General features: G+C 59.1%; 1 protein-coding gene across 1 annotated transcript; it reads left to right on the plus strand.

The window, feature by feature from the left end:
- The first annotated feature begins 36,606 nt into the window (after window positions 1-36,606).
- On the plus strand, window positions 36,607-59,985 carry NDUFS2 (NADH:ubiquinone oxidoreductase core subunit S2). The gene is made up of 14 exons (XM_075907060.1): window positions 36,607-36,768; window positions 38,536-38,642; window positions 44,522-44,712; window positions 47,547-47,667; window positions 50,962-51,074; window positions 51,998-52,072; window positions 52,864-52,941; window positions 53,726-53,811; window positions 54,689-54,808; window positions 55,469-55,598; window positions 56,763-56,858; window positions 57,323-57,406; window positions 59,222-59,279; window positions 59,777-59,985. Exons 1-14 carry the CDS (start codon window positions 36,692-36,694, stop codon window positions 59,812-59,814), a joined length of 1,374 nt encoding a protein of 457 aa, XP_075763175.1. The 5' UTR covers window positions 36,607-36,691; the 3' UTR covers window positions 59,815-59,985.
- The last annotated feature ends 963 nt before the right edge of the window (window positions 59,986-60,948 follow it).

Consider the following 60,948-nt stretch of genomic DNA (forward strand, 5'->3'; position numbering starts at 1 on the left):
TCAGCACAGATGTGGGGTGCCCGACAACCACTGTGCCCCCCCACAATGGATCAGAGCAGGACCTCCGCCCCATATCTCCCCTGCCCCAGACCAGAGCAGTGCCCCCTCCCCATGGCCCCCCGCCCCAGACCAGAGTGGTGTCCCTACCCCATAACCCCCCTGCCCCAGACCAGAGTGGTGTCCCCACCCCATAACCCCCCTGCTCCTGACCAGAGTGGTGTCCCTACCCCATAACTCCCCTGCTCCTGACCAGAGTGGTGTCCCTACCCCATAACCCCCCTGCTCCTGACCAGAGTGGTGTCCCTACCCCATAACTCCCCTGCTCCTGACCAAAGTGGTGTCCCTACCCCATAATCCCCCTGCTCCTGACCAGAGTGGTGTCCCTACCCCATAACCCCCCTGCTCCTGACCAAAGTGGTGTCCCTACCCCATAACCCCCCTGCTCCTGACCAGAGTGGTGTCCCTACCCCATAACCCCCCTGCCCCAGACCAGAGTGGTGTCCCTACCCCATAACCCCCCTGCCCCAGACCAGAGTGGTGTCCCTACCCCATAACCCCCCTGCCCCAGACCAGAGTGGTGTCCCTACCCCATAACCCCCCTGCCCCAGACCAGAGTGGTGTCCCTACCCCATAACCCCCCTGCCCCAGACCAGAGTGGTGTCCCTACCCCATAACCCCCCTGCCCCAGACCAGAGTGGTGTCCCTACCCCATAACCCCCCTGCTCCTGACCAGAGTGGTGTCCCTACCCCATAACCCCCCTGCCTCAGACCAGAGTGGTGTCCCTACCCCATAACCCCCCTGCTCCTGACCAGAGTGGTGTCCCTACCCCATAACCCCCCTACCCCAGACCAGAGTGGTGTCCCTACCCCATAACCCCCCTGCCCCAGACCAGAGTGGTGTCCCTACCCCATAACCCCCCTGCTCCTGACCAGAGTGGTGTCCCCACCCCATAACCCCCCTGCTCCTGACCAGAGTGGTGTCCCTACCCCATAACCCCCCTGCTCCTGACCAGAGTGGTGTCCCTACCCCATAACCCCCCTGCCTCAGACCAGAGTGGTGTCCCTACCCCATAACCCCCCTGCTCCTGACCAGAGTGGTGTCCCCACCCCATAACCCCCTGCTCCTGACCAGAGTGGTGTCCCTACCCCATAACCCCCCTGCCTCAGACCAGAGTGGTGTCCCTACCCCATAACCCCCCTGCTCCTGACCAGAGTGGTGTCCCTACCCCATAACCCCCCTGCTCCTGACCAGAGTGGTGTCCCTACCCCATAACCCCCCTGCCTCAGACCAGAGTGGTGTCCCTACCCCATAACCCCCCTGCTCCTGACCAGAGTGGTGTCCCTACCCCATAACTCCCCTGCTCCTGACCAGAGTGGTGTCCCTACCCCATAACCCCCCTGCTCCTGACCAGAGTGGTGTCCCTACCCCATAACCCCCCTGCTCCTGACCAGAGTGGTGTCCCTACCCCATAACCCCCCTGCTCCTGACCAAAGTGGTGTCCCTACCCCATAACTCCCCTGCTCCTGACCAGACCAGTGCCTCCACCCTATAGCCTCTCTGCCCCAGACCAGAGTGGTGCTCCCACCCCGTGTCACCTCTGTCCCAGACCAGACCAGTATCCCCACCACATATCCACCATTCCCCACACCAGAGCAGTGTCCCCACCCCATATCCTCCCTGCCCCACACCAGAGCCGTTTCCCTGCCCCATATTCCCACCACCCCAGACCAGAGCAGTGCCCCCACCCCATAATCCCCCTGCCCCAGACCAGAGCATAACCTCCACCCCATATCCCTTCTGTCCCAGATCAGAGCAGTGTCCCTACCCCACATCCTGTCATTGCTGCAGACCAGAGCAGCCCCTTTCCCTCACTAACTAGCACTCCATCCTGACCCTGCCTGGGGCCCAGCCCCACACAATCCAGGCCTGTTACTGGAGGGCACCTCTGTCCACCCCCCTGGGACTGCAGTGAGAGGGTCCCTGCTCCTGTTCTTCCTGGGGACCCGGTGACTGGGGCTGCAGGACGTGCTCAGTGTCGTACAGGGCTCAGTGAGGTTCCACTTGTGTCCTGCGGCGTGGCAGGTTCTCCTGCAGCGACCCCCCACCCCCGCCCAGCTTCCTGTCAGCAGGGCTCGTGTCCCAACACCTGCCAGTCCCCAGACAAAGCATCGTCCTGGGGGCTTCCTGCCAGGGGTCTCTGCTCGTCTTGTTTCATGCAGTTTTCCAGGCCCAACTGCTCCCTTCTCAGTGAGTCCTTCACTGCTGTGCTGCTCTGTTGGAAGGGCAGCCTTCCCGGGGCCTGCTCCGGCGGGTGTGCGGCCGGTGGCTAACGGAGCTAAGTCTCCTCACACCCCTGCTAATGCTCTCTGCTGCAGCCCCAGGACTGGGCCACAGCAGGCTCAGACCTCTTCTGGGTGACCTGGGTCAAGGCTTAGCCCCAGCTGGTTGGCTGGGGCTTGGGATCCACTGCAGTGCTCCAGGCACTGGAGGGCTGGCTGGGTTCAGGGCTGCTCTGGGCACCAGCTGAGGTTCAAGGCTGGAGCGGCAGGCTGCAGGTGAGGGTGGGAAGGTGGGTGGAAGGAGCAGAGTGTGGCCGGGGCTTCGGGTGCAGAGGGACAGGGACTCAGGCATAAGCGGTGGGGCAGGAAGCTAGCTACCCCAAATGGAGGGTACACGCACCACTTACAGCTGCCCCCTGCTAGTAGCTTCATCTGGGTTGTATTTCCTTAGTCTGTTGATGAGGTGGTCATGGGAGACAGTATCAAAGCCTTACTAAAGTCAAGATATACCACGTCTACCACTTCCTACCGTCCACAAGACATGTCACCCTGGGCTGCTTTGACAGCATTTGTTCTTGACCTATCCATGCTGACTCGTTACCTTCTAGGCCTGTGGGCCACATGCAGCCCACGACCCATTTGTTTGCAGCCTGCAGTCCGGTTTGGGTTTACACAGGGCTCAACATGGAGCCTGTGGGTGGATCCTTTGAATATGGTCTTCATAATAGTGAGGCGTCTCCCAGGCGGGGTGAGCATTGAAAGACACAAGCGGACGGGCTGCTAGAACAGATGGGTACAGGGTGTCGGCATTTCTAGCCCCCAAGGAGGAGGTGCCGGGAATGCTGTGTGAAAGCAGCTATTTGCATATATATTTGCATATATTTGCAACCACACAAATTATGGCCCTTGGCATGTGCTGCGAGTATCATCACTGTGGCCCCTGGGGCTTCCAAAGTTGAGGAGTTTGCACACAGGTTGCTTAATTATTTGAAATTAAGCTGTCTGGTCTGTGATTTCCCAGGTTGTCCACATTCCCCTTCATATAGTTGGGCCCTTTTCAAGTCCTCTGGAATCTCTCCCATCTTCCTTGACTTTTCCAGGCGAATTGCCAGTGGCTCAGCTCTCAAGAGCCTTGAGTATTCTAGACTGGATTCCGTCATCGGAAATGGTCCCCTGACACTGTTTGGAGGATGGGAGGGGGCAGACAACCATACAAGGGCCAGTAAGGACTCTCTCGCTGAGGAGGAACATCACACCCAGAATGGCACAAAACTTTACTTCCCCCCCAAAAGCCCCTCCCCTTCGTGGCCCTAGTATTCCCATAGTCTGCTGGGCTCCCGCCGGAACCCTGACTCAGGACTGGCCCATGCAGCCGGAGATGACGGAATCTGAATTCTGCCTCACTCCTGGTCACAAGCAGCAGCTGTGCCAGGCGCAGGAAAGGAAACCTTGGGGAAATGAGGAGGAGGTGCCGAGGGAAGCTGAGTGACCTGGCAGCACGGTGCCAAGCAGCTGCCAGGGGAGGCGATGTACAGTCACTGCAGATGGGGTTGTTGAAGTGACTTCCCAGAACAATGGGCGCTCTAGGGCAGTAGAAAGTTGGAGGGCTGAGCCAGGCAGTGGGGTAAGGTGGGAAGGGGCAAAGATGCTTAGCTGGCAGTGGGAGCCCCCTCTATTAGGACAGACAGCAATAATCCCTCTAATTTTTCCATCCATGTGTGGAGTAAATTTTGTTCTGTGCACCGAGGCATGTGAGGCTGTGCAACACAGGCTGCTGGCTGTGGGTGCTCGCTTATCAGCTGGGCGGCACCTGAATCTCTCCTGGGGGGCTGCCCAAGCACTCAGCTTGCAGGGAACACTGGCTGCCTCAGTGGTTTCTAAGTAAAATGAGGCCTGCCTCATGAGCTCAGGCTAGAACTCTTGAGCGTCAGGATTTGTTTTCAGCGGAGGCTGACATGCGGGCTGTGATGACCATAAGGGATGGCCAGCAGCCTGGGGACTAAGGGGTTAACTATGTCCCTTACCTAACCAGGTGGCAGGCTGCCAATGGAAATGTAGGTAGGAATTTCAAACTGGAACAAAGGAATTTTTGCGTTTTTCCCTCCTTTGTCCCTGGGCAGTTTCTCTCCCGCTACTGAGGGGGACAGACAAAATGTCTCTCTCCAAGAAAAGACTCTTCACTATCTGTAAGTAGGATAAAGTTTAGATAAATCCGGTTTTATTGTTTTATGATTTGGAAATGGGAAGCTGATGTCTGCACATTTAAAAATGGGGTTTTCTTTCCTTTGTAACTAAGCTTTTGGCTCATGGGGGTCCCCCATAAGTATATTAATTGGGGACGTTTCCATCTAGTCATTATGCTTGTAACAGGAGTATTGTGGTGATAATAAAAGTTATTTTCTGGTATTCGTTAATTTTTTTTGTGTCCTGGTTTTAATTTAGGGCTGAGATTTCCCAAGTGGTCTCTTCCCTGGTTTTCTTACCACTACTTGGGTGGTGGCAGCGGATTTTTATCCCCAAAATCTACGTTTTTAAGATTTTGAGGGGAAGTTTTAAACCAAAGCCTGGAAAGATAAGGTTTTGGGGTACTTTTGCGGGCCCTCACTTCTGCATTTATCATGCCAGAGTGGGGATTTGGCCTTGACACAGGCGTTCTCTCCCAAGACCACGAGCTGGGCTTCCTTTTACTTAGAAATCGCTTCTCGTGAGCCAGGAAACTGCCTGTTGCCAGTTCCTGTTGTGTTCAGGGAAACAAGACTTGGAACATTTTCTGCACATGATGCCACTAGCACCCAAGCAACATCTGCCGCATCACCTCCATGTCTCCCTTCCCAAGAGAAACAGGCCAGCAAGGGCCCGGAGACTGGCTAACGCTCGGCCCAAGGGACACCGCACTGTTCTGCTCCACATTCTAGAGCCATAGTCACCAACCAGTAGATCGCGATCTACCGGTAGATCTCGGAGGCTCTAAGAGTAGCTCTTGAGCCCTCTCTGAACTGTGCGCCTGCGCAGTATGTTTACATTAGATTTCCTCATTTGAGGAGCAGCTACTCACCGAACAACAGCACAGGTAAGTAGCTGTGAGAAATGGTGGGATTTTTTTTTTAAGTAGCAGTATAAGGATTGGGGATAGCAAGTGATGGAGAGGAAGAGAATAGAGAGGGCGGGGCTTCAAGGAAGGGGCGGGGCGGTAGATCTTGGCTTGGTCTGTCATTTAAAAAGTGATCTTGGGTGTAAAAAGGTTGGAGACCACTGTTCTAGAGTGCTGCCTGATGAGCAAGCAGGGTGCATTGTGGGATTGCACGGGAAGGACCAACAGTGCCGCTGTGATGTGTTTGAGTCCCACCCTTTCTCGCACTGTGGTGGGGCCAGGACCGTGGGATGAGTGGCTGGTGATAGTGGCTTGGAGCTGGGCTGGTCGGAATGATGCTGGGAATTCTTGTGGACACCGCCAGCTCTTGGGGGCTGGATTCGCCAGCGCTTGTTTATGCAGACTTTCCCCAGGCCTGCAGGCAAGCAAATCACAACTGCACTGGGGTCATTGGTCCTTCCCATGCAATCCCACAATGCACCCTGCTTGTTCATCAGGCAGATTCTAGACACGCGCCATCACCCTCCCCCTCTCAGGGCACCCGGGGGGAACGAATCCTTCCCCTGTAGACGCTGCAGGAGGTGCTGTGCGTTGCTAGTGACCTATTGCTGAATAGCGCCTCATCCCCCAGTCCCTGCCAGATTCTCTCACTAGTTTCTGCCCCAGGGTTCTGTGCTGGGCACGGACGGGCAGGTAGGGAGGGTGGCCCATGCTGCACTGGTGCAGTGATGGAGCTGCAGGGGCTGCGTGCGCAAGGCAGGCTCACGCGGGCAGGTGCACGCCAGCTCTTGGAGCAGTCTGGGACACGGCTCCAGGTGCAGGGGAGGCATGGGGCCTTGCCAGCCCCTGCCTGTGCTAGGGTTGCGCAGTAGCAGGGTGGCTTGCAGCAAGGCGGACGCTGGCGGAAGCGTTGCCCTGCAATGGGATGTTACTCAAGGGCACAGGCACATCCTGGCTGGTTTTTGGGGCTCTGCTTTGAAGAAAACACCTTTCCTGAGGCTGCAGAACACCGGCCTAGAGCCCTCACCAGCCCCTCTGCCCTGGCTTCTGCTGCCCATTGGAAGGAACAGCTCTTGGAAATACTTTCAGCATCTGCTGTAAAACTGAGGGGGCAGGGGGTTGCTGGGGCTCAAAGCCCAGAGATACGTGGGTGTGGCGGCCAAGCCCCTGGCTCTTTGGCCTGCGGGAGACACGTAAGTTGCTAGTCAGGGCCCTGAATTGCCAGGCTGGCCCTGCCGGCTGACCCACACTGGAGGCCTTGCCACAGGGGTCCCGGCATCTCGCCCAGGTCCAGTGGACAGGCTTAGTGTGCATGAGGTGCCATGGCAAAGCTGCCTGCTGCTGGGGGGCTGGCACATGGCCCCCCCTTCGCAAGTGTCCCTCAGTTTGGGGGTGTCTCTTGTTTTTGCCTCAAAGCTGCTTGGGGGGTGCTACCGATTCCTCCCCCCGCCCCTTTTCTGGCTGAATGTGATTTGCATCTGAAATGCCCAATCCCGGAGCTGAGGCCTGTGAGCCATTTGCTGCAGCGTTCTTATCTTCCTGCATGATCAGCCCTTGTTCCCCATTTACTGGGCGGACGCCGTGTCCCGGCCAGCCAGGATGTGCCTGCGCCCTTGAGTAACATCCCATTGCAGGGCAATGCTTCCGCCTTGCTGCAAGCCACCCTGCTGCTGCGCAACCTCATTGTCCCACCCAGTGATGTCACTGCACCGCAGGATGAAGTCATCGTCCCGCCCGCTGCTCAGCGTTGTGCCCCCGCCGGGCCCACTCCACACAGCGAGTGATTGGCACAACGCACCTGCGGCTCCTTAGCTCAAGCTGGAGAGCTCTCAGTGCATCTGGTCCAGTCCCGGCTGGGCCTGCCCAGGGTAGGGCCAGGCAACTGAGTGACGTCGTTGTGCTGCAGAGAGATGTCATTGCATGGCTTGGTGAGGTCACAGCAGCACTGGCTGATGTCATCACAGAGCTGGGCACTGAACATGACCAGCTGCGTGAGTCACTGGGTATGTCTACACTCCAAAGTTAATTCCAACTAACAGCCATTCGTTCGAATTAACTTTAATAGCAGCTACACATACAAACCGCTAGTTCGAATTTAAATTGAACTAGTGGAGCGCTTAATTCGAACTCGGTAAACCTCATTCTACGAGGACTAACGCCTAGTTCGAATTAAGTAGTTCGAATTAAGGGCTGTGTAGCCACTTAATTTGAACTAGTTAAAAAAAATAGTGAAGATTACCTATCTCCTAGAATTGGAAGGGACCATCAAGTCCAGTCCCCTGCCTTCACAGCAGGATCAAGTACCATCAGGCTTCATGAACTGGGCTTGTTTAGTTTGGAAAAAAGAAGATTAAGGGGGGACATGATAGCAGTTTTCAAATATCTAAAAGGGTGTCACAAGGAGGAAGGAGAAAATTTGTTCCTCTTGGTTTCTGAGGACAGGACAAGGAGTAATGGGCTTAAAGTGCAGCAGGGGAGGTTTAGATTGGACATTAGGGCTATGTCTAGACTGCAGGCTTCTTTCGAAAGAGGCTCTTTCGAAAGCATCTTTCGAAAGAGCCTCTTTCAAAAGATCGCGTCTAGACTGCAGGCGGATCTTTCGAAAGAGAAATCCGCTTTTTCGAAAGAGAGCACCCAGCGAGTCTGGATGCTCTCTTTCGAAGACGGCCTCTTTACATTGAAGAACGCCTTCTTTCGAAAGAGGGACTTTCGAAAGAAGGCGTTCTTCCTCGTAAATTGAGGTTTACCGCCATCGAAAGAAAAGCCGCGTTCTTTCGAAATAATTTCGAAAGAACGCGGCTTGAGTCTGGACACAGGGGAAGTTTTTTCGGGAAAAGGCTACTTTTCCCGAAAAAACCCCTGAGTCTGGACATGGCCTAGGAGAAGATTCCTAACTGTCAGGGTGGTCAAATATTGGAATAAATTGCCAAGGGAGGTGGTGGAATCTCCCTCTCTGGAGATATTTAAGAACAGGTTAGATAGACATCTGTCAGGGATGGTGTAGACAGAGCTTGGTCCTGCCTTGAGGGCAGGGGGCTGGACTTGATGACCTCTCAAGGTCCCTTCCAGTCCTATTATTCTATGATCCCTGACAAATTTTTGCCCCCAGTCCCTAAATGGCCTCCACAAGGATTGAACTCACAACTCTAGGTTTAGCAGGCCAATGCTCAAACCACTGAGCTATCCCTCCCCTCTAGTTGGAGGCTAGCCCTTCCCAGGTTGCCCTGGTGGGAATTAACTAATTCGAATTAAGTTAGTTCGAATTTTTGCTGTAGTGTAGACATACCCACTGTGTGATGTCACTGTGGAAAGACAATTTTCTTTTGCTGAGGGCTCTGTGCTAGGACCGGCTCAGCCCCTACCCACCCTGCTAGGAGCTCTGGGCTGGGTCCGGCTCAGCCCCTACCTGCCCTGCTGGGGGTTTTGGGCTGGGACCGGCTCAGGCCCTACCTGCCCTGGACCGGAGCACACCCAGCAGTGCCCCACTCAGGTCAGAAAGGGGCCACAGCGCTCTCCTTCCCTCTGCCCCTCTCCTGCCTTTCTCTGGCGCTGCCTGCTGCTGGGACACCCCCTTCCACTCTGGGACTGCCCGGGGGACAACGCTGGGACACAGCAACGTGCCAGCAGTTTTGTGTTTGCAGAGCAGAACCCCAGGAAGGACCGAGGCAGAATTTGTGTGGGGCACGGTGCGTGGCACTGGGGCGCTGGCATTGCACGGGCTGGTTACATCAGAACTTGCTGCAACGCAGGTTTGCGGACCGAGATGTTCTTCCCCTTTGTAAAGGAAACTGAAGGACACGGTGAATCTCCCACCGGTGGCAGGAGGGGGGCCGTGGAGGACGTCAGCAGTGCCCAGCACCGAGTGTCCCAGGCTGACGGACGGATTCCTGGTGCGGTCTGTGCTGGGCATCATGGAGCCCAGCTAGGCCTGCTGGGAGCAGGGTTCCCGGGAGGCACACAGAGGCCTAGCTCCGCCAGGGCCAAGGCACCGGGTCTTTCCCCACCTGCACCCAGCCCTTTCACACCGCATGTCCCAGCCCTTGCTGGAGGCCAGGCTGCTGTGTGGATCCAGGGGGGCAGGCCTCCCAGGCTCATGGCAGCGAGCAGACGTGGCTTGGATCCGCAGCCCGGGCAGCCCCAGGAATGAGTCAGCAGCAGGCACTCCGCACCAGGCGCTGCAGCGAGCATCCCTGCGCTGGCCCAGCGCCACGTCAGCTGTTCAGGGGAAGAACATCCTCGCTCTCAAAACTGAACAGCAGCAAATTCTGACGCCACTGGCAGCTGGGATCTGTTCTAGAGCCCATGGCGTGGCCGGCTCCCTGGCACCCAGATCCTCCAACCCGCCGGCTCCCCAGAAACTAGGGACCTGCCTGGTTCCCTGGTGGGCGTCTACTCTGCGAACGCCAGGCTGTTGGCACAGAGGTGCCGAGGAGGGAGTGGTCTTGTGCCTCAGCCAGCTTTTCTGTCTGGGAAGGAGGCTGGGAACAGCTGATCGCTCACATCTGGGCAGGGTGAACGGACGTGGGTGGCAAGGGGAGAAGCTATTACCCGGCATCAGCATGGCCATCCCCAGCATTCAGAAACCACCGGATTGCTTTAGAAACCATATGATTTGCCATGGGTTCCCAGTGCCGCCCTGATATCTAGCCCCTCACGCTGCCCTCCCCAGCCACAGCAGCCAGTTGTGTCCTTTCATCTGAAAGGTGAGAGTCTTCTGTCTCCCTGCCAGAAATGCTCAACACTGCCAGAGCAGCCATAACTTTGGGGGAGTTGGTGACAGTAACGGTGACACACACATGGTCACCCCAAGGAGATACTGACGCACCTCTCACACGCACATCGGTGACAGACACCCTCATCTGGAAACACGCTCCTGGACACATCAGACACACACACACGTTGTCTAGACTGGCAAGTTTTTCTGCAAAAGCAGCTGCTTTTGTGGAAAAACTTGCCAGCTGTCTACACTGGCCGCTTGAATTTCCGCAAGAACACTGACGATCTTATGTAAGAAATCAGTGCTTCTTGCAGAAATACTATGCTGCTCCTGTTCGGGCAAAAGCCCTCTTGCGCAAATCATTTGTGCAAGAGGGCCAGTGTAGACAGCACAGTACTGTTTAGAGCAGGGGTCTCCAAACTACGGCCCGGGGGCCGGATGCGGCCCGTGAGGCCCTCTCATCCGGCCCGTGGAGACCTTTTTGGATTCAAAGGCAGAAGAAGTGAGATTGTTTCAAAACCCATTTGAAGCAGATGTGGCCAGTTGCCCAGATGAACTGCAGCTGGAAGTCATTGAGTTGCAAGCAAATGACCTCCTTAGGGACAAGTTCAAAATAGGACTGGTGGGTTTTTACCAGTTTTTGCCCAAGGAAGACTTTCCTAATGTCAAAACTTTTGCATCAAGGTACCTTTCAATCTTTGGAACAACATACCTGTGTGAACAAACATTTTCAAGAATGAAATACGTGAAGAACAATTTGAGAACAAACTTGTCCGATGATAATCTCAGGTCACCGTTGATGTTAGGGACAACAAATCTAAAGCCAGAAATGTCTGCTATTTTGGCATCCAGGAAACAATTTCACCATTCACACTAATACAGGTGTTCATGTGTAGTGTATGAATGTGTTATTAAATAATAACTGAATAAAATAATATTAAATACATAATTAAAAACAACATCCATGTTTTGATTGTTTTTTATTTGGACCTCAAGTGTGTAGTCGGCCCCCGAACTGCTGTTTGATAGTTAATGCGGCCCTCGGGCTGAAAAGTTTGGAGACCCCTGGTTTAGAGCAAAAAAGCCCTGATTGCAAAAATGGCAATCGGGGCTTTTTTGCAGAAAAGCGTCCGTGCCAATCTAGATGCTCTTTTCTGAAAATGCTTTTAATGGAAATCTTTTCCGTTAAAAGCATTTGCGGAAAATCATGCCAGTCTAGACGTAGCCATAGGGTGCGTCTAACCTACATGGCTCCATCGATGGAGCCATGTAGATTAGTCAGGTCAGCAAAGGGAAATGAGCTTCATTTAAATCAAAATGGCTGCCACGCTGTGCCAATCAGCTGAATTGTCGGCTCAGTGTGGCAGTCTAGACAGGGATCTGCCGACCTCAGAACCTTTCGTCAGCGGATCCTTTATACCTTGTGCTTCCAGGTGCACCCCCCGGGTGAGCTGAGGTACCCAATAAACCCTGACACGCAGTCCAGGAGGCACAGTTCCACAGGCGCTGATGGAGCCACGGAAGAAGGACATGGCAGGCCTGCAAAGAGGCATCCTTACACCTGTTGAAATTGGCGCCCCGTGGCAGGTTACCACATGGGCCAATCAGACCCATGCTCAGACAGTTTGTGCCCCGGAAAAATCTGCCCCCTTGCTATGGGCCCGGGGCTGGAGGGCACAAAGCTTCTCCTGTCAGGGCGGGGGAGGGAGGCGGAAAGGAGCAAGCAGCAGGTGGGGCGGTGGGGGAAGGACAGAATGGGGTAGCGCCATAGATAGGGGGCAGGGCTGCAGATGATATGGGAGCAGAGCCCCAAGGGAAGGGGTAGAATGGGGTGAGGCTGTGAGTGGGGTTGGAGGTGGAAGGGGCAGGGCAGGGCCACAGCTTTGGCACCAGGACCAGGGATAGCTCAGTGGTTTGAGCATTGGTCTACTAAACCCAGGGTTGTGAGTTCAATCCTTACAGAGGGCATTTGGGGCAAAAATCTATCAGGGATGGTACTTGGTCCTGCTGAGAAGGCAAGGGGACTGGACTTGATGACCTTTCAAGGTCCATTCCAGTTCTAGGAGATAGGCAGTCTCCATTATATTTATTTATTTCTCCTTGCTGTGGCCCAGAACCGCAGGAGAGCTCAATCCTCCTCTGCAAGAGCCCAGTGGATCAGCAGCCCGCTCGTGGTGAGAAAGCCGGCAGACCCATGTGCAGCGAGCCCCAACCACAGAAGGGATTCCCCGTTCCCACCATGCTGAGGGCACCCCCCCGATGGACCAGGAATGGGCCCCGGCATGTCACAGGAGTCAGCCGTGTCCCGGAGGCCTCACCTCGGTGCCCAGGGCCTGGCTGAGCTGGGGGGGCTCGTGAGAATTTGACATGCTAGAGGTTGTGTCTGCTTCCCCCACGCACGGTGCATCCCTCAGTCCCCCCAGCTGACCAGAGCTTCGCCTCTGAGGAGGCCCTGTCCCTGAGGGGTCCCTTCCCCTACTCACCCTGGGCAAACTGACTCTGGACATGCACCGGCTGTTTGTGGCTTTGGGTCTGGCTTGCCAGCCTGCCCGGTAGCCGGACACAGCCTAGGGGGGCCCCTCACAGCCCTAGCAGGCCCTGGATGCTGCCCCGGCGCCCCCTCCCCCACCTTCCCTGTGGCTCAGTTGGTACCCCGAAGGCTGGTGATTCTGTGCCACCCTGGCAGGCAGCTGCCCCTGCCCAGCGCTGGCGACAGGCTCCCTGCCCTGACACACTGGGGGCCTCGCTGACTGAGCAGATGAGTCACATTGTTGTGGTGGCATTGTCTCTGGACAGGCCCGGCGCGAAATGCACAGAGCGCGCATCAGTCCAGCTCTGACATGGCCGCCAAGCAGAGCCTCGGACTCTGGGGACGTGGAACAAAGGCAAAAGCTAGAGGGAGGCTCAGCTGAGCCCCTCTGTCCGGGGAGAGACTTACGTCCCCTGGGCTTGCTCTGCGCCAGGCGAGGCAGCAGATGGAGCTCCTTCTTGGGCACAGGAGCAGCAGCTGCTCGTGTCTTGTGAGCTGCCCCGGTGCAGCCCCATGGGGTAAGACGCAGATGCTGTCCAGGGCCCACGCATGGCGCTGTCCCCGCTGAAGCAGGAGGCTCCCAGGAGGGGGTCGCACCAGGACACCCGCTCCGAGGGCACACGTTGGTTTGGAGACTCTTGAGTGGCACTACCCATGCGTTAGAACATTGCAAGATCCGCCCAGGCAACACAGCACACTGGGCTGGACTGGTGCAGGCCTGGCTCTCTGGTGTAAATCAGGAGTTACATCCTCGGCTCCATGAGGCCGATTCCCTGTCACAGAAACAGTCTGACGCTAGTGTAAGTCCACGGATGGGCCGGGTCCTCTCCGATGTCACTCAGCCTTGCTCCTTTGAAACCAGCGCCCGTTTATACCAGTCGAGAATCTGGCTCCTTGGCGTTACTCTAGATCAGTGTTTCTCAACCAGTGATACGAGTACCCTTAGGGGGACTCGAGAGAAGTCTGGGAGGTATGTCAGCACAACTGACATTTGGAGAAAACTGAATTTTTGTGTTACGTTTTTTACAGCCCTTTATTATTTTTGTACTTTTTACACCCAAAAATTTCATTGCCCGCCCGGCTACGATTAAGTTGTTTAAACAAATGTGTTGCAACGGTAGAAAAAAAATTGTGTGTGTCTGAAAACTGTAGGTACTGGGGGTACTTATAATTTTTTTTCTTTTTTTTTAAAAAGGAGTAATTTATAAAAAAAGGTTGAGAAACACTGCTCTAGATTTACTCCCAGATCAAAGGCCCAGCAGCGTCCGTGGGGCTAGCCCTAGTGGGAATGAGAGCAGAACATGGCCCAGAGACCTGTGCCAATGGACACGTGTTTGCACTTAGCAGCTACTCCAGGAATAGGAGACAGTTCCCAGCTTGGCTGGTGCCCGGCCCTTGGCATGCACTGTCAGCTCTGCTTGGCTGGAGACATTTAACTGTTTCCCGGTTGGCTTGCCAGCCGCTTCCTGAGCTGCTGACTTTGGTAGCTCACTGTGCGCAGAGCCAGGCCAGGACCACTCTGCTAGTGGAGACATTCTGAGACCTGGTGGGCAGCCCCTGGCAGAACTGGGCAGCGCTGGGGCTAATTTAGAAATTCCCACCTGGCTTTGATTTAGTCCGAATTCCTGACAAGGTTCCGACAGGGTTTCTATGCAGGAAACAGCTGTTTTGAAGGGGATTGGGTTGTCAGGGAGCAGCTGACTGTCAGGGCCGGGGATGAGCCAGCGCCGTGGGTAACAGAACTGACTCAGACTTTCTTCTCTGACTTGGCGCTTGGAACCAGGATGGTTCTAGTGTTGGAAGTGATGGCTCCCAAACAAACCTTTGTTGTGGGTTCTATCCTGCTGCCGGAGGGGAATCCAGTCCCACCCTTGAGGCTGTTCAGGGGTGCTCAGATGGATCTGTGTGTCCCCTTATGGAGCTTAGGTTCCAGGTGGGGTTCGGGTGGGACACATTACAGAGATAAAGTTCAACACCTGTGACTGCGGCATTACTGCTCCCCTCCAGCCCCGGGTTCTGGAGAGAGTTCTCAATCCAGTTTTGCAAACTCTAGTTGCTGTGGCAGCTTTCTGATGCTGATCCAAAGCAAGCCTTACTCCCATTACTCTCTGAGAAGGATAACAGCCAGGTGGTGGTAGTAGCGGGGCGGGGGGGAAAGCTTCCACCCAAAGAGAAATTAAAAATCCTACCACTGTTGAGTTTGGAAAAAAGGCAACTGAAAGGGGATAACAGAGAGGTCTGTAAGATCATGACTTTTGCCAACTTTCCTGACTGCAGCAATGGCATCTGGTCCGTCCGGTTAGGCAAGTTGGCACCCTGTCACTGGTATGGAGAAAGTGACTAGGAAAGTCTTACTGATCCCTTCATGTAATATAAGAACCAGGGGGTCACTCAATGAAAGGTTTAAACCAAACAAAAGGGAAGTCTTTCTTCACACAACCTACAGTCAGCCTGTGGAACTCCTTGCCAGAGGATGTTGTGAAGGCCAAGACTATAAAATTATTAGGCAAGTTCATGGAGAGTAGCTCCCTCAATGGTTATGGGGCCAGATGGTCATGGATGCAATGCCCTGCATTGTGTGTTGCAAACTCTGATCACCAGAAGTTGGGACAGGATGACAGAGGTTGAGTCACTTGATAATTGCCCTGTTCTGTTCATTCCTTCTGAAGCACCTGGCATTGGCCACTTTGGCTACTGACTAGAGCAGGGTTGGGGAACCTCAGTCCCGGGGGCCAGATGTGGCCCCCCAGCTTGCCTGGTTCCGGCCCCCGAGGTCCGTGGTGGTGTTCCAGTTCCTCGTCACCTCCCTGCAGGGCTGGACCACACAAAATCTATTAGCCTGGCCCCACTAGGCTCTGTTGTGCCAGGGGAAAGTGGGGAGCGTCTTTCTGCTTCTGAGTTGGGGACCCCATCAGAGAGGGGCCTCTTTTTTTGGCTTCTCACTTGTGTGTGGCCACCGACTGATTTTTCTGTGGGTCGTCGGCCCCCATTCCAAAAAAGGTTCCCCACCCCTGGACTAGAGGAACCATTGGTCTGACCCAGGATGGCCACCCTGTCCTTGTTGACTGCTCCAAACTCCTGATCTGGACACCCAGCGGCAGGGCACATGACAGGGTCCGGCCGCACTGCAGTCCGAGGGGTGACTACAGCACGGGCAGGGGTACAATGCTGGGGCTGTACAAGCACCCCCGGAACCCGGGCTACCAATTTGTGCTTCTGAACCCCCTGGTGCTACAGCAACACCTGTGACTGTCTGCAATGCTAGCGGGGTAAAGTCAGAGTGAGCAGATCTGCTGGACCTGCACGCACAGCTCGCACTGTGCTGACAGCCCAATGGCCCCAGGCCAGCAAAGCCAAGCCTCTCTGGGCCTGTGCCCAGCACTGATGTCCCCTCAGTACAGCCTGGGTCTCACAGTGGGGTGAAAAAACAATCCCTCAGCATGCTGCTGCAAGCTGCTACCCCTCACGAAGGGCTGTGGGGTAGGAACGGAGCGTGGGGGCCCAGCAGGGAGGATGCTGCAGCTGGCTGGTGGCTGCCCCCTGGGTAAAATTCTTCATCCAGAACGCTTCTTGTTGAACAATGCAGAGCTGGTGACCCTGAACCATTTTTGAGTTCAAAATCCCTCAGATTGCACTATGGCTGGATCCTGTCACATGTCCTGCCATGGCAGGGTAGGGCAGGGCAGGGCAGGGCAAGGCAGGACAAGGCAGGGAAGGGAAAGGCAGGGAAGGGCAGGGCAGGACAAGGCAGGACAAGGCAGGGAAGGGAAACGCAGGGAAGGGCAGGGCAGGACAAGGCAAGACAAGGCAGGGCAGGGCAGGACAAGTCAGGGCAGGGCAGGACAAGGCAGAGCAGGGCAAGTCAGGGCAGGGCAGAGCAGGGCAGGGCAGGGCAGGGCAGGGCAGGGCAGGACAAGGCAGAGCAGGGCAAGTCAGGGCAGGGCAGGGCAGGGCAGGGCAGGGCAAGGCAGGACAAGTCAGGGCAGGGCAGGACAAGGCAGGGCAGGGCAGGACAAGGCAGGGCAGGGCAGGGCAGGCAGGACAAAGCAGGCCAAAGCAAGGCAGGACAGCACAAGCCAGGGCAAGGCAGGGCAGGGCAGGGCAGACAAGGCAAAGCAGGGCAAGGCAGGGCAGACAAGGCAGAGCAGGGCAAGGTAGGGCAGGGCAGGGCAGGGCAAGGTAAGGCAGGGCAAGGCAAAGCAGGGCAAGGCAGGGCAAGGCAGGGCAGGGCAGACAAGGCAAAGCAGGGCAAGTTAGGGCAGGGCAAGTTAGGGCAGGGCAAGGTAAGGCAGGGCAAGGCAGGGCAGGGCAGGGCAGGACAGGGCAGGGCAGGACAAGGCAGTGGCACCCAGAGACGAGCTTCACACCAAACTCATGCACTCGGGCCCTGTGGGATCACCGGCTGACAGACCCCTTCCTCCCGGTGCCTCACCTCCCGAGCACCAGGCTAATTGCCCTCTTGTGATTTGAAGGCAGGCCTCTCCCTGCTGGGGTTTTCCTGCCAGGCGTGCATCAGGCAGGGAGTTCCTAGCCAACTATAGCTGTCAATAAAAAGAGCAGCATGTTTCTAGCCTTCGGGGGACAGACACCTTCTTCAAAGTGCGGCTTCTCTCGGCTGCCAGGCCAGGAGGCCAAGGACAGGCTCCAGGTCTAGCAGTACTCCGAGCTCATGCTGGGCTTGGGGGCCTCCTCTGCTGGTGTTGGCCCTGCAGTCGGGGAGCTGGTGATGGTGGGGGGGAGTGTGGGAGGGGGCCTGCAGTGCTGATTCAGGCCGGGGCTGGAGGATCCTTGTGTTGTCATGACACCCATGTGAAACTCAGGAGCATGGGGGCCTCTCCCCACTTTCCCTTGTACCCCTGCTTCAGATTGGAGGCCTCTAATGCCGCGTTGCTCTGTGGGGGAAGGGGAACCCCCAGAGGGGCAGGAGGGGGGAGGTTTGGTGGCTCCTTGCTGTCTTTGACTCCAGAAAGGGGTAACTGCAAACATCTCAGAGCACTCGGGGCCCTGGGCTCGGCTGCCTGCGGAGCTGCTGTCTTCCTGCTGTGGGCCGGGGGTCCTGGCGCTGCCCCCATGGCGTGTTCCCCCCCATTAGCAGATGTTTTCTCAATCTACAGCTGATCATTCTGCTTTTCCCACATCCTCTGGCTGGAAGGCCCTGGGCTCAGGCCAGCTATAGGCTGCTGCCAGGAGCAATCCTGACGTCACCCCTCACTGGGAACACTGCAAGTTCCCGGAAGATTTCAAAAGGGGGTTCTCTGCTCTGCCCGGCCCTGGGGAAAGGGTGAGAAAACCCCTCCGCTCCCCCAGCACACTTGCTCTGACACACGCTCGCTCACAGACTTCCAGAGATCGTCACACACTGACCCAATCTCTCACACACGGCTCCCAGAGATTGTTGCATTGGGTCACAGTCACATGCACGCAGAGCTCTCCGAGACGGTCAATCGTACACACCACTCCCAGAGGCTGTCACGCTCTGACACAGTGACACAAATTCAGAGCTTCCACAGACCATCACACACACACATTTACAGCGTCTAGCAACAGTCACACTCTGACACAATTACACACACTCAGGGCTCCCAGAGGCGGTCACACTCTGACACAATTACACACACTCACAGCTCCCAGAGACGGTCACACTCTGACACAATTACACACACTCACAGCTCCCAGAGACAGTCACACTCTGACACAATCACACACACTTACAGCTCCCAGAGACAGTCACACTCTGACACGATCACACACACTCAGGGCTCCCAGAGACGGTCACACTCTGACACAATCACACACACTCACAGCTCCCAGAGACAGTCACACTCTGACACAATCACACACACTCACAGCTCCCAGAGACAGTCACTCTGACACAATCACACACACTCAGGGCTCCCAGAGACCACCTCACACTGATACCGTAACTCACAGGTGCCCAGCCACACCCGCACCCTCCCTCTTGCTGGGGGCTGCAGCGCTCCCGAGGCAGACACAGGCTCCTACATGGCCCAGCCAAGATACCTCCCAGCTGGATTCCAGACTCCGGGTCCCCACACGGCGGAACACTTCAGCCTGATACTGGAGAGCCCCTCTGGCCACACACCTCGTCCTGCTGAACTGTGGCAGGCAGGACCCCCGCTGGGGCAGAGGCAGCTGTGACGCTGCTCCCCAGCTATGCGTGTGGGTGCTGCGTCCCACAATCAAAGCGCTGGCTGCCCCTCGCCAACCAGGCCCCAGCTCCGGCACCTTCCCCCCCGGAATCGGAGCAACCCCTTTGGAGAGAGCCTCCCTCCTTAAATCTCTCTGCACGTTCCATGGCATAGCAGAGCCTCCTTCACTTCCTGTCCCAAATTATTCTGTGTGACTGCTGACCAGCTGCTAAGCCCATCCCGGAGACGGCTGCGTTACCGCAGTGGGTGACGTGATCCCGGGGCAGTGTTGCTGCCTGGTTGTTAAGCAGCTGCTAAGCCCACCCCAGAGGCGGCTGCGTTTCTGCAGCAGGTGATGTGATCCCACGACATAGTTCATGAGATCTAGGGATCTGGGCAGTAGAGACGCGTCTCTCTGTCCCCCTCCTCCTGCTACATCCCTTTCCTGAGGGCTGCGAATCAGCTGGCTGATGCTCACAGCTGCCCTGGCTTCCCTCCTGCTCTCGCTTTGACTAGCAAGACAGGGCTGTTTGCTGAGGGGTGATGGAACCTCTCATGCTGTGACAGGCAGAGTTCTCCTCCCCACACCACACATGCTCCCTTAGCTGACCTGCTCCCGTAAAACCAGGGGCTCCCTGGGTCTGGCCTCTCAGCTTATGCTCAGGGAAGGTGATGTAGTATCCCAGCGATCGCTGCAGGATACGGATACCCTGAGCCAATGGAGCTGGTGCAGCCATGCCGGGGGTGGCTTAGCCCATGCAGCGACCAGCACTGAGCAGTGACTAACATGCCTCTCAAACATAGCTTTGGCCTCTCTCAAGAAACCCTGCATCAACACCCAGAGCGGCAGGCAGTGTTCCCTGTAAGCTGGGCACTCGTGCGGCCACTCAGGAGAGATTCGAATACCGCCCAGCTGACTAGCGTTGTTCCTTGTGGTGCACATTCAAACACGCCTTGGTGCACATAACATTTATTCCGCACACAGATGGGAAAAATCTGCACATGGATGGAAAATATTAGATGGAACATTGGCAGCAGGACCCCCCCTCCCCCAAAGGAGCCTCCCTGGCCCCATTATGTATCAAGCCTTGTGGGATTCCCAACCCAGGCCCCTCCCTGCAAAGAGATCCCAAGGGGATCCCCTGTGGGCAGCACAGAGGGGAGGGTCAGACTCGTGCTGGCTTTGCCTTCGCCCCCGAGCCAGGAGTGGGGAGCTAGGCCGGCGGGTGAAGCTGTGGCTGTGTGGGGGCATCAGCCAGGGAGGCACCGAGACTCAGGGGCGCAGTCCTGGCGCCAGCCCAAGAAGCAGGGTTGGGAGGTGGCAGAATTAAATCCAGAGCCGTGTGCAAGGGACAGGGAGAAAGGAACTAACAGACCTCCCCTGGCTGGCAGGGCAGCCCCCCTGCCCATTCCCCAGCTGGCACCTCCCTCACCACCCCAGGATCCCAGCTCCTTTGGCCTCCAGCTGCCTAGCCCCCCATTCCCCAGCTGGCAGCTCCTGCATCCCCTGGCTGGCAGCCCTGCCCTGTCCCTGTGCAGATGCTCCGTTCCCCCCTCAGTGCCACCCTCTTGTGCAAACCCTGGTTTGTGTCTGACTCTCATTAGCAGCTTTTGCAATCCGGCCTCTGGAGTTTCCCCAGCTTTTCCGGCAGGGGTGGACTGGGGCAGAGCAGCTCTCTGCTTCATCCCCCTCTGCCAGCCGCCCCGCACCGAGCACTATTGACCCACTGACAGGTGGGGGCACGGAGGCACAGACAGGGCCTGTTGCCTGGGCCAGTGATGCAGGAACAAGGTTGGGAATGGATCCCTGGCGCAGTGGGCGGCCCATATGGCCTGTTGCATGGTTCCCAGAGCCTGGGCTGGCCTGTACCCGGGAGGCGAGGGGGGGGAAGGGTGTGCGAAGGGTGCAAACGCACACCCCCATGATCCTCCAAGTAAGTGTGAGGCTGGGGCGGCACATTGCCCCAGCCTCCCTCCCCATGCTCCAGCCGGCTGGGGGAAGGCTGGGGCTGATTCCCCTCCCCCAACAGGAGCGAGGCTGGGGACGGAGGTGAGCCACAGGGGCGGGGCATCCACCAGCCCCTCCCACAGCTGGCACCCCAGAAATTCCTGCTGGGGCACACAGTGCTGCACCCTCAGCCCAGCTCCTCCCTGGCCAGGTGCCCAGGCAATGGTACCAAACTTCCCCGCTGGGGCTGGGGGCAGAGGAAGGGACGGAGCGGGGATGATACCCCTGCTTTGGGGGGATATAACGAGGAAGGCCCTAAGATCTGAGAAGCAGCCTTGGTACCCAGGGGTCTCCAGGGAGGGCTCATGTGATTTCCCTATGAGGATCAGCAGGGACTGACTGGGGGGGTGGGGGTTGCTAGGAGGGTCTGCAGGTCCCAGCAGTCCCGGAATGGGGCTGAGATGTCCCTCCAGCCGGCAGGATGGGGGAGGAGGGAGAGGAGGCCCGGGGGGGGGGACTTTGTTCTGGGATGCGGGGGGGGGGGGGGCGCTTGGTGTTTCCCGTACAGTGACAGACCCAGCCCCGAGGACGGGCTCTTGGGAGCTGGGACAGCCCAGGCGGCACGCTATTGGAACAGCCTGGGCGAGTCAGGGTGCAGCGGGGTCCCCTGGCCACAGGGGAGTGTGTGGGGGGCAGACACTGTCCGGTCCTCACAGGGCTGGTCTGGGTGCTGGCTGATCATGTGACGGCGGCAATGCCCCTGCCCTGTCACCCCCATTTCCCTGCTGTGGGTCTGACCCCCATTCCCCATGCTCTGGAGAGGCAGAACCATCCCTCTGCACTCTTAGCCCACCCCAGGCTGAGCCTGGCTCTGATGGCTCCTTTCCCACCCTCTCCCCAGCCTGGCTGGCTGGGGTCTAGGCCAGTCTGGGACCTTTGCTCTGTCTGGGTCTGTCAGCCAGACATACCCCTCCCCCCAAAGGCTGCCGGCTCCTTTCCAAGGGGGTGGATTGTCCTTCCTCCAAAGGGGAATCTCTGGGGGAGGGAACCTTCCCCATGCCTGGGCGAGGGGCAGCAGGGGCTTTCCTGTATGAAGTGTCTGATCCTGAGTCATGTCAGCCAGGGATGCTGCTTCCAGCTCCTGGCGGGGTGCGGGGGGGGGGGGGGGGGGTGCGGGGTGTTCCCAAAGCATTAGGCCAGAAGGCCCAATATTGTCTCCCTGTCTGGCCCCTGCAGAGCCCAGGGACTCCCCTGTGGAGCCCAGGAAGTGCTGTTGGAAAAAGCTTTTCTCAGAAGAGCCCCAGACGACGGGATCTGAAGCTGTCAGGAGCCGGAGAGCCACGGTGTCCCTTGGCAGTTTGTTCCCCTGGTTAATTGCTCTCCCTGCTCCGCGGCTAGCGCTGAGCCCAGCTGGAATTTCCTTCCCGTGGGAGGGGCTGGCGCTGGGCCCCCTCCCCGCCCTGAAGCAGGAGAAGCAGTTGAAATATTGACATTGTTCACGGAATAAGAACTTCCACGAACCGTGCCTGTGGGGTGATGGGCCGGGAGAGGAGCTGCCTGCTCCGGCCTTTTCCCTCCTGCAGAAATGCACCAAGGGGCCCAAAGCAAAACTCTTTGTCTGGAGTCAGTCTAGCACCTGGCTGCCTTTCCGCCTGGGGTATCCTGGCTGCTGTAGGTGGCTCATTCCCCTTTCCCTCGCTGGGTCAGACTTCCGGGCCAGGTGCTCTGGTTTAAGGAAAAACACCCCAGTGAACCAAGCAGTGCAGCGTGCTCTGTAGGGACTCCCGGCCTTCCTCTTCACCCACCACGCCTTCTCTCAGCAGGGAGTCTGCACCTGCTCCCGGATCAGTGGTGAAAATCCGGACCAGCGCTGGGCCTAGGGCTGGTAAGAACAGCCTCTGACCACAGTATATGTCCTAAGAGCGCTGGGCCTGTTACACACGCCCACAAAGACTCAGCCACACAGCCCCGTGCGAGGATCCGCCCTGGCTTGCCCAGCGAGTGCAATGCACTGAGGCTGCGGCATGGAGTGGGGCAGGGCCTTGCTGCGGGTCATACAAGAAGCTAATGGCAGGGTCAGGGTTAGAACCCGGGAGTCCTGTCCCTTCCCTGCGCCCCCTCCCGCCAGCACCACCTATGGAAGGCATGTCTCTGAGGAACAAGGCTGAGCCAGGGACAGTGCCTGCAGCTGGAGGGGTGGCTGCCTGGGGCTGGGCCCTATATTAAGATGTGGTGTCGGTACGAGCAATGATCTATTTTTTCCATGTGGGTGCGGGATCAATTTTGTTCTGCACACTGAGGCATGTGTGGATGTGCACCACCGGGAGACACACATGTTGCCGGCTGTGGGCGCGCTGTGAATCAGCTGGGCGGCACCTGAATCTTTGCTGGGCAGCCGCCCAAGTGCACCGTTTGGAGACACACTTGTGGGCAGCTCCTCAGCAGGGAACGGGGCATCTCGACACCTCCTTTCCCAGCCGGTGCAAGCGAACTGGAGTCACATGATGGTGCGGGTGGGTGCCTTGAGGTTGGCAAGAGCAGCCGCAGGCTGGATTCACTGGCACCGCTGCGGCTGGACGGTGCAGCTGCCTCTGGCTGGAGGAGGGAGCTGGGAGCGATCCCGCAGAGCCTCTCCCAGCCCCGTCCCGCCAGGCACCAACCTGGCACCCATTGCTTGGGTTCACCGCCCCACCGGCTCGATTCACAGACACAAGCTGCTCTGGGGCTGCTCCGCCTGGAAGCAGGGCAGCCAGGTCTACCTGGGCCAGGTGCTGCTCTTCGGGGCAGCTGGGAAGTCACAGGCCTTGTAGCTGGCTAGGCTCCTCCCAGCTCCATCCCTGCATGCCGGGCTTCCCGCTGTCCGGCAGTCACAGAGACCGATGCTGCCAGCGCCCCAGAATGCACTGGGGCAGCCGTAGCCAGAAGGTGGCTCTAGCAGAACCCCCCAGCCTGGTCACAGCCCCGCTGTCTCCCCAAGGCTGGAGGGGGATGCTCTGCAGCCTGTTTGGATGAGCTGCGGGCTCTGGTGAACACCCTCCAGAAGCCCTGAGTCCCTGCCCCAGACAAGGGGACAGATGGGAAGGGGGGGTGGAAAGAAGGCCCCAGTGACTCACACTTTCCAGCTGGCAGGGGGTGGGGGGTGGTCAAGAAAGGCTGCTGGCTGCCAGGAAATTCCTGCAGCTGCTCCTCAGACCTCCCAGGCTCCTGCTCCGAGGTGACCTTGCTGACAGAGGGACCTTCATGGGGTGTGGCCAGGCCGGGCCAAGAGCTGCCGTCTGGCCAGCGCGGGGGCCAGTGGCTGACACAGCAGGGCCAGAGAGCAGGCATGAGTCAGGCCTAACGGCTCTGGGCTTCCTGGGCTTGGGAGGGTGCCATGAGCCACAGGCTTTGCCCCAGCTTTGGAAGAGCCGTGGGGGAACCCTCGCCCGTGCAGACCCCGGGGGGGGGGGGGGGGTCCATGCTAGGTGGGAGCTGCTGTGTCTCAGGGACCTGCTCCAGCTTGGCCCATCCTCCTCCTGTAGAGCCCTTCCCAGGCCGAATATTCCACCCACTGGAGCTTCCCCATCTTGGGTACCCACTGTCCCATGCTTGGGGGTCCTTCCGGCTCCTCTGTCAAGGGGGTCGGGTCCAGCCAGTCAGCAATGACCTTCTGCCCAATGCTGCCCTTTAGCCCTTCGGCAGCCGCTGGGTACCCATGCCCAGCCCAGTAAGTCACCGCCATGCAGGGGAACGTTACAGGCTGAGAGGAGACGGGCATTCGCAGGCCGGCCCTGCCCAGGGACCCCTTGTGGCGACGCAGTTGGGGTTCCCCCGATCCTGCATCCCTGCAGCAGCAAGAACAGACTCTGCCAGTCGTAGACTAGAGAGGGGTTTATTGTTCCTTCAGGATACAGCACAGCACATATGTGATGTGGCTATAGGGGCCGGGGCCAGGATGCCTCAGACCCTAGGCCTAGGGCCTATTGCCCCTAGGCCCCCTGCTTAGCCTCTTCTCTCCATGCTTCCCAGACAGCCACTGCCTCCCTCCCAGGCCCTGTCCCCCAGCCAGGTGCTGGTCTCTGCCTTCCTCCCTTTGTCTCTCTCCCTGGGAGGCTGAGCCTGGGTGTCCGGGTTAATACACATCTGGGAGAGTCCGTGAGAATCTCCCCTCACAGCGCAGGGGGAGCCTGGGTCACAGAGCAGACAGCACCCCCACTACGCCACACCCCTTCTCCACTGGCTCCTCTGCAGCCATGTGCCAGGGTAGGGACAGAGTCGGGGTCCAACCCACCCACCCTGGGAGGTGGCAGACTGGCCCCTCCTACTTGGAGGCACCAGCTACCTTGGATGAGGGAAACCCAAGAGCTGCCAGGACAGGAGCCCGCTCAGAGCCTGCCAGACGGCCCCACCATCCCCCCTGCTCCTCGTTACCTGAGCCTCCCCCCCCCGGCCTCTGTGCCCTGCTCACAGGGCTGGTCTGAGGAGCCTGCACTCTGCTCGCCCGGCCCCCCCTGCTTTTCCAGACCCACCAGCCTCCAGCAAACACCCGCCCTGGGCCAGATCAGCCTCTCCCCTCTTGGTCTTTGCAAGTCTTGGCTGGGGATTCCCGATGGCCCCGGTTTGGCTGCCGCAGGGGCAAGGGTCTAGCTGGAGAGAAGAAGTCACGCCCCCCCCCCCCCCCGCCCTGAGAAACCCCAAGCTGGTCTCTGGCTTTTCTGGGAGCGACCTGCGCAACCATGTGGGTAGAGCAGTGCCCCGGCTCTGGGGATAGGAAGGGCAGGAAGCTCTCAGATGTTCCTCCAGGGTGGGGCAGGTCAGGGTCCTGGGCAAACTGAGGCAGGGCAGGATGGTGTCTCAGCAGGGCAGGGTGGGGTGAGCTCCTGGAGGACTGGGGTGGAGCAGGGCGGGTTCCTGGTTGAAGAAGAGCCGGGCCTCAGCTGTTGACCTACCCTGCCAGCAGCCTTTCCATTTTCCAGCTCACAAAGGCAGTGCTTATTATTTTGTAGGTGAAGCTTCAAAAAGCCCTGCCCCTTTTCCTCCCCCTCCTCCCCCACTGGGGCTCCATGTGCTTGGAGGTTCTGACAAGGGTCTCAGAGGCTGGGAACATCTCACTTCTGCAGAGCTGGGGTGTGAGCCCTGGAGGATGGGTTCTTCCCCTGCCCCTGCTGGGTGTATGTCCGTGCAGACATCACTGACGTCTGTGTGTCAGCGAAGGGCCCTGGGGGCTGGGATCTCGCCCCCCCTCTCCTTGGGCAGCGAGGGGCAGGGGTTCTGGATGCTCCAGCCAAGGCCACGAGCATGGGAAGCTATCAGCTGGCAGGGCTGTCTCATGGCCCCTGGCTGCAGAGGAGGGGGAGGGTGGCAGGAAGGGAAGGAGGAGAGGCAGGAAAGACAGACCATCTGTCTTCACTAATTACCTCCAGGGCTTCCTGGCGAGACAAAGCCCATTGCGGGGGGTGCTTTGCCCCCGTGGCACTATCCGTGCGGGCCTGTCCCCGCGAGGGGCTGCCGCCCGTTGCCAGAGCCACCCAGTCCCGCAGGGCCCTGCTGAGTGTGGCTGTGGGGGTGAATTTATGAGTTTAAACCTTTGCGAGTCCCACTGGGCCTTTCACAGCAGATTCCCAGGGCTGGAGCTGCTGACAGCAAGAGATGGAGCAGGAGGGAGGCAAACGCTGTGTCAGCAGAATCGCTGGCCCTGCTCGGCTGGAGGGGTTTGGCAGCAGGCGCGGGGAGGTTAGACTGTGGGGTGCCGGGGACCCACGGGGCTGATTGCTCTTTCCCAGAGCAAGGAGGCGACCAGCAGCACCCCCTGCTGGATGCTGCAGGAGCCACGGCTCATCGGGGAACGTTACAATTTCCCCTTGCGAGGGGGGGCATTTCAGCACCCTAGTTGATGCCAGAGCTTTGCAGGGGAGGGGCATCTCCCCCACTTTACAGGTGGGGACACTGAGGCACGGAGCAGGGAAATGACTTTCCCACGCTTACTCTCCGGGCCTAGAACAAGCCCAGAGACCTGACCGCTGGCCCCTGCTGGGCCTCTCCCGGAGTGACTGAGGGAAAGGACCAACACTTCTTCCAGCCTGGCTTCCGGGCTAGCACAGGCTCTGAGCAGCTCCGGCTGGAGGAGCCCCAAGCTGTCTGTGCTGACAGGGGACCAGGCTGGCTCTGTCCTTGGGGGATGACACATGTGGCACTGGAGAAGGCCTGGGAGCAGATTCCTCTGCTGACCGGCTCCAGAGATACGGCATCTGAGCAGAGCCCCAATCCCAGCTCTGCGGAGGGCGCCTCATGCCAGTTTTCCTGAGAAGTGCGGCTTGAAACAAAATGAGAGGGAGAGACTTGGAAGAGCGCAACGTCCGAGCAAAATACCAAGTGCCGCAAGCGGCTGCAGACACCTCGGGACGCCTCTCCCACCCCCCAGCGTGCAGCACTGCCTGGGTCCCACAGAGCTTGCTGCATGTTCCAGTAATATCAGTGCAACCTTCAGGCTGGTCTGTAACGTTCCTGGGGATCTTCAAGCCCTCCCGGGTGTCAATGAATCTGCTTAACACCAACCCTGGGAAGCAGGGGACAAGGTGCTAGGACTCCTGGGTCCTATTCCTGGCTCGGCAACAGATTCCTTCTGTGACCGTGGCCAAGTCCCTATGCCTCTATTTTCCCAATGGGGTCTGTGATATGGACGGTGCAAGGCTGCTGAATTCACTGGGGCTTGCAAAGTGCTTTGAGATGTGGTCAGAGAAGGTCCATGAGAAACAATAAGAATACTGATGGGGAAACTGAGGCAGGCCGCACCCACATTACAGAGACAGTGGCATTTGCCTGGCGCTCCCAGCTCTGACAAACATTTGCGTGTCTCCATAAGCCCTGCTTCTCAGGTCTCCCAATGGGGGGAAGGGGCTCCACCCCCCCATCCTGAGCTTTTCATTCCTTGCTGTGAGCCCCTATCCCTCATCCCCATCTTGCACATGATGCGTGGCGCAGGGGCTCTCCAGTGTCCATGCTGATTTCCTTTGTTTCTGGAGCTGGCGTTCTCTGCCTCCTGCTCCCATTGTTATTTTTCTTTCTCTGGCCTGAGTCGCTTTCTTTTGCTGACACAGGTTTGAGTCACATCTGGAAACCATCAGTGTTGTAAATAGATCTAATTCCTGCTGCCTCTCTGCTAGGACTCCAGGCGAGGGGGAGGGGACGGCGTCTGGCGATTATCGTGAGTGCTTTCGCAGGGGTTTCTGCGGATAATGCAGTGAGGAGTAAGAAACATCCTGAACGCTTCCCTTCATCATCCAGGATGGGACAGAGCGGACCGTTCCTGCGTGAATCATGGCCCAGATGTGCACTGCTGTGACACAGCTGCATTGCATCACCAGTGGGAGTGGGGGGGGGGGAGGCAGAGAGGGGGAAGGCCCGGCTTGTCTCTATGCGTGTTATCCTGGGCAGACTTCATCCTATTCCGTGCCAGGCCTTTGAGATATGGGACACGGAGCCTTGATGCAGGCTGCCTGTCGAGCAAACAGGGAGAGAATGAAAGAGAGAGGAGGGGACTAAGAGATAAGAGGGAGGTTCATTCCTTCCTTCTGTGAGGGTCATCTAGCCAGGCTGTGTAGCATAGATGGGAGAGAGAGGTGTGGGGGGGATAGAGAGATGTATAGATGGATGGGGGTTAAGGATAGCTAGATAGATAGAGAGATAGAGGGGGTGGATGGGGATAGATAGATAGGCAGGCAGGCAGGCAGGCTATATGGATGTAGACAGAGGGAGCAGCGTGTCTAGGACTAAAGCGATGGAGGGGTGTGGGGGGATGCACAGAGAGCCAGGAGAAGAGAAAGGCGCGCCAGCCAGTGCCAGCCGAGATGCCTGTTCCCAGCATCCCAGGGGCTGCTCCTCCCTGGGCCGTCTGGCTTTGCTGCCTGGGAAGAGCTGCTTCCCCTTGGGGTGATGCTGCCTTTGACTGCAGCACAGGCAAAGCTGTGGAGCGCGTCATTGCTTGGCCCTGGCTGGCTGCGGGGAGGTGTCACAGGCAGGGCAGTGTGTCAGTAGAGCAGGCCAGCTGCGCTCCAGGGCCGAGAGATGGAAAGGAAGGACCGTGCGGGGTAGCCATCTGAGCTCCCGCTGGCCCCTCACTGAGCCCAGTGGCTAATGGCGGAGCCAGCGCAGGACTCCTCGGGAAATGGCCATTCTCGACTGAATGGCTCCGAGCACAGGCAAACGTGCTGGCTGCAGTGTGAATAGCCCACCCCGGGCTGCTGTGCCCCCTGTGTGCCCGGCCCTTCACCCCCAGCTGATCCAAGGGCTGTGAGATCACAAGCCAGCATAATCCCCCTGGAATCTTTGGGATCTCCTCCCTAAACTGACCCCAAGTCTTGCTTTGCTGCTGCCCTGTGTTAAAGGGCTTCCCCAGCAGCCACCTCCCAGCTTGGACCTTGCCCCCCCCCCCCCCCCAGCATGACCATTGGCCTCCAAGGGCCCCCCAGGCCGTGAGCTGAGGGGGGTGTTCTAAATGCACGGCCATTGGGTCCCAGACAAACTGCTCTAGAGAGAGACATCCCCCCGCACACCGAGATGCCACTTCCCATACCTGCTCCATCCCCATTCTGCCTCTTCCCAAGCCCACTCCACCCCCACCCTGCCCCTTCCCACGCCCACTCCACCCCACCCCTTCCCATGCCGCTCCATCCCCACCTTGCCTCTTCCTCCCATGTTCTGCCCCCTCCTCTGCGCATGTCTCAAGTTTGCGGCGGGGGGGGGGGGGGGAGGGGAGGAAGTGCTGAGGAGGGCAAGGAGCAATTTGGGGGGCTGTTGGTAGGTGTTGGGCACCCACTATTTTTTCTCTGGGGGTGCTCCAACCCCAGAGCACCTACAGAGTGGGGGCCTGTGGCCACACCACACAGAGTGTGGCTACCCTGCGTGAAGCCCCACACTCAGATTCAAGCTTCAGCCCCATGTCTACACACAATTTTGGGCCAAGGCCCCAGGATCCTGCTGGCAGGGTCAGTTAAAGCCCGGCAGGACTCAGGGCCCAAACGCCTTCATTTTGTGGTGTGGACTCAGTGTGGGCTTGCCCCCCCCCCCGGCACGGGTCCTAATGGCCCACTGGTGCTATCCCACAATCCCATGGGGCAGCGTCCTTTGTCTAGCCCAAGACTAGCCCGTGGACTCCCGGGACATGGAGGCGGCCCCCTGGTTTCACCCTTGGCATGGAACTTTTCCATTTTATTGCGGCCGCTGCACTGCAAGCCGAGAGAGCCGCGCCCTGCGTGTGCCACGGCCAGTGACACGAAGGAGCCCGTGGCTGGCGCGCGGCTCCCGGAGAACGGCTGGATTTCAGTGACTGGCACGAGGCCAGCAAACTGTTTGACTTCAGCGTGAGTTCCTGGAATGGCCACGCGTAGCGGGGACTAGCCAAGAGTCCCTGGCTCTGCGAACAGGGCAGGAAGCCGGTTAAGAACAACTGTGGGAAAGCCAGGGAGGAGAACTGCACCTCTGGGAACTCCCCGTCGTCCAGCCTCTAGAGACGTCGGCTTTCTCATCTCCCACGGGGACAGCGGGACAGAGCCATGCCTCTGGGGTGTCTACGTGCAGGGCCAGAGGCTCCACCAAGAGCAGGTGGGCATCTGCGTCTGATCTCATCTGCAGGGTGCCAGGCTGGCCAGCTGGTCAACTCTGGCAAAGGGGCTGGGGGGCAGTACACCCTGCTGCCACCCCCGCCTGGTGGACAGGAATATAACTGGCCTGGGCAGGAAGCCAGCAGCCCTTAGGAACTCAAATTACTACAGAAAACTGCAGCATGCCCCTCCCCTCAGTAGCACAGGCTGTGGGGAGCGCACCAGACTGTCCGCCATGGGACCAGGGTTGATAAAGCCCAACTGGCCCTACCCCTACACTCTGATTGGAAGAGATCCAAGGGTCCTGATTGGTCCACAGCCCCTATTTAAGCCAGAGGAGGCAACAGGAAGTTGTCTGTCTGACTAGGTTTGCATGAGCTGCTGGCCTGGTGTGTCCTGGCTCCTGTCCTCTGATCCTAGCATCTGGACTCAGACTGACTCTTGATTCCTGCCCTCCGGTTTGTCTCTCATCTCCTGGGCTATGTCTACACTCGCGGCTTCTTGCGCAAGTACGGCCCTTCTTGTGCAAGAATCCGCAGAGCATCCACACTGCCCGCCCGCTCTTGCGCAAGGAAATTTACAGTATGGCGTGGGAAGAGAGGGCTTCTTGCGCAAGAGCTACGCTCTTTTTTAATAGGTGTAAGCCCTCGTGCACAGGAGCTCTTGTGCAAGAGGGCAGTGTGGACGCTCGGCAGGGATTTCTTGTGCAAGAAACCCCTATGGCTAAAAGGGCCATCAGAGCTTTCTTGTGCAAGAGAGGGTCCACGCTGCCATGGGAGCTCTTGCACAAAAGCACAGCTCGCACATGGCACTGTGGATGTTTTCTTGCGCAAGACTGCTTGCACAAGAACCCATGCGCAAGATGTTCTTGTGCAAGAAGCCGCCAGTGTAGACATAGCCCTGCTGTTCCAACCCAGGTTGATTGCTGGTAAGTGGCTCCTCGCTGGCACCAGACGCTAACTGCTAGGCAAAACGACCCTTGGCATGGCCCTGGCTGTCTGTAGGGATCACTGTCAACACCGCAGTGGGCCCTCTGTGAAAGCCCCAGTCTGGCCAGCCCCAGTCTGGAATTGTCAGACTCACTTCAATGGGCCATCCACCATCAGGAGGCAGGAGTGGGGGGCACGGCTGACCACAGTGAACCTGAACCATCTATTCCAGGGACAAGTCACCAAGCTGCCTGACGAAGGGTTCAAGCAAGACAGGCCCATGCAGCAGCGGTTCCAAGCCCCAGCGCTGTCTGCACTAGTAACGTAAGCCTGCAACTGCGTGATTCCTCCTCACTATTACTCCATGTATGTGGGGCACGCATGCAACAATCAGAAGATCACGCTTCCTTGCTAGCTATGAGCCCAAAAACGGCTCTCCATGGAGCACCTCTGTATGAACGTAATCTTGTGTGAATTGGCCTTCCACTTTGCTGGCCTCTATCAAATCCAAATCCTTTGCTACATTAACCTAGTTGCTGCCTACCCTGATCTCTCAAGATCCACCTGGTATTCATGTGTCCTTCCTAAAACCTCACACGGAGCGTGCGTCTCTCCCACCAACACATGCCCAAAGCCAAGAGGCATAGGTCATTCATGAGCACCACCCCGAGCAGCCGGGACCTGCAGTGCCCAGAGGGAAGCTTCGGGGAGGGGGTGATGACTAGCCTACGGGTCTAAAACCTGCATGGTCATGGGAATCACCGTACTCCAGTCCTCCCCCCGGCTGATCACAGACAGCAGCTGGAACCAGGGTCCAGGAAGGCCAACGAAGTAACCAACTCTGCTCTGATGGGAAGAGATCCAAGGCTCCGGATGGGGCTGCAGCCCCAATTTAAGCCACAGGTGGAAACAAGAATCTGATTGTGGGACTGGGCTTCACCCTGCCGCGGACCCCTGGTCTGTCTCTGGTGCCTGGCTCCTGACCTCCTAGTACCTTGACTCAACCCGATTCTTGATCCCTGCCCTCTGGTTTCTCTCTTGATTCTCATCTCCTGGCGTTCCAGCTTGGCCTTATTCCTTTTGGTAATTAGTTTACCAAAACAGAGCATCCTTCTCCCTGCCTAAGGTCTCCAGACCTGTTCTCCATCCCGGCACACGCCAGCCCGCTGGCTCACCCTACCCAGCAGAGAGGGTTCAGACAAGACAGGCCCATGCAGCCGTGGTTCCAAGCCCCAGGTCTGTCTGCGCTAGTAACATAAGCCCAGAGCTGGGACAGCTGCCTAGAGAAGTCTGAGCCAAACATGAGGAATATCTTTGCTAGGGGAAAGAAACCAAACCCACATTCAAGAGCTCAGCTTCTTTGGCTTGAGCTTCCCAGCCATCTCCCCCTCGTGAAACCCGAGAGATTCTGTCTTTGGCTCAGCTCTGGCTAGCCACCCTCCATCTCTGCAACGTGCAGAAATGTGACAGCAAGAGATAAGCCCTGGAATACCTTCAGCACAGGCCCAGGCGCAAATGGGCCTTCAGCCACACTGGAGACAGGATGTGAAGTCTCTGTTTTCTACCCAGCGTACATGGTGATCTGATCCCTTAGCTCCAGGCATGTGAGAAAGCAGGGACGAGACAGACACCGGAGCCAGGACTGGGAGCTCCTGCTGCAGCTGGGTGGGACAGAAAGCAGGAGCTTTCTTGGGCAGGGAGACTGGCGCCAGACTGACCTGGGATGGAGTCGGGATAGAGCAAACCCTGGGCGGATTCTAGTGCCGTCTATACTGGGGTTAGGTCGACTTAACAACATTGCTCAGGGCTGTGGATTTTCCCCCCAGGGATGTAGCTGGGTCAACCTAATAGTTTTGTGTAGACCAGGCTGCAGCAACTGTCGGTAAGAGCTGATCTCACCCGCCCTGGTAGGACACAAGGACTGCATCAAGACTGGCAAGTTTTTCCACAAAAGCAGCTAATTTTGCGGAAAAACTTGCCAGCTGTCTACACTGGTCGCTTGAATTTCCGCAAGAACACTGATGATCTCATGTAAGATTGTCAGTGTTCTTGCGGAAATATTATGCTGCTCCTGTTCGGGCAAAAGCCCTCTTGCGTAAATGATTTTGCACAAGAGGGCCAGTGTAGACAACACAGTATTGTTTTGCGCAAAAAAGCCCCGATGGCGAAAATGGCGATCGGGGCTTTCTTGCGCAAAACCGCGTCTAGATTGGCACGGATGCTTTTCCGCAAAAAGTGCTTTTGCGGAAAAGCATCCGTGCCAATCTAGACGCTCTTTTCCGCAAATGCTTTTAACGGAAAAACTTTTCAGTTAAAAGCATTTGCGGAAAATCATGCCAGTGTAGACGTAGCCAAGGAGTGGGGGCAGGTTCGGATGACACCTGCTTATAGCCAGGGGTTGTGGCCAGCTGAGCACAGCTCCCTCTCCTGCTTAGCAGGCATGCAAACAGCTCCTCTGGTTTCACTACTGCCGAGGGGGCCTGCCAAGCCCTTTGCAAATTCTCCGTGAGTTCCCACGCCCCGCAGCGAGGAGGGGCACTGAAATTAAATCCCAGGCCACGCGGAACGCCACCAATTCTAGATTCAGCCATGAGGCTCCCCGGCTCCTCTGGGGGTGTCGGCAGCTCCAGAGCAAAGCGGATTTGTCAGGTGGGACTAGGCTTGATTGGGTGCTTCCCCCAGAGGCAGCTGAGGCCAGCAGTCCGGGTGTGAACTCAGAGGCAGCCCAGTGGTGAGGTTAAAGGATGAACGGGCACAGCGCCCCTGCTAAGGCACAGCAGATAGGAACTCCCAGTGAAGAGCAGACTGCACCTTTTTGGGCTGGGGCTGCCACCCCGATATTGCCCAGCACAGCGGTGTCTGGATGCACGGTGGGCTTGAGTTGGGGGAAAGGCTCCCAGTGCAAGCAGGAGCCCTGGAGCATGGGCAGCCAGCCACCCTACCATACTTGGGGATGAGACTCCCTGCAGGGCCTGGTCACTGGTGCTAAATTGAGCGGCAGCCACAGAGGATGTGCAAGGAAGGAAAAAGCAGAGGCAGCTGCTTCCCCTTCAGGCTGGGTCATCTGAGGCTGCCCGTGGGATTGTCCAACCAGCAGCCCCAGCTCTTCCGGCATCCTACAGGAAAGCCAGACAGCAAAGACCATCCCATCCCCTGGCCATCTCTGCTCCTCTGGGCAGGGGAGCCAGCCCCTGTCAGCAAGACCTGGGTTAGAGGGACAGGAGGACAGCGGGTGGCTGAGGATGCTAGCTAGTGCCGTGTCTGTCCCAGCAGCACATGGGATATCAGCCCTTGGAGAGCAGAGCCCCACAAACCACAGCCCAGGCCCCATCCCTGTCCTCCCCCACATTAGGAATGTCTGTGAGGGATGAAGCCACAGCCCAGAGGGGGAGGGCAGAGGGCCTGTCTGGCACCGGTGGCTAAGGATGGGGAGTAAAGATTTCCACTGACTCACCGCAGCCTCCCCACAACACAAGCTGCACCCTCAGCACCCCACCACAGTACAGCCGGACGGCCCCGCTACAGGCTTCTACAGAGTCAGACATATGTGTCACAACCTCCCAGCACACACAGCCCCACCACAAAGGGACACACACCAGCTCAAATGACACGCACAACACCCTGCCTGCAGATGTGCACAACCCCCGTCGCGTACAGACACAACCTACACACACGGCCCTGAGTCTGTAAATATGCACAGCCCCCCTCCTCAACACAATCTACATACGCAGGCGCACACTCCCCCCCCAATTCACACACAGCCCCTCACAAAGCAGCTCCCCAAGCAGCTTCCCCCAAAATGCTAGTTCCAGCACACTTGGCCCCTTGTCTCATAACAGGAAGAGACCTGCACCCCTCAGATCTCAATGCTCGAGCTGAGCAGAAGCATATGCCGGCTGCCGGCCCTGCCACGCCACAGGGCACAGGGCAGGCGCTGTTATGCCTGGGCTAAGGGGTCTCAGGGCAAGTGCTGAGCGGCCAAGCTAAAAGGCTGCAGGGCACAGGGCAGGCATGACACTCCCAGGGGACCTAGCTAGCTAAGGACAAAGGCTGGGTGCTGGAGTCATGGGATTCTGAGCCTGAAGGTCTGCTCCAGGAGCCCCCTTGTGGCTCTCATTTTCTGCAGCAGTGAATTCCCAGCCGCTGGCTGAAGAACCCAAGTGGAGCGACTTTTTCCTTCCCCAAGGCCTTCCAGCTCTGGCTCCCAAGCATCCTCATTGACCCTCAGAAGAGCGCCACTGCGGGGGCCTGGCTGCTTCCCAGCATGGTGTGTCAGAGGCTGCCTGCGCTGTTCCCACTGGCCAAAGCAGAGTCAGAGCTGAGCTCTCCAGCAAGGCAGCAGGTCTGAGCGGGGTGTGGGCTTGTCCTGTTGCCGATCTCCCGGACATCCGCAGCTGGTGACACGGCCGGTTCCAGCCCTTTGGCCTCCCATTCAGGGCTGTCCAAGCAGCTGCCTAAGTCTCTTCCTCTCAGCTGCTTATCCTGGATTTTACCCCAAAGGCAGAGCTTTGGCTTAGTGCCCAGCGGGGTCCCAGCTCGGTCCCACTGCACTCCACAGCCCCAGCCCAGTGCCCCAGGGTGGCAGCAGCCCAGTTGCCATAATCATGGTAGATAATCTTGGCTCCACAGGGACAGACATGACGCTGAGGTGCTGCCCACCTTAGCAGACGGCCCAGTAGTCTGCCTGTTGGAGTGACAGCCCCAGGAGCAGGAGCCAGGCTCTAGCAGAATAAGACCCAGGGTTGCGTTGCCAAACCTCGCGGCCAGCTGCAGGCAGCAGGAACCGGCTGACAAGGATCCCTGGGAATCCCACCAGCCCCAGGTCCTGCTCCTCCCTCTCTGCATGCCCAGCCTTGCACTGAGCAGCCCCGGCTCTGCTGTTGCTGTTCGCCAGAGGGCCTGGCTGCTCCCTGCGCAGCCCCGTGCTGCGGGGTGTCCCAGACCCCAGCACTGCAGGCGGCTCAGGGACAGGGCTGGAAGCCAAGGGTGCATGCGGGAGGGAGGCAGGGGAACTACGTTCCGTTCCCTGGAAGTTGCACAGGCTTAGGAGGGCGGGGGGGGGGGCAATGAGAGGGGACCCAAAATCTGCCTCATTGAGCGCCCAGCTCTGGGGAGCTGCGGGTGAGGGGCTGGGCCCAGCCTGTGGCTGCCCAGGCCCTGCACTTGGGAGCCAGTCCCACGAAAGGATCCCGTGGGGCACAGAGCAGAGAGCCAGGCCAGCCCAGCTGCCCTCATCCATCATGGCACCCTGCTGCTTCGCCAGCACCGGCCGGGCAGGGAGCCTGCCCGCACTAAACATGGCGGCCTCTACGCCGCGGCGCCGGCGCGTTGCCCCCGCCTTTGCTCACACGCCTCCTTTGCCCTCACTTAATATGGCGGCTCCCCGCCAGCTTTCCCTACGGGGCTGAAGCTGCCCGGGGGCGGTGGCGGGGTACTTCCGGCCCGGCTCGCCGCGGCGCCGCTGGGAAGATGGCGGCGCTCAGGGCTCTGCGGAGGCTGCGGGCACCTTCAGGGTCATGGCTCCGGCTGGGGGCAGCGCCGAGCAGGTGAGACCCCCCCCTCCCCGGCGTTTCTCCCCCCTCCCCCTTCGGCCCCGCTCCCCATTTCCCCGCCCCCTTTTCCGTTGGAATCTCCCCCTCCCCCCCCCTTTCCCGGTATCTCCTCTCCCTCCACGCCCCCCCCCGGGCACCCTTTTCCCTGGCATCTGCCCCCACCCCCTTCTCCTGCCCCAGCGCTTCCTCTCTGGCACCCCCCAGCTCCCCCTGCCCTCCAGGCATCCGCCTCCGTCTTCTGACCCCCAGCACCGTTCCCGCCTCCCCAGGCGTCTCCCCCTAGGCTCCTGGGATCCCTCCTCTTGTCCTCCCGTCCCCCCTCCCTGCACCTCCCCCGGGTCTGCCCCTGTCCCCCAGGGATCCTGTGTCCTGCGGGGTGTCTCTTCCCAATCTCCTGGGCATTGTTCTCTCCCCCTTTCGGGTCCCCGTCTTCCGTGGGACGTTCCCCGCCCTCCCCAGATAAACCTTCCTCCACTTCTTTGGTACCTCTCCCTTGCCTCTTGAGACCACCCATTTTCTTGGGGGTCATTCTTGTGCCTCCTGAGCATTGTCATCCGCTGCGCTCCCTGGGGACCCTTCCTCCTTCCCCCAAGGTATTACCAACCCACCTGGGAGGCCTATTTTTTCCCCCCCTCTCATAGACTTTAAGGTCAGAAGGGACCATTATGATCATCTAGTCTGATCCCCTGCACAGTGCAGGCCACAGAATCTCACCCACCCCTCTTAGAATAATCCTCTCACCTATATCTCAGATATTGAAGCCTTCAAATACTTTGATGGCCCCAAGATGCAGAGAATCCTCCAGCTGTGATCTGTGCCCCATGCTACAGAGGAAGGCAAAAATCCTCCAGGGTCTCTGCCAATCTACCCTGGAGGAAAATTCCTTCCCGACCCCAAATATGGCGATCAGCTAAACCCTGAGCATGTGGGCAAGACTCACCAGCCAGACACCCAGAGATCCCAGCGCATGCCATGAGGCTGTTCCATTATTACTCTTGTGGCAGTGAGCAGGCCCCGGAAACTTACCTCCTGCAGAAACCAAATTGGCTGTAGATGTTGAGTGTAGCCCATGTGCCTGACTAGTTCCCATCACTGGGTGGCTCCGGGGGTGGGGTGGGGGGGCTGTCATACAACCCCCTGCCTTGTGGGGCCAGATGTAGGTGGTGCCCTTGTGCCAGAGTGGGCATACTGTACATTGGGCATCCCTCAGATGTCCTTGCTAATGGCCATTGATCTGGGGACTAGCTAGCTCAGACACTTTGAATGAAGCCTTGCTCTCCAAGGTTACCAGTTTGAATCCTGCCAGCATAAGTCTGGGCTTTGGTGGTTTTGGAAACTAGATGAGTGGCTGTCTTGCTCACAGTGCATGACTGTCCATTGCAAAAGTCACCACCACATGGACGCTAACGGACCCTTTGGCAGAGAGGGATTGATGGGGCTATTACACCTGAACTCCCTTCGTCCTTAGACGAGCCCCACTCGATCAGGCTTGAGGGTGGATGGTAGGGAGCCAGGTGTTGAAGCTAGTACTGCTGCTCCCCAAACTAGGGAGAAGTAGGCTCCACGGCTGCCAAACCTCATGCTTCCCATGATCAAGCTCTCCCGTACAAGGCACAGTTTCACTTTCAGTCCCCTTTGTTTCCCATCCTTCCCCACTTGCCTGGCAACAACCCCTTTAAAAGCCTACAGAGTCTGAGACTAGAGACAGGCAGATTGAATGAAGTTGTCAGTTTGACCCCCTTTCCTTCTCTCCACGTCTAGAGGCGCCAAGCAATGGCAGCCGGATGTCGAGTATGCCCAGCAGTTTGCAGGTGCAGTCATGTACCCCACCAAGGAGACAGAGAAATGGGTGGCTCCTCCCTGGAATGGTGAGTTCTGCCGGAGGCAGCTGCCCCATTAAATGCACCATTGTATTGGCGGTTTGTCACATTTTAAGTTCAGAGCCAAACTCACCATGGGGGGCTGGAAGGGGGTAGCCCCACCTCTGTGAACGTTGCTGGACTTACAGTGGAGTAGCCCACTTGGTCCTGATCCTGGTGTGACCTCTGTGTAGATGCACCCCTGCGTCTTCATGAAGCACATTGCAGAACCAGATCCCAGCGGAAAAAACAATAGTGGGAAAACATGTGGTCAGCTTGGGGAGATCTTCCTTAGTTGAAGGTGATGTGGTTTTTTTTAAAAGATTTCTTTTAATAGGCACCTCTCTTTTTATAGAAGCGATTCCTTGGTTTTTATTTTAATGTAAATGGAAACAGGGTTTTGGATTTGAAACTTCTCTTTGCTGCATTAGAATCCCAAACACAACTGCTTTGGGCATGAAACAATGATGGCAACAGGTGTGCTAGCACTAGCTATCACCTTGCGTTAGAGCGGGGTGGGGAACCTTTTTTGCATTGGGGCCAATGACCCACAGAAAAATCAGTCGGGGGCTGCACACCAGTGAGAAGCAACATGTAAAGGTCCTGAGCGAGAAGGAAAAACACACTCCTCACATTCCCCTCCCACACCAGAGCCTAGGGGCCCCAGGCTAGTAGATTTTCTGTGCACCATCCCTGTGGGTGGCAAGGGGGCTGGAGCACCATCGTGGGCTCCCCGATTCAGGGGGGATCCCTAAGTCTTGGGGGCCGGATCCAGGCAAGCTGGAGACCACATCTGGGCCTGAGGCTCCCCACTCCATGTTAAAGAGAGCTTCAGGTTAGTCTGTTTTAACACAGCCAGACACTGTGAGACGTCTCTGCTGTGCGAGACGTTTTTAAGACATTGTGGCTACGTCTACACTGGCCCCTCTTCCGGAAGGGGCATGTAAATTTCAAGAGTCGTCGTAGGGAAATCCGCGGGGGATTTAAATATCCCCCGCGGCATTTAAATAAAAATGTCCGCCGCTTTTTTCCGGCTTTTAAAAAAGCCGGAAAAGAGCGTCTAGACTGGCCCCGATCCTCCGGAAAAAGTGCCCTTTTCCGGAGGCTCTTATTCTTACTTCAAAGTAGGAATAAGAGCCTCCGGAAAAGGGCACTTTTTCCGGAGGATCGGGGCCAGTCTAGACGCTCTTTTCCGGCTTTTTTAAAAGCCGGAAAAAAGCGGCGGACATTTTTATTTAAATGCCGCGGGGGATATTTAAATCCCCCGCGGATTTCCCTACGACGACTGCTGAAATTTACATGCCCCTTCCGGAAGAGGGGCCAGTGTAGACGTAGCCTGTCTGTAAAAGATTTTTAGCTCCATCCTGTGATATGGGCTGGACACGAGAGCACGGAATGATGTTCTCTGGCGCATGCTATGCGGATTGGGCTAGAACAGGGGTATCCAACCTTTTTCGGCACAAGATCACTTTTTGAATTTAAGTGCAATCCAAGATCTACCTCACACTCAAATACCCTGGCCCCGCTTCCTTCGTGCCCCTTCTCCGAGGCCCTGCCCCTGCTCACTCCATCCTCCCTCCCTCCTTCCACCCCTATTCTCCCTCCCTTTCATCAGGCAGGGGCAGAGGGTTGGGGCGCAGGCACTGGCCTTGGGCTAAGTGATTTGGAGTGTGAGAGGGGCTCTGAACTGAGCCTGGGGCAGGGGTTTGGGGCACAGGCGGGGGTTCATAACAGGGGCAGAGGATTGGCACTAGCTTCAGCTGGACACTGCTTACCTCAGGTGGCTCCTGGGTGGTGGTGCAGTGAGGCTAATGCAGGCTCACCCCTGCCCTGGCCCACTGTCAAAAGCAACCAGCAAACTCCCTTCATCCCATGCCCCCTCTCTGCTATGTGGAGATAGAATACAGGAGGAGAGGGGGGCACCCTGACATCAGCACCCCTCTTCTCCCTTCCCTGCTCTGTACCGCAAGCAGGAGGCTCCCAGAGAAGGCTCATTCCAAGGCAAAGGGCAGGAGGTGAGCAGCTGTACGGTGAAGGGCAGCTGAAGTGCCCGCATTTGATAGCCTTTTGGCCAAACTAGTCAAGATCACCTGTCAGAGGCTCCAAGATCTACCAGTAGATCCCGATCGACTGGTTGGTGACCACTGGGCTAGAAGATCAGAACAGTTGTTTCTGGTCTGAAAGTCTATGAACCAGCTGATTGTAGAAGTAAATAAGAAGATGAGATCCCAAGTGCAGGAAGTGGGCTGGAGGGCCTTGGTAGGAAGAAGGTAGGAGACACGCTTTCCCTAAGGATGTTACCTATTGAGTAATTGACTAATCAAACAGTCAATGCATTTTCCATCAACTATTTGATTAGTTGATAGGGTGCCTCTGCCTTTGAAGTATAGCAACAGCCCTAGGGCTGTTGCTACACTTCAAAGTCAAAAGTGCCCCGTGGAGCCCGGGGTCAGCTGGGGATCCATGTGGCACTGCTTTTTGAAACACTGTGGGGAGCCCGGCGTCAGAGTGCACGTGGCATTTCAAAGCAGCAATGCAACGTGGAGCCCGGCATTAGCGGGGGAATCCTCAGCTGATCCTAGGCTCCATGTGGCACTGCCGCTTTGAAATATTGCTTACAGCCTGGGGGCACCTTTCTGATGGAGGCAGCAATGGGTGGAAGGCGGGGAAAGGAAGCGACTGGTTGATTTCCTTGCTGTAATCCATGCTGCTGCTAGTTACAAGGAAAAGGTATTTTGCGTGAAATGCTGCCCGTGATTTTTAGCTGGCATATCCCTTTAAACCAGTGATCTCCAGCCTTTGTAAGCCTGAGATCACTTTTTGCATTTAAATGCAAATCAGTATCCCCCTCAAAGCCAAACACTCTTGGCCCCCTTCCTTCCTGTCCCTGTTCACTTCATCCTCCCTCCTTTCCCCATCCTCACTCACTTTTCTCAGGCTGTGGGAGGAAGGAGTAGAGCTGGGTGTAGGGGAGGGGGATGTGGACTCTAATCTTGGGCTAAAGGATTTGGAGTGTGGGAGGGGTTCTGAGCTGAGCCTGGGCAGGGAGTTGAGGTGCAGGAGGAGGTTCAGGCTCTGGGAGGGAATTTGGATCTGGAGGGAGCTCAGGGCTAGAGCCGGGGCTTGGGGTGCAGAAGGAGTTCAGGACTGGGGCTGGGGTTTGGAATGCAGGTTCCAGCTGGGCACAGGTGGCTTCTGGGTGGTGGTGCAGGGGACTAAGGCAGGCTTACCCCTACTCTGGCCCTGCAGCACCCCCAAAAGCAGCCAGCAAACTCTCCATCCCTGCTCCTCTGCTCTGTGGAGATAGGACACAAGGTGGATGGAGGGGCACTGTGACATTAGCACCCCTCTCTTCTTCCTGTGCCCTGCACAGCAAGTAAGAGGCTCCTGGGGCTGGGGGCAGCTCCAAAGAAGAGGGCAGGAGCAGCATGGCAGTGCTTATGGGGCAGGTGAAATGATGGCACTTGACAGCCTCGTGGCCAAACCTGTCATGATCACCTGTCAAAGACTCAAAGATCTGCCAGTCTAGACCAGTGTCCCTGTAGCAGGCAGACCTGTGAACGCATTTGCTGTCTCTCGGCACTGAGACACGTGCTGCCAATGGAGCGAAGACAGTCAATCGTAGGCAGGCTAATGTATGACCTATAATATCTGAGCTAAGACAAAAGCAGCTGACTGATGTGTCAGCTGACTGCTGCAGGGTTTGGAGGGGACTTCTCCCATGCATAATGCATTCAGGGCATGTTCCCTTGGTTGGAGGAGCTGGTCTTGGCAGCTGTAGGAAGAAGGGGGTGACTGCACATCCTGTGTCTGACACCATTGGGGGCTTGTATTTGGGGCACAGTGGGGTGGGCCGCATGGCTATGGAGTTGTTCTGAGTAGTCTGCTGCTCCTCGCATGCGTGTGGTGTGTTCGGGTGAGCTGTGCTAGGCCTGCTGTTGTGGGAGACTGTACACAACAGGCTCCCTGTGCCGAGTGTCGTGTGGTTTGATTTATTTTATATCCAAGAGAAACCAGGACACTCCAGAGAGACTTAACCACTTTCTTATTTATTACAAGCTTTAAGCAGTTAATATAGTTGTTTAAGTTTAACAAGCCTTAAAAACTGTGACTATACAATTTAAATCTTAAATACTATAGATTCTAAAGCAATTAATAGAGCACATAGCAGTGCAAAAACAATTAATAGAAGATCTACTATAATACAATAATAAAGCCTAGTTCACTTACACTTCATCTGTATGCCAGCTACATTCCCAGGCAGGAGGTTGTGGTTACTTTGATTCCCACCTGTCGGAATGGCGTGTCCTTTTGAAGCCCGGATGAGGGGTGTATTTACTTCTATTTACAGCCAGCAGGACCCCTGGGTCAATCCTGTGCCCTCCTTCCCATTGATTCTTCTTATTAAGCCCATTTTATAGCAAAGCGAGACTTGGTCGTTTTAATAATATTAGCCAATTGGTTACGTATTGTGTACGATACCTACAGTGCCTCTATTTGGGGTACATCCTGCTACTCAGGATGTTGCAGAAACGACATGTATAGTTAACAGTTTTATGGCTGGCTGTAATTTTTGCTTATCAGAAACAGAAATACCAGTACAAGGTTGCTTGTCGTGTTTTTGGTGTGATTTTGCTGTGCCATGCTTAATCTGCATTGTTATGCAAAACATTCCTGCCTGGCCTGCGTATATGCACCACACTTGAGACGGGCCTGGGTTTTGCTTGTTAGAGATCCGCACTGTGGTCAAGGCAGACTTCATTGTCAAGGCAGAGCTGTCTTGGCTCCTCTACACTGAGTCACCATTGCCAGGGCTCTGCAGGCGAGCTGGGGCCATTCTGTGATGTGTGAATGCTGCAGCAGCGCCGTTTGCACTTTGCTGAGCCCCGTTACTTGAACTATCATGATTTCCCCTGGAGTTTTGTCCCCTAGGGACAGTGCGGGTGGCTCTGCAAGTGGCCGAGAGAAACCGGAGCTAAAGAGACTCCTCTTAACCGATGTGCAAAGGGGCAGTGACTCAGTCTGGATTGGGAAGGTCCCCTTGGCGCTCTGCAGGGCCTGGGGGCGGCTGGCAGACCACAGGCCAGCCCGTGGGCTGCACATGCATTTGGAAGTGGAGTCCTGCTAGGGGTGGTGCTTTTGGGCATTTGGGATGGACTATGGCTGCTTGCTTTGGGGATTCTCCCATTGCAGCAGCTCCAGCCCCATTGAGGGAGACGTGGTCTGTTTTATATGAGACATTTGCAAGATTTTCCTTCTATCCCCGTTGAGCAGAATTCAAGTTTGGGACAGTTTGGCCCAGAAGAGGCTTCCTCCCGTGTGGCTTCTCAGAGGCAAGCGCTGAGCTTCTGTGCTGGGAGCCGGAGGGAAGCCAGGTTGTGCCCTTCACTCCTGCTCGCCACAGCCAGAAGCTCCCGGCCTCTGGACTCGTGGGGTGCTTGCTGCCCGTTAGCCTGGGCTGGGCATAGCGACCAGTGGGGGGCACTTCCGCAGGTTGTCCCCAGAGCCAAGAAAGTCTTGAGGGATGTGAGGTGAACAGGGAGTACTGAGAGCGGCAGACGTGGGGTGGCCCGCTGGACACGCCACTCCCAAATCAAGCCCAGTGTTTACCAGACTGAACCACTCATCCTAGGGCTCCACTCCTCAGGTTTGCAGGTTTGCAAGGGAAGTATGTGCAGGGGGATTGCATTGGCCAGCTGGGGGGGGGGGGGAGGCTGCCCAGCCACGGGGCATGAACCATGGGGCCCGAATTCCCTTTGGTCTCGTCCTGCTCAGCCCTTCTAGCACGAAGGGGCAGGAAGGCCATGGATCCCCTGGAGCGCTCTCCCCTGCCCGGAGGTATGCCCTGCCATCTCACAGCCTCTCTTACTCTCCCCGTGCCTGAGCAGACAAAGACCCAATACCTGAGAAGTCCCTCTCCAACCTGACGTTGAACTTCGGGCCCCAGCACCCAGCTGCTCATGGCGTCCTGCGGCTGGTCATGGAGCTGAGCGGCGAGACTGTGAAGAAGTGCGACCCCCACATCGGCCTGCTGCACCGTGGCACAGAGAAGCTCATTGAGTACAAGACCTATCTCCAGGTAACCGTGGGGATGTGGTGTGATCCCCAGGACCCTGGCTAGCAGGGCAGACCTGTGCCTGCCTGAATACCCCGGTCACAGGATAACAGTGTGGTGGGCTCCATCTGCCTCCTACTCTGCTGTTTGTCCTGCAGCTCTCCAAGGGCTTCGGCTCCCAGGCCGGCTACTCCCTGAGGGCCTGATCCCATGGTCACTGTGCAAGCCCAGCTCCCTCTGAACTCCCTGGGGAGTCTCCGTGGTGGCTACATGACAGGGCCTTGGGGGTTCAGCTGCTTCCTGTCCTTGCTTCCTGCCTGCCCCACCCTCTGTGCCACCCTGGAGCCCGACTCTGGAAAGCGCTGATGTTCCAAAGGAAGGCGCATCTCCAGCCTCTTGCATGTCAGGGTCCAGTTCTCTCTGCCCCGGAGAGAGGCAGGGATTGGGGGCTCCCTGCTCTTCTGTCCCACAGCACTGCCCTGCAGTCAGCAGTGCGGCCCTAGCTGCCTCAGTGCTTTTCGACCCAGCCCTACCTGCCAGGTGGGAGGGGAGTCCGGGGCAATTTGCCTTGCCTATGTTGCTGAGTGACCTGAGGCACTCTCACCCTTTCTGTGGCAGGGGTGGGCTGGAGGGTGCATCTGGGGGTGTGTCTTGAGATATACTCTGCCTAGGATCCCCGAACACGGGGCGAGGAGAAGCAGCCAGAGTGCAGAGCGACTGTTTAAAGAGAGACAGCGTTGTCTGTTGTTTGAGTGGGCAGTCAGCAGCCCGAACCCCTGGGTTCCAGTCCCGCTTAGCTCACTGTGAGGCAAGGCCCTTTCTGTCTCCGTACGGAGGATCCTGGGGTCTGATTTCTGTTGGTAAAAGCTTTGGGACCCTGGGGGGGATGGGTGCTGTGGGCGGGGCAGCCGTAGGGAAACTCCCCTGTCCCACCCTTTGGAGTAAAGAACAAGGGTGACACAAGCAGGACGAAAATCACGCACGTGTATGTCCCGTGTTTGACAGCAGACGTCAGCAGCTTCCGAAGAAGCCGGGAAGCCAGAGTGGCCTGCCAGACTTTGCATTAGGACCTGGCAAAAGGATTTCTCATGATTTACTGCCCTGATCCCATGTAACCTTTCTAGCAGCGCTCGAAGGAACCCAGCTGAGTTGAGCGGGGTGGGAGCCAGAGTGCTCTGACCAGGCTTGGGGCACGCAGCCAAGGCCGAGGACATTCAGTGACGTGCTCCCTTGGCGGCCAAAGCCGTCTGGCCAATGAGCGAGTCCCTAGGGATGCCTGCACTGTGCGGAGGGTGAGGGGGGGAGGTGGGAGCCGATGTGCGTGGGGAGCATTGCGGTGGGGCAGGTGTATCCAGTTCTTAAAAGCCGGCTTCTCACGGGCACCAGCTCTTGCCTCCCCTCCTTTTGCTGCCTCTGATCCAGAGGGGGAAATGCATGGAGTGGAAGGCCCAGGCTTATCGGTTAATCATGTAGCTCTCTCCATGTTCACATCCCTACTCCAGCTGCCAGCCTAGCCCTGCATCTGAGCGGTGCTGCACACGCTGCCTGTGTCTCTAGAATGGCTGCGAGCAGAGGAAGGGACTGGTCAGGTCATCCCCAGCTCAGCCTCTGGGCTCTCCCAGGGATGCCAGCTGTGCTCGTGCCCCTCCCCCTGCTCTTGCAGGGAAGAAACAGCTTGTCCTTGGCACGCACGCCGCCCTCCTGCAGCTGAGCGGACAGAGCGGTGCCGGCCTTGGGCTGAAAGGGGATTACCCCAGTGTCCAGGCAGGGAAAGGAAGCCACAGAGGCCTAAGGAGTCCGTGACAGAACCAGGATCCTCATCTCCTTCCAGCCCCCCGACCCTCCTCTGAACAGCATCCAGCCAGCACATTAGGACCTGAAAGCAAAACAGAACCGGCTGAGAAGCAGCAGCACCCCACAAGCTGCAGGCGTGGCAGAAGGGACGTTTGCTTGGGGGCAAACTGGCCCCACTCCTCCCCCCCGCGCTTTGCAGGGGTTTCCTACTGTGGTGCTGCAGAGGGAGACCTGCACCAGAGTTCCCCAGTTCCTCGCCCTGATTTCAGTACAAACCCACGCACTCTGGTTTTCATCCGTCAGCAGAACAGTCGCACGGGGCACGGGGGCCATTAGAAATAGCCGACTGTGTAGGCCAGTGGTTTTCAAACTGAGATGTGCCCCCCCAGGGTGTGTTTACGATGGGGCCTGTCCTAGCCCTCACAAGGGGCTGTGAAGGTTGCGCCACCCAGTCCCTCTGCTCCCCCAGCTCTGCTTTGGCCCTGGCTGCAGTTGCAGCCCCAGCTCTGTGGCCTGTCCCCCACTCTTAGCTGCCAGCCTGGGGTGTGTATGTGAATACATTCCCCTACTAGTAAGCGGGGAGAGAGGAGAAGTTGGGGGACCACTGCTGTAGGCGTTGTGCAGGGCTCCTTCCAGTATGCAGTGGGGTTGCTCTCGGGTGAAGGCCTGCGTGTATGTTACTTCAATCGTCCCAGGTCTTATCAGTCCCTGAGTGGGTGACTCCCACTAGTCCTGGGGCCGGTGAGTGCGCCGGGGGCTTTCTCCCACCACTCTGCTCTGGAGCAGTGCCCAAGGCACCAGGCTGTCTTTTGGTGAGACCCTGGCTGCTTGGGTGCACGTAGCGAGGCTGGGATGCTGGTGCCGATGCCCTTGTCCGGTCTCATCCTGGGGAGGCAGGAAGGAATGACCCAAGCTCCCCGGCAGTTCTGGCTGGCTGCTCAGCGGCCTTGGGCACTGTTCCCCTTACTCAGGGTGGGTGAAGAGATCCCCTCTGGCCCACGAGAGTTGGGGTGACCCCGGAGCCAGGCTGGGTCCGCAGGCCGACGGGCCTTTCTCTGCCGCAGGCTTTGCCGTATTTCGATCGTCTCGACTACGTGTCCATGATGTGCAATGAGCAGGCCTATTCCCTGGCGGTGGAGAAGCTACTGAACATCACTCCACCCTTGAGGGCCCAGTGGATCCGAGGTGAGCCGTCCTGCTCCTGGCCGGCGTCCCCTTCCCTGCCGGGCTGCTCTGTGGAGGCGGGTCCCAAAGGCAGCCAGCCCCTCCCCGTTCCTTCTAGGAACCACCCGCGTCGTCTTTACGCCCCTCCCTGCCAAACCTGCCCTGTGCGCTCTGGCTGGCGCCCAGGTCGCTGGCTGGGTCTCTAGGAGAATCGGTGGTGCCAGGCACCCTATGCCCATAATGCACTGAGCGAGCAAGAGGCTCCAGGCCATGTTAGCAGCCGGGGGTCTCGTGCTCAACCAGACCTCGGTTTCTCCAGGGCTCTGTCGCCCTCTGGAGGGCGGGGGATGAACCTCCGGGCTCCCTGCATATCCTGCCCCTGCTCCCACATCCCCATGCCCAGCCCCTCAGAGCCCATTGCTGCCATTCTGAACGAGGGCACAAGAGGCACTGCAGAGAGGTGGAAGGCGCCTGCCACTGCATCTTTCCTAAGACAGACTTGCCCTGGGCCCGCGAAGGGCTGAGCCCATGGCTGGCACGGCCCCTTCCCCTAGTGCGCGTGTGTGCCGGAGACGCACCGCTCTGCCCCTTCCCCTAGTGTGTGTGTGTGTGTGTGTGTGTGTGTGTGTGTGTGTGCCGGACACGTGCCGCTCTGCTTCTCTAGTGCCTGAGCGTGCCAGACACGCGCCACTCTGCCCCTTCCCCTAGTGCGCGTGTGTGTGCTGGAGACACACCGCTCTGCCCCTTCCCCTAGTGCGCGTGTGTGTGCTGGAGACACACCGCTCTGCCCCTTCCCCTAGTGCGCGTGTGTGCTGGAGACACACCGCTCTGCCCCTTCCCCTAGTGTGTGTGTGTGCTGGAGACACGCCGCTCTGCCCCTTCCCCTAGAGTGTGTGTGTGCTGGAGACACACCGCTCTGCCCCTTGCCCTAGTGTGTGTGTGTGCTGGAGACACGCCGCTCTGCCCCTTGCCCTAGTGTGTGTGTGTGCTGGAGACACGCCGCTCTGCCCCTTCCCCTAGTGCGCGTGTGTGTGCTGGAGACACGCCGCTCTGCCCCTTCCCCTAGTGCGCGTGTGTGCTGGAGACACACCGCTCTGCCCCTTCCCCTAGTGTGTGTGTGTGCTGGAGACACGCCGCTCTGCCCCTTCCCCTAGTGTGTGTGTGTGCTGGAGACACGCCGCTCTGCCCCTTCCCCTAGTGTGTGTGTGTGCTGGAGACACGCCGCTCTGCCCCTTCCCCTAGTGTGCGCGTGTGCTGGAGACACGCCGCTCTGCCCCTTCCCCTAGTGTGCGCGTGTGCTGGAGACACGCCGCTCTGCCCCTTCCCCTAGTGTGTGTGTGTGCTGGAGACACGCCGCTCTGCCCCTTCCCCTAGTGTGTGTGTGTGTGTGCTGGAGACACGCCGCTCTGCCCCTTCCCCTAGTGTGTGTGTGTGCTGGAGACGCGCCGCTCTGCCCCTTCCCCTAGTGTGTGTGTGTGCTGGAGACGCGCCGCTCTGCCCCTTCCCCTAGTGTGTGTGTGTGTGTGCCGGAGACGCGCCGCTCTGCCCCTTCCCCTAGTGTGTGTGTGTGCCGGAGATGCACCGCTCTGCCCCTTCCCCTAGAGTGTGTGTGTGCCGGACGCGCGCCGCTCTGCCCCTTCCCCTAGAGTGTGTGTGTGTGTGTGTGTGTGTGTGCCGGACACGCGCCGCTCTGCTTCTCTAGTGCCTGAGCGTGCCAGACACGCGCCACTCTGCCCCTTCCCCTAGTGCGCGTGTGTGTGCTGGAGACACACCGCTCTGCCCCTTCCCCTAGTGCGCGTGTGTGCTGGAGACACACCGCTCTGCCCCTTCCCCTAGTGTGTGTGTGTGTGTGTGCTGGAGACACGCCGCTCTGCCCCTTCCCCTAGTGTGTGTGTGTGCTGGAGACACGCCGCTCTGCCCCTTCCCCTAGTGTGTGTGTGTGCTGGAGACGCACCGCTCTGCCCCTTCCCCTAGTGTGTGTGTGTGTGCCGGAGACGCACCGCTCTGCCCCTTCCCCTAGTGTGTGTGTGTGCCGGAGACGCACCGCTCTGCCCCTTCCCCTAGTGTGTGTGTGTGCCGGACGCGCGCCGCTCTGCCCCTTCCCCTAGTGTGTGTGTGTGTGTGTGTGTGTGTGTGTGTGTGCGTGCGCCGGACACGCGCCGCTCTGCTTCTCTAGTGCCTGAGCGTGCCAGACACGCGCCGCTCTGCCCCTTCCCCTAGTGTGTGTGTGTGTGCTGGAGACACACCGCTCTGCCCCTTCCCCTAGTGCGCGTGTGTGCTGGAGACACACCGCTCTGCCCCTTCCCCTAGTGTGTGTGTGTGCTGGAGACACGCCGCTCTGCCCCTTCCCCTAGTGTGTGTGTGTGTGCTGGAGACACGCCGCTCTGCCCCTTCCCCTAGTGTGTGTGTGTGTGTGTGTGTGCTGGAGACGCGCCGCTCTGCCCCTTCCCCTAGTGTGTGTGTGTGCTGGAGACGCACCGCTCTGCCCCTTCCCCTAGTGTGTGTGTGTGTGTGTGCTGGAGACGCACCGCTCTGCCCCTTCCCCTAGTGTGTGTGTGTGCCGGAGACGCACCGCTCTGCCCCTTCCCCTAGTGTGTGTGTGTGTGTGTGCCGGACGCGCGCCGCTCTGCCCCTTCCCCTAGTGTGTGTGTGTGCCGGAGACGCACCGCTCTGCCCCTTCCCCTAGTGTGTGTGTGTGCCGGACACGCGCCGCTCTGCTTCTCTAGTGCCTGAGCGTGCCGGACACGCACCGCTCTGCCCCTTCCCCTAGTGCGCGAGTGTGCCGGACACGTGCCGCTCTACTTTTCTAGTGCACGAGTGTGCCGGACACGCTCCGCTCTGCCCCTTCCCCTAGTGTGCGAGTGTGCCGGACACGCGCCGCTCTGCCCCTTCCCCTAGTGCGCGAGTGTGCCGGACCCGCTCCGCTCTGCCCCTTCCCCTAGTGTGTGTGTGTGCCGGACATGAGCCGCTCTGCTTTTCTAGTGTGCGAGTGTGCCGGACATGAGCTGCTCTGCTTTTCTAGTGTGCGAGTGTGCCGGACATGAGCCGCTCTGCTTTTCTAGTGTGCGAGTGTGCCGGACATGCGCCGCTCTGCTTTTCTAGTGTGTGAGTGTGCCGGTTGTGTGCCACTCTGCCCCTTCCCCTAGTGCGTGACTGTGCTGGACATGTGCCACTCTGCACCTTCTGCTAGTGTGCTGGACACGCGCCACTCTGCTTCCCTAGTGTGCGAGTGTGCTGGACACATGCTGCTCTGCCCCTTCCCCCAAGGCTGCCTGCCTTTCTCTGACGGGGGGTCTCTCTCTACCTCCATCCCAGTTCTCTTCGGCGAGATCACACGGATTATGAATCACATAATGGCTCTCACTACCCATGCCCTGGACGTCGGGGCCATGACTCCGTTCTTCTGGATGTTCGAGGAGAGAGAGAAGGTAAAACCCAGAGCTTGCTCTAACTGCGCTTTCCTGGGGCGCAGAGCTGGGCAGCCAGAATCCAGTGGGTCGGTGGCCTCTCTGCTCCAGCATCCTGTCTAGGACGGGCCATAGCATGAGCCTCTGCAACCAGCTCCCACCCCACAGTGCAGCGAGTGGGACAGTACTGAGATGGGTGGAAATTTTCCTGGCCCAGCAAGGGAGGGAAGCGGGTGGTTCAGCAGGGACCCTGGATCTGGAACAGGGTGATTAGCCCTGGGAGGAATTCCCCCTTGGCCCAGGGACATGCTGATGGCAGCCTGAGTCAGATGGGGCCGCCCATGAATCGGCTGCTGGCTCAGTCACTGCTGTGGAGTCTGCAGCCCAGGCCGGTGCTAAGCAGCCCTTTGCCAAAGCCCGGGGTAAAGTACACAGGCCCTGGGGAACCTACTTTTCAGGCTGCTCTCCTGCCTGGCTCCCTGGCAGCCCTTGGAGGCGCCTGGTCCTTGCCTCTGACGTGTGGGATGCTGCCCCACGGTCTGCTGCTTGGGTAGCCAGAGAGGAGCGACTCCCGGGAGGGCAGTCTGTGCTGAGAGCCAGGCTTGGTGCGCTGGCTGTAGCTCACGGGGCAGCCTGGGGTACACTGACTTGTTCTGTGGAGCTCTCTGGTGCGTCCTGGTTTACAAACGGGGTCCTTCCGGGGGGGTGACCAGCCATGCCAGGGTGTTGGCAGGAAGAGCTGTTGGCTGCTCCTTGTTCCCCCAGGGAACAGGGCCTCTGGGTTGCTCTGTGGGGTGGATCTGGCCAAGCCGGCATCGCTTCAGGGCTGGGGGGGGGGGGTGAGGAGGGATTTTAAGGCTGGCCAGCAAACTCGGTTTGCTCGTGCTTGGTGCCCTGCGGGCGCTGGGCACGTGGGTAAGCCGTGCTCTTTCTGTCCCCTGCAGTTGTTTGAGTTCTACGAGCGGGTCTCCGGGGCTCGGATGCATGCGGCCTATGTCCGGCCAGGCGGGGTGCACCAGGTACAGTGCTGCGCTGCCCTGGGCCTTGCTGGCCTATAGCTGCCTCCCTCTGACCTCTCCTTCAACCTGAGGAAACCTGATTGGGGGCTGGGTATGGGCCCAGGCAGCTGCCCAGGGGGAGCTGGGGTGGGCGGAGTCACAGAAGGGAGCCTGTGCTGGATTGGTCAGGTGCACCCAAGCCCCTCTCTCTTCACAAGCTGCACTTCCTGCAATGGTGCCCCAAAGCCTGGGGCTTGAGGGAGGCCGGTCCCTGCTGCTGAGTCCTGCAACGGTGGCCAGGAGCCCCAAGGGAAGGGGGGGCACTGCACCTCCCATCTGCTCCCAGAGGGAGGACCCCCTCGCCCCACCGTGCAGGGTGCCGAAGGGGGCCGGCAGCATGCACTTGGCACAGAGGCAAATGTGCCTCCTGCTGCTGCATGTTTCATGCCCCGGGCCCAGAGCTGGGAGCGTCGGGGTCCTCGACCCGCCCCACAAACTGGCATAATAGGGACTGACCGGTCAGGGTTTCGCCCCAGGCTCCCCTCTCTCTCCTCCAGGTTGGCCTGACATCCAAAGCCAGGCAACAGGTGCGCCCTGCGGGGCTCATGCCCTCTGTCTCTTGGCAGCCAGCTTCGGTTCTGAGCAAACACAGGGCTGCGGGGGAGGGGAAGCTGGCTGGGGTCTCGCCAGCACTGCTGAGACTTGGCAGCTCCTTGGTTCTCCAGGCATGTGTCCCACCCCCGCCCCGTGGGCGCGCACATGTGCTGTAGGAAGAGCTCAGACTGCCTGGGCTAACCCCCTCCTTCCCACAGGACATGCCCCTGGGGCTGATGGACGATATTTACGAGTTCTGCAAGAACTTCTCCATCCGGATCGACGAGCTGGAAGAGGTGCGGCTCCCAGGGGCCACTGCCGTGAACTGGGGTCGGATTTGTTCCCTGCAATCAGGCCCTGCTCCTCCCTGCGGAGGGGACCCCAGCATGGAACCTGGGAATGCAGGATCCTCCCCCACCCTTCCCTCCAGCCCCATGAGTGCCTGTGTCTTGGGGTCTGTGAAGGGTTTTGTGCATTCTGTCCCCTCTCCAACCGTGGGTGAGGCCAATATGGCTCACCCCCTGCAGCCTCCTCCAGGTCCGTGTCAGCTGATCCAGACCCCTCAGTTTCTTTGTAGTGAGCAGGTAACACTGCTACAAAGGGAGCTAGGGAGGGGAGCTGCTGCCCGAAGCAGCTGGCCAAGCCCAATTCGTAGCCAGTCCCGTGGGTGGGAAGGCTCTGCAGCCTGATGGCTGGGCTGCTCTGCTTGACCGTCTTGTGCATAGTTGGTGGCCTTTGAAGACCATATGGCACCATTAGTCAAGCTGTGGATTGTGGTGTCCTAGGCAGGTTCAAACCCCTGTGCTTACATCACCGTCAAGGGCCGAAAAAAGCAGAATCCTGCCTCCTACTGCAGGGGGGATGGAGGGAGACTCAGTGCGGGACGTGAGCATAGGCGGTTAACACCCACTGTGTTCCACTCCTGAGCTGGCTGCATTCCCCTGATGGGGAGGGTACATCCGTGGGGTGAAATGCCTCCGGGTGCTTTGGGTGCCAGGGTTCTGCATCGCGTGTGGGCCTACAGGTATCCAGCCCCTGTTTGTAACGTGCACCGGGTGGGGATTCCCTGTCCCCTGACAGATGCTGACGAACAATCGGATCTGGAAGAACCGCACGATTGACATTGGAGTCGTAACCGCAGAGGAGGCTCTCAATTACGGTTTTAGGTACTGTCCTGGCCCGGGGGAGCGTGGATTGGGGGTAGAGAGCATCCTGGGGCAACAAGGCCTGTCTGCTCCGGCTCTCCTCTCCTCCCCTCCTGGCCAGCCTGACTGGCGTCCCTGTGGGTGGCTGATGGTGAGGGAAGCGGTGAGCGACCCTAGCGCGGGGGTGGGAGAAGATGCCCCTGGTCTGGGAGGGAAGTGGCCATTGGGGCTGGTTCACACTGCCCCACAAGTGGTCCTGGAGTAGGGGCAGCATGAGGGGTGTCAGAAGTGCCCCCTAAGGATTAAAGGGGGGCTGAGTCTGAGGCCCTGAGCTGGCTCTGCGGAGGCAGCCAGACTGGGCTTCACTAGGGCCAGCTGGGGAGAGGCCCCTGGAGAGGAGGCCTGGTCTCAGCCTGTCAGAGCCACCCTGCCCAGTGTGCAGGAGCCAGGAAGCTGGCTGGGGACAGAGGAGCATGGGTGCCGGGCCTGGGTGCTGGCGGGCGGCAAACCCTCACTACAGCTGCAGTGGACCTTGCTGGCGCCATCTGGCGGCTAGAGCCAGGAGAGCAGAGTCCTCTGAGTGCTTTATCTGGCTTTACTCCCTCCCCACCCCCCGGCTGTTCCTTGGTTTCCCCAGCCCTGGTGCGCTCGTCACGCGCCCTTGGGGCGGGGCTTAGTCTGTGCTCTTGGAGCCCTCTTGGGCCAAGGAGGCTGCCAAGCACCCAGGCTCCAGCAGAAACCTCCCTTGGGCTGTGGATTTGGGAATGGCCCCTGGAAGGGTTGCGCTCTCCTCAGCCATGTCTGGGGTTGGTCCCTGCCAGGCCAGGGCCCTGGGTGGGGTGGAGGCGCGACCCGGCCCCTGCCACTTGGCTGACCCTTTCCTCTCTGCCCGTCCCAGTGGGGTGATGCTCCGCGGCTCTGGAATCCAGTGGGATCTCCGCAAAACCCAGCCCTACGAGGTGTACGACCAGGTGGAGTTTGACGTTCCTGTTGGGTCGCGGGGCGACTGCTATGACAGGTGCATGCCGCACGGGGGGGGGGGGTGACTCCGGGGCGGGTTCCTTGGGGTGAGGGGCTGACCCCAGGAGGGCCATTGTCCCAGGGCGTGTTCTCTGGGGATGGGGGGCATGTCCCTTGCTGAGTTGCCCAGGGGGAAGGGAGGTGCGTCTGATTCTATAGAGCAGGGGCGGGGAACCTTTTTCAGGTTGGGGGCTGCTGAGCCACAGAAAAATCCATCGGGTGCCACACACAAGTGAGAATCAACACAAACCAGCCCCCACTGACATGGCCCACGTGTCCCTCACGCACCAGAGCCTGTGCTAGTCGATTGTGTGTGCTCTAGCCCTGGGGTGGGGCAGCAGGGGGGCCGGAGAGCCAGGGCAGGGGGAGCCCTGCTTGGGGGGCCGGATCCAAGCAATCCAGGGGCTGCATCTGGCCCCCGGGCTTGAGGTTCCCCACCCCACCATAGTCTCCAGGGGTGGGTGTCACCTGGCTTGAGCCAAGCAGCCTTCTCCCGGTGGTGCCCAGGGTGCTAGTGGGGGTGGAAGCTGCACAGGGCCCCTCGCGGATGTTGTGGGGCCTCCTCCGGTCTTGGCTGTTGGCCTGCCGGTTCTGCTGCCTGGCCCCAGCAGTCTGGACTTGCCCGGGCTAAGCCTGCTTCCCCCCCGTGGTGCGGCAGGTACCTATGCCGGGTGGAGGAGATGCGCCAGTCACTCCGCATCATCCTGCAGTCTCTCAACAAGATGCCCGAGGGGGAGATCAAAGTGGATGATGCCAAAATCTCTCCTCCCAAGAGAGCTGAAATGAAGGTAAAAGGCTGCTGAGGTCTGGGCCGGAGGCGGGGGAGTGTCTCTAAGGTGCACTGTGGCCTGTTCCAGCCTCCACGGAGGGCATGTGCTGTGGGAAGTCAGGGCACCTGGCTTCTTGGCTCAGCTGTGGTGCTGCCTTGCTGCTTCCCTCCTGTGGTCACAGCCTCACGGGAGGGGGCAAGGGCTGGAGCCCAGCTGGGGTACACTGGTGCCGTTCTCTCCAGCCTTCCTCTGGGCGGGGTCCCAAGGCCAGCAGCCCAGCAGGCGTGACAGCCTCCTGGGTCTCTGGCTGAAGGTGGCCACCAGCCGCAGGCGGCTGCTGGCCTTGGGCGACTCCCGTTGCCCCATGGTCCTGCCTGGCTGAGGAGCGCTGCGCCTTGCTGGGCCTGGGAACGAAAGGGCGGTGGTGTTAGTGGGTTCCTCACTGTTCTGCACCTGGTGCTGCAGGGTCCAGGCTCCCTGGCCTCAGTGCGAGCCCCTGATGGGAGGGAGAAGGAAGATGGGCTTGTGAGCAGCCCTCGAGCCTTGGATTCAGCCCGGTGTGACCCTGGGGTGTTGCTAGCCTGCTGACTGCCTCAGTTTCCCAGCTTGCCAAGCAGAGAAACAGCCTTTCCTTTCCCGCCCCGCGTCTGGCGCCTGCGGTCAGCCTGGGGGCTCCGTGCTCCCGCCTGCTGCAACAGCCACAATCCAGATAAGCTGCCATCCTTGGGACGGGGGCAGGTCAGGGCAGCGGTCGCCCCCAGGGGAAGAAATGTCTTTGCCCGCCTGGGACGTAAGGTGGCGCCCTCACCCTGCCTTGTCACTAAAGACCCGGTACCGGGGGATGGGAGGTGGCTGCCTGCACCCAGGGCTGGGAGTGACACGCACAGCGTCGGCCGGGCCCCTTGTGGTACCGCACAGGGTGGGGGAATCCCGGCAGCCGCAGCCAGGAGCAGAGGCAGCCACGTTGCAGAGCAGCCAAGTGACTGGGCCGGTCTCATGGGGTGAGTTACGGTCCTGAGGCTGCCCAGCGCGGCCTACCTGCTGCTGCACCCCCCAGGCGGCCGTCTTTTCGGGGGGACGGGTCTGCTGGGAGGGGGCTGCGGCCCATGGGAATGGCCGCTTTCTCTGTTGCAGTGTCTGCCCAGGCAGCCTGGCTGATGCTCTGAATTCCCTTCTGCGCAGACCTCCATGGAGTCGCTGATCCATCACTTCAAGCTGTACACAGAGGGCTACCAGGTGCCGCCCGGAGCCACGTACACGGCCATCGAGGCCCCCAAGGTGCCTGCTGTGCCCTTTCCTGGTCGGCGGGGCCTTCGCCCTGAGTTCTCTCCTCCCTCACTGGGGGCAGCAGTGTGGGTCATGTCCCCGTTGTAGCCCCCCCCCACTCCCACCGTTTCACCTGTGGCCTGTGTAGCCCTGGCTCAGCCTCTAGTACAGGGCTTCTGCCCCTCCCCCCTCCATGGGTCCCTGGTTCTGCTCTGTTGAGAGATGCTGGGTTCGGGAGTGTCCCAGAATCCTTTGCGCCAGCTTCCATGTGCACCTGTGCCCCTCCCAGCTGGGACAGGCTTGTCCTGCCTGACCCTATGGGTGTGGGGCCCTGAGGCAGGTGGGGCAGGGAGAGGGACACCAAATGCCACCCCCTTCTCCTGGCACTTGTGACCCACCTGCAGGGCTGTTTATCTGTGTGAGAGCTGCCGAGCCTCTGCCTGCATCACCAGCACCCTGCTCCCTCCCTCCTGCAGGGCGAGTTCGGCGTCTACCTGGTCTCCGACGGCAGCAGCCGCCCCTACCGCTGCAAGATCAAGGCCCCTGGCTTTGCTCACTTGGTAAGAGATTTCTGGGGTGTCTTGCGTTAGAGGTGCCCTGAGGGGGGGAGATGGGGCTTTAGGGGCGCTGCTGGGGCAGTCTGGCTGCCTCTCTCACTTTAGGGGCCTGCCTGGGCACTCCAGCTCCTCGTGTTGCGTGGGAAGCTGCTCGTGAGCAGTGGCTTAGTGTGGGGCCCAGAGGTTTCCTGGCATGACCCGGGCTCTGCCCTTCCTTGTGAGCAGCTTCCCCTGTGCTGAGCTGCGGGTGTACTCTGGGTCCCGAGCTGCTCCTGGAGTGTCTGGCACAGAAGAGGGAAGTGCAGCAGCCACAGCTCAGCCAGCCAAGGGGCTGCAGTGGGCTCTTGGCTGCTGGAGCTGCTGGTCCAGTGCAGCCTGCAGGGCTGGGCCCCGTGCTGAGTAGCTCTAGCCTGGCTTGAGGGAGGCAGCGCACACTGGGTCCCGTTGCCAGGGAGGGCGGCTGCACCTCGATGGGGCCGAGGCTGGTACGGGTCGCGTCCTGGGGGTCCTGGACTGGGTGGCTCAGATCACTGGGGTCCTGAGTCGCCCCGGGGCTGGAAGGATCTGGTCTCAGCCTGCGGCTGTCAGGCCCTGCTTGTGTGGCCCCAGCTCTGCCTGCCTGGGAGTGGGTGGGTGGGTGGAGGCGGGGCAGGGGGCCACAGGTGCATGTCCCAGGTGGTGGCTAGAGGCGGGACAACCATAGGCAGGCTCCCAGCAGTGGCTGGAGGTGGGGTGGGGGGTGGCTGTAGGGACACGTGCAGGGGTGGATGAGAGTTTTGTGGGGCCCAGGGCACGGGGCCTATTGAAGTGCAGGGCCTGGGGCAGCACAATTTCGCGCATGCGCCACGGCCACGGCCGACAGGTAGTATTGCGTGTGCGGGGCCTATTGAAGCGCGGGGCCTGGGACAGCCGTGCTCACCCTACGCTATATCCACCGCTGCACACGTGGCAGGTGGGGAAGGGCTGTAGGAACTCACCCCACGTGGCGGGTGGGAGGGGGGCCATGGGGATGAGCCCTGGGTGGCAGGCTGAGGCAGGGACAGGAGCCGTAGTGACATGTCCCAATCAGCGGCTGGAGGTGGGGTGGGGTGGGGTGTTACCCATGTCCCGGGCACTGGCTGGGAGGACACGTTCCAGCCCATGTGCAGGGTGAGTGCTGTTGCACGGAGCCGCTCCTATGGAGGCTCAGGACACATGTGCCTGGTGGATTCTCCTGCACCACGGGCCTGGCTCAGAAGCTCTGCCCCCGGGGAGGCGTTCCTGTTCCAGGGCTTGGCCCGGCAGCCTGGGTGCCCTGCGGCTTCTAAAGCAGAATGCTCCAGAAAGGGGCAGCAAGTAACTGCTGTTTTTGCAGGACCTACCCAAAAGCAACGCGCTCAGTTCTCTTCGCTAGAGCTTTGCCGATGCTTGGCGGTGGGCGGGCCGGGCTGGGTCAGTTTGGGTGCAGAGCCCTGGATGCCTGGCAGCCCCTCTCCCCCAGCACCTCATTGTTCCCTGCGGGTGCTGCCAGGGCCTGGCCAGGCTGCTGGGCCCCTCCGCCTTGGGGGAAGGGCTGTTCTGGAGCTGGCTGCAGCCCCCTGGGAACCCAGGCTCCTGCTGTCACTGGTTAGGCAGAGCCAGGCTGGCCTGTCCCCAGCCCTCTGCTGTGCAGGGCCCTGAGGGAAGCTGGCCTGGAAAGCAGCATGGGAGGCGGCTGTGTGGGCCGGGGTCCTGCTGGTAGCACGTCTGTCACTGTCTGCGTTGGCCAGGGCGCCGAGGGGTAATAGAGCCAGTAGGCCTGGGCCTGGCTGCTTCCCAGTCGCTGTCTCTCTCCCCCAGGCCGGCCTGGATAAGATGTCGCGGGGTCACATGCTGGCGGACGTGGTGGCCATCATCGGTACGCTGGGCACTGGGGCTCCAGGGAGGGGGTGTGGGCAGCCAACAGTAGGCTGTGGAGGGTGGGGAGGGGGCTGGTGACCCCACTGACTGGCATTGCTGGGCAGGAGCGTGGTGGGAACGTGCTGGCTAGTGCGGCAGGTCCAGGGTGCCCTGAGCCTGGCCCTGTGGACTCCAGCGCAGTGTCCTCTGGGAGACCTGGTTCCTCTTAAGTTGGGGGGCAGGCGGTGCCCCTGCTCCTCCTGCAGGGGGGGCTGGAGGGTTTGGCTGTGGCGGGGGTGCTGTTGACTCCCTTGTTGCTGGGCAGGGAGGGTGCGCAAGGCTGCTCTGGCCAAACCAATGCTGGTGGTACCGTGTGATGGGCACAAGCCCTCCTGCAACTCCCTGGTGCTGCTCCCATGGCCATCCGACCTGACTCCCTGGCGGGGGAGGGACCCGGGGCTGCGAGGACTGGCTGGGCCTCCCCTCGCCCTGTCTAACGGCCCCTCTCCTCCCCAGGCACGCAGGATATCGTCTTCGGGGAGGTGGACAGATGAGCTGCTGGCCCTGTGGGCGGCCGCCTGCGAGCCAGGAGCAGTGACCTGGGAGCCCTGCCCTCGCTGTGGTGCACGGTGCCAGTCTGGGCGGGCCGTGTGTGGGTGGGTGCACGTGTGGGTGTGCGCTGCTGCCCGTGCCGGGACTGCGCTAATAAAGCTCCCTCTGTAGCCTCCTGTGGTTTGGTTCTTAAACTGAAACCGAATGAGGAATCGCCTCCTTCCCCCCGGGCCGAAGCTGCAGCAGACAGGCTAGGGCTGGGCAGCAGCCTCCTTGGCCCCTGCTCTAGCCCTCAAGCTTCCTCTCAAGTCTGTCATGTCCTGTGCTCTTCTCCCTCCCCCTCCCCTCCCCAGTGTGGGGGCCGGGGGGCTGTGTGGGTTGTGGTGAGTGCGGGAGGGGATCCCTGTCATAACGCGCTTTGTGAAACAGGCCGTTCCCCAGGCAGCTTCCTGCCGCTGCAGGGGGAGAGCAGCTGTTCTCCCCGGGGCTGAGCTCAGCCTCTGGCCTGGCTCAGCTAGGGCCGTCCCTCCCACACCTCATCCTGACTCCCCCAGCACAGCCCTCTGGCCCCAGACCCACCCTGCATCCCCTCGTCCAGGGCCTACAGCCCCTGGAGCAAGGGCTAGTGGGGTGCCTTCAGGGAACACCCATGGACCCCCGCCACGGCTTTTCCTCCAGCCCCTCCCTGCATGTAACAGCCAGCGCATTAGCGGCCGCCCCAGCTGGTGCACAGCCCGGCCCCTTGCCTGCAGCCCCCACCCTAGTGCCGCTCGGAGAGGACATGGTTGAAAGTCACAGCTGAGGTAAGGGGCTTGGCCTTAGTCCATCCTGCTACCCTGGTTCAACCAGCAATGCTGCACGGGCCCATAACTGTGGGTGGGGGGCTGGGTCCTCAGGGGCCTCTTTGGCAGGTGAGGATGCAGCCGCGCCTGGGGTTCTCTGGCGTGGTCCTGCCGGGCTCTGGGCTCAGCCCAATGCTATGTGCACTCGAGCAACGGTCTGTAGGAAAATCAAATACACAATCAGCACTGGTCCAGTGGGCAGCTGCCCTGCAATGGTGACCCTGCCCGCTCTGTCCGCGGCACCCGCTGGCTGTCAGGCAAGGGGACGATACGTGTCCAAGGTTGTGCAGAGCC

Source organism: Pelodiscus sinensis, chromosome 24, assembly GCF_049634645.1.
Source record: "Pelodiscus sinensis isolate JC-2024 chromosome 24, ASM4963464v1, whole genome shotgun sequence".
Classification (NCBI taxonomy): domain Eukaryota; kingdom Metazoa; phylum Chordata; order Testudines; family Trionychidae; genus Pelodiscus; species Pelodiscus sinensis.

Excerpts from the sequence above, each read along its gene's own strand:
- NDUFS2 (XM_075907060.1), top strand. The coding sequence starts at position 36,692 with ATGGCGGCGCTCAGGGCTCTGCGGAGGCTGCGGGCACCTTCAGGGTCA. Across the intron at positions 47,668-50,961 it reads GAGGGCCCAGTGGATCCGAG|TTCTCTTCGGCGAGATCACA; the intron begins GTGAGCCGTCCT and ends CCTCCATCCCAG. Across the intron at positions 59,280-59,776 it reads GGACGTGGTGGCCATCATCG|GCACGCAGGATATCGTCTTC; the intron begins GTACGCTGGGCA and ends TCTCCTCCCCAG.